Below are 72,089 nucleotides of genomic sequence, written 5' to 3' on the forward strand. Positions count from 1 at the left end.
TTTTAACGGCATCATGTCCAGTGATCTATGATGGCATGAGCCAGTATTACTGCTGCCAATATGCAAGTACTTCTGCACTTGTGAAGTATGTTATGTTCATTTGTAAAAAGGTGTTCTACAGCAGAGTTATTTGGGTCCCAAGTCATTACTGAGTCTAGTGAAACAGACCTTTCAATTGACACACAGCCCTTTTTATTCTCTCTGGACGTATACACAATCCTACCTGGGTTAGAACGGATACAAATAAAAACACTGAAAGGGGCCCATGTCTTTTCAGACCAATTCCTTCTACTCATAAAAACAATTCTCTTGCTGAAAGGCTATTGTCCCTTACCATAGTCTGGCTCCAGTTTATCAGAGTCCATCCTTCTTTCCTTCCTTCTCTCTTTTTCTCCTTCCTTAACAAATATTCACAGAACACCTATCCTGCTAAGTACTGAGGAAAGAAAGATGAATTAGTCTGTAATCCCAAGGTACAGACATATACTTGGAAAGATGAAAAAAAATTGCTTCATTTTATGACAAGTATAAGTTCAAGCTACAATGTGTTACAAAGATAGGAGAGGTCAATTATTATTGAGTAATTAATAAAATCTTAATTCAGGAGGAGAATCAAATTGTGTCTGGCAATATGGTTAGGTTTTTTTCCTTCAGGGTAATGATGAGTATTGGAGGTGAAAGGAGAAAAGGGGATACAGGCAGTGGGAGCAAAAACACAGATAAGCAAAAACACAGAGGCGTGGCCTAACTTGTGACATACCGTAATGTAAGTCAGCCTAAGTTGGACATCCAAAGATTTGTCTTTGTCTTTAATTAAAAATGTATTATGGTTCAGATATAAACAATTCATACAGGGGAGAAGGCATCCCTTTATTTCTCTTTTATAAATTTTTCTGATGGGTACTAAGATTGGAGAAACAAAGATATTTTAATAGTAGTTATCTCTGTTTAATAGGATTTTGTAGCTAAGTTTTATTTTGTCCTTTACAGTTACAATTAGAAGAAGTTAGTATGATAGTGGTAGTGCCACTTGCTAGCAGTATGACACTGGGCAAATAACCTCTTTATATTTAATTTTTCACCTTTGTCTTATCTGGAAATTGATAGTGTTGAGCCAACTTTTTGAAGATCCTTTCCTGCTTTGAAATTCTGTGGCTGTAAGACTCGACAGGGGGTAGAATACTGAATGCAGAGGACCTGTATAATATTGAGACTAAAGTCCATATTTACACGGTATTATTTCTAGGAACACATTACAAAACCCAGTTTTGCAAATGCCAATAAAATCTCAGAGGAGAAACTACAGCAACTAAAGGGAATCATTTTGGAAGAATGGTATAGGAAAAAGAACATTTTGCTAAGAAGCAGAAGGACTGGGTTACAATCTATGGTTTGCTAGTTTCTCGCTGTTCTGAGAAAATGCTTTCCCTCCCTGATTCCCAGTTGTCTCTCCTGGAATAAATGAGGCTGCTGGGAATTGAAGAAGTTAATGTATCATTATAATGATATATCATTGTAATGTATCATTATAATATCAGACAAACTTGATGCCACCTGGAAGATCAAAATCAGAACAGTAGGCAAAATAGACTTATCACTTTCTGGGGGATAGGAGGGCAAAATCTGGTGTCTCCTGGACTGTAACACAACACGTACCAAAGGTGTCTCATTCCAAAGACAAGAGGAGCTTCTCAAAATATAGACTTTCTAGGAGAACTTGGGAGTGAAGGGGTAAGAATGCTTAACTACTGATTCCCAGGCTACAAAATCCCAAGAGCCTTGCCCTGTGAGATCCGTATGTTTATTTGCAGAGGATTCATCTGGATATAGTCAGTCTTTAACCAATCAAACATTCCTTCCATATGGGAGCAGAGAGAGGTCCCATTCTCAACATTCCCAGTTTCTTCCTCTCACAAAATAAACATCTTCCTTGCTGCAAACCATGGTAGACCAACTGGTATGTTTAATCATGACCCATGATCTTGATGAGGAGTATGGCAATTACCATAGTTGAGTACTACACTGAGGTCTGAGTTAAGAGACACATTACAGGTGTTATTATATGATAATAAGAAAGCACATAACTTATTATAGAAAGAAAAATGTGGAGAATGGGAACTCTCAACCACAGCAAATGAATTGTGAACTGGTAATATCTAGTCAAGTTGAAGGAGTATATTCCCCATAACTCAGCAGCTCATTTTCTAGCAGAGAAACTCTTCTATGTGTACAAAAGGAGATATGTCCTAGACTTTTTGGCAGCATTGTTTGAAAAGGGGAGGAATTAGAAACAATTGCAGTGTCCATCAACAGGAGAATAAATAGTGCGATACAGTCATAAAATAGAATGTTACATAAATAATGCAGACAAACCTGAGCAACACATATTAATATGGATAAAGCTCCCAAAGCAATTTGAAAAATAATACCTACCTATAATATAATACCATTTATATAGTGTAAAATTCTGCAAAATCATAGTGTATCTTGTTTAGGGACAAATACAAATGGAAATATTAGAAAACCTAACTATAAATGATACACGTTGAGTTAATGAGAGTAGATTACCTGTGGGAAGGAATGAAGGTAATGGAAATATGAAAAATTTTAGAGAAAACCCCAAGTATAACTAAAGCAAATATGGAATAATGTGAGAATATGGTAAAGCTAGGTGCTGAGCACATGATTTTTATTATATTATTCAACATTGTTGTCTGAGTTTTTTGAACCACTTCATAACTTTGAAACACTAATTTTAAAAGCTTAAATATTGTATATAGAACATTCAAACTTGCGTATTTTTTTTTACATGTATGAAAATTGCCCTTGACCTGTATAAAAGCTAAAATGTCAGTCAAATGTTAGAAACACTGAAGTGCCTGCTCAGGGTTCTATAGAAACATATAAATCTGTAACAGGAGATTAATTAGGGAAGTTTCATTATCATAGGGGATTGTATTTTCTTATTGAATGAGAGAAATTTTATTCATTTTTATATGAGTCAAATCTGGGCCCTGAATTTTACTACATATATAAACATATGTATATTCAATTTTCTCTTGGAAATACTAGTTTTTTCAGATCATTGTTTCAAAGCTCTTTGACAAAATAAGGTGGTTTCTAAAACTGTAAGTAAAGTCAGCACATTTGTTTGGCTACTAAACACAATGTGTGCTTTATTTCAGCAAGTAAAACTCATGAGAATGCATTCTCACCATGTCTGTCTAAGACACATTGAGGCAGTGAAGTTCGAAGGTGTTATGTTCCTGCAGATTTCTATTATAGTAAAAATCTTTGAAGCATGAGAAGTGTGTAGCCATACTGATTTTCTCCCAGCATGTGATGCAGAATTTATATACTCTATTTTCTTCCCATAAAAGAGAATCTATTGCCAAAAATAATGGTCCTGATCAAATTATATATTGAAAATGATCAAATACCTCCTTTCAAAATTCCCACTTTTTATATGACATAAAAATATAAATTAGGAAACAGAAGTTTAAAGAAAAATGGTTAAAGTTGTCATGACTTTTAGCATCAATTTTTATTTTGCTATATATTTTACATAACTTGAGTTAAATATAATTTTGAGGCAATAGTGTATCTATTTAATTGCATATTTTTATTAAAATGTTTTTTAAAAATCTTTTTCAGAAAGTCTTCTAAATTATATATTTCTATAATCCATTCATTTGGTATTTCTTGTGGACTTTGTGCAGGGTATGGCAGGCTGATATGTGTAAGGAACACGTAACTTAGCATGTTGAGTATACATATATATTTAAAGTACTTTTCAATCAGATATCTTATTTCTTAACAGCTCTGAAATGTAGATATTCCCATTATGCTGATTTTGGCAGCTCCTCCCTTTAAGAGGCAGACTCTATTTCCTACCACTTGAATCTGAACTTCCCTTATGATTAGTTTTTGGCCAACAGAATGTGGTAGAAGTGACTGTCATTTCTGAGCTTAGGCTCTAAGACAACCACTTGCTCTCTCTTGGAACGCTCACTGCCATATGGAGAAAGCTCAGGCTAGCTTAATGGAGGATGAGAAATTATGTGGAAAAAGTCTAGTGGTCCTGAGACTTCTCTACATCATCTATTGCTAGCCAACCACCAAATACATGAAAGACTCCAGCCAAGACCAGTAAAGCTGCCTCCTTGATACAAGTCTCATTGCAGATACATAAGTAAGTGCAGCCAAGACCACAAGAACCACCTAGCTTACTCATAGACTGAAGAGCAAGAAGAAATCCGTACTGTTTTAAGACACTGAGTTTTGGGGTGATTTGTTACACAGCAGTAGTTAACTGACATGCCAATCTTTAGAAAAGTGACATAATTTAGACTAGGGAAGAGTACTGAATCACGCCTGTACAACTTCAAAGCCCATGCTCTTTCCATACACTGTGTGGAATAAAAATAATGAAGTAGAAGATCATAGAACAAAGTCGTATAGCTATTCCAAAGAGGTAGGAGTTACTTTGACTGAAGTTATTAAGAAATCTGTCATAAGGAAGATATCTTTTGGATTACACCCCTAATAGCTGGAGAAGGAGGTTTGCAGTTGAAAATAAGCTAAGGTGCAAAAGCAAGAAGGTGTAAATCATGTTCAAAGAATGGTAAATGAGCCTGTTACCCAGAAAGTACAGTTAGTGTAACAGAGCACTGGGAGATAAGGCCTCCAAAGTGTTTTTTATTTATACTGGGTTTTTAAAATTCAGGTGAAAATTTACATGGAAAGAAATATTTTTTGGTTTATAAGCAGAAATAGAAATTGGTTGAGAGTTTTGATTACATGGATTATAATTTATTCATATCTTAAAATATACTAATGTTAAAGTATAATTTATAATAGAAAATTAAGGTTTAAAGAAGAAAATATACTTACCCTTTTAAATAACTCAGTATAAGTGAAAGATCATAGCTGTAGAGAGAGACAACATTGGATATGAAATTCATCTTAGCCATTTACTACATGGACCTGGACAAGATACTTAACTTCTCTGATTCCTAGTTTCCTAACCTGTAGAGTGGAGAAAATGGATATCTATTTTATAGGATTACTGGCAAAATTAGATATAAGGTATATAGAAAAAATATACGACTTGATACATAGTAGTTATTTTTTACAAAAGTAGCATTTAATACCTTTTAAAAGTCCCCTTAGAATCAAAGTGTTAATAGCGACCTTAAAGTGACACAATCATGAATAACCTCAGTGGTACTCTTAAGTTCAGGGGTTCCTCATATTTTACTTATATGATTTCTTAGATTATATGTCAAATAGAAACACCTATGCTATTCTGTAATTATAGAGCTTGCACCTACCCATGTCCCCAACTTAATTAGTATCCCTACTTCCTCTATAAGATGAAATGCATATCATGTCCCCAAATCAGAAAATATTGAATTATTGATTTTGTGGTAAGAATAAAGTATAATACAAATCCCTATCAGACATAGTTAAAGAATAAACCAGCAAATTGAAAAGGGGCTAAAAGAGGGATGGGATCATTTTCCCTTCAGAGGATTATTAGCTTCCTTTATAATCTTGTCATTGTCTTAAGAGTCCTTATATCAGGGAGCCGCAATCTAGAAGGGGATAATGAGTCCACATACCAATAATCACATAGGGAACAAAGTTTAATGTGACTAATTATTAAAGAAGTAAAATCAATGATATATCTTTCTACAACTATTAAATTACCTTGTATGTGCAAGTGAGTGTGTGTTGAAACTACTGCATTAATGCACACTGCCCTGAGTATAAATTGTAGTAATTTTTTGAAAGCCAAATAGCAAAAAATTTGAAAATTTTCAAGTTTTTGGACCTCTCGTTGATATTTTCGAGACTATATTATTTTAAGGAAAAAAGAAATCACATGCAAAAGTATTCATTGCCAACCTAATTATAATAGTGAAAGCAGCTTAATGTCTGAAACTGAGAAATGGTTCAGTAAAAAGCAGGATATCGGGGGCTTCCCTGGTGGCACAGTGGTTGAGAGTCCGCCTGCCAATGCAGGGGACACGGGTTCGTGCCCCGGTCCGGGAAGATCCCACATGCCGCAGAGCGGCTGGGCCTGTGAGCCATGGCCGCTGAGCTTGCGCATCAGGAGCCTGCGCTCCGCAACGGGAGAGGCCACAACAGTGAGAGGCCCGAGTACTGCAAAAAAAAAAAAAAAAAAAAAAAGCAGGATATCAATTTGTAGACTATAAACCACCCATTAAAACGTATTGTTGTGAAGAACAGCAACATGTAAAAGTGCTTATACATACTGTCAAGTGCAAAAAACATTAAAGTGTGCACTACTTTCAAATGCATAAAATTTGCTTTCTTATGATAAAGGGAATATAAAATATGAAAACAAAGGATTTTTTAGTGAGGTGGGATTGCAAGAGATTTTAATTTTTATTTATATTTTTCATTATTGATAAAATGCTTCCTTTGCTACAAACAGAAAGCAGAATTAGAAATTAATAAAATGGAACTAATTACTCCCATGTCAGAGCTTGGAGGCACCTATAAGTTGATTTTTTATAGTTTATCAATATCAGCGTAATTTCCTATTTCCAAAAATGCTTCATCTCCTTTATTCAACAGATTCAGTTAAATGTTCTTGAAGCAGTAAACTGATATCAATATGAAATAAATGCTATGAGAATAATAGGCTTGAATTTATGTAGTCTGCATTGGGTAAAGTTTAGAATGAATGATAAAACAATTATTCACCAGTTCTCAACACTTCAATACATCTTAGACAGGGAAAAAGGAAAAAATGAATTCTGGAAAATGGTGTTTTCAATGTTTTGTGTGTTATTTTTGAAAAATAAGAACACTTTTTTTCAATAATTTTAGCTAATTATACCATTCACATTTCCCATTAAGTTACACAATTCTTTATTAAAAATATAGAGTTCTTTTTTCTGTCTACACCACAGAAAGAACCATCATAATACTGAGCATTTTAAGGAATCATTTTTATGTGCTGAATGCTGATTTTTAGGAGATTTTGGTCTGAATGTTAGTACTAACTTCTGAAAGAGGTATCACCTGATTTGAGTTTATCTATAAATTAATAGTAATTTCTCTCTTCTCAGAAAAAGGTATAACAAACTATAAATTAATGAAAAGAACTGTGAATTCATTGAAAATGTGTAAAATAATAAAATTGCATTTGCTGCCCTTTAGAGAAGTATTAATAAATATTGAAAATATTCTATTAGAAAAAGAACTATATCTTTCTATTCCACATATTAATTCCTTCTGCAATTGAATAAATATTTATCTGGGCCCAATAATCACTATGCTTGATGCATGGAATACAACCATAAAAATGGCAAAAATCTTGTTCTTCATTCTAACGAAAAAGGCAGATAAATGAACAGCCAATAACTGTACAGATCAATAAATTTTATGGTAGGGTACCACGGCAGTGCTATGGATTTAATGTTTGTGTCCCCTCCCAAATTCATATGTTGAATTCCTAATCCCCAGTGTGATGGTATTTAGAGGCGGAGCCTTTAGGAAGTAGTTTTGAATGAGGTCATGAATATAGAGCTCCCATAATGTCAGCCAGAGCTAAGATAGAAACTGGTACCAAGAAGTAGGGTTCTGCTCTAACAAATACCTGAAAATGTGGAAGTGGCTTTAGAACTGGATAGTGAGTAGAGGCTGGAAGAGTTTTTGAGGTGCATACTAGAAAAATCCAATGTTCCTATAAAGGGATTTTTTTTAACATCTTTATTGGAGTATAATTGCTTTACAATGGTGCGCTAGGTTCTGCTGTATAACAAAGTGAATCAGCTATATGTATACATGTATCACCATATCCCCTCACTCTTGCATCTCTCTCCCACCCTCTTTATCCCACCCCTCTAGGTGCTCACAAAGCACCAAGCTGGTCTCCCTGTGCTATGCGGCTGCTTCTCACTAGCTATCTATTTTACATTTGGTAGTGTATATATGTCGATGCCACTCTCTCACTTCGTCTCAGCTTGCTCTTTCCCCTCCCCGTGGCCTCAAGTCCATTCTCTAGTAGGTCTGCGTCTTTATTCCCGTCTTGCCTCTAGGTTCTTCATGATCTTTTTTTTTTTTTTTAGATTCCATATATATGTGTTAGCATACGGTATTAGTTTTTCTCTTTCTGACTTACTTCACTCTGTATGACAGACTCTAGGTCCTTCCACCTCACTACAACCTCAGTTCTCTTTCTTTTTATGGCTGAGTAATATTCCATTGTATATATGTGCCACATCTTCTTTATCCATTCATCTGTTGATGGACACTTAGGTTGCTTCCATGTCCTGGCTATTGTAAATAATGCTTCAATGAACATTGTGGTACATGACTCGTTTTGAATTATGGTTTACTCAGGGTATATGCCCAGTAGTGGGATTGCTGGGTCGGATGGTAGTTCTATTTTTAGTTTCGTAAAGAACCTCCATACTGTTCTCCATAGTGGCTATATCAATTTACATTCCCACCAACAGTGCAGAAGAGTTCCCTTTTCTCCACACCCTCTCCAGCATTTATTGTTTGTAGACATTTGGTGATGGCCATTCTGAACGATGTGAGGTGATAATCTCATTGTAGTTTTGATTTGCATTTCTCTAATGATTAGTGATGTTGAGAATCATTTCATGTATTTGTTGGCAATCTGTATATCTTGTTTGGAGAAATGTCTATTTAGGTCTTCTGACCATTTTTGGATTTGGTTTTTGTTTTTTTTGATATTGAGCTATATGAGCTGCTTGTAAATTTTGGAGATTAATCCTTTTTCAGTTTCTTTGTTTGCAAATATTTTCTCCAATTCTGAGGGTTGTATTTTCATCTTATTTATCGTTTCCTTTGTTGTGCAGAAGATTTTAAGTTTCATTAGGTCCCATTTGTTTATTTTGGTTTTTATTTCCATTTCTCTAGGAGGTGGGTCAAAAAGGATCTTGCTGTAATTTATGTCATGGAGTGTTCTGCCTATGTTTTCCTCTAAGAGTTTTATAGTGTCTGGCCTTACATTTAGGTCTTTAATCCATTTTGGGTTTATTTTTGTGTATGGTGTTAAGGAGTGTTCTAATTTCATTCTTTTCCATGTAGCTGTCCAGTTTTCACAGCACTACTTATTGAAGAGATTGTCTTTTCTCCATTATATATTCTTGCCTCCTTTGTCATAGATTAGTTGATCATAGATGTGTGTGTTTATTTCTGGGCTTTCTATCCTGTTCCATTGATCTCTATTTCTGATTTTGTGCCAGTACCATACTCTCTTGATTACTGTAGACTTGCAGTATAGTCTGAACTCAGGGAGCCTGATTCCTCCAGCTCCGTTTTTCTTTCTCAGGATTGCTTTGGCTATTCGGGGTCTTTTGTGTTTCCATACAAATTGTGAAATTTTTTGTTCTAGTTCTGTGAAAAATGCCATTGGTAGTTTGATAGGGATTGCATTGAATCTGTAGATTGGTTTGGGTAGTATAGTTATTTTCACAATGTTGATTCTTCCAATCCAAGATAATGGTATATCTCTCCATCTGTTTGTATCATCTTTAAATTCTTTCATCAGTGTCTTATAGTTTTCTGCATACAGGTCTTTTGTCTCCTTAGGTAGTTTATTCCAAGGTATTTTATTCTTTTTGTTGCAGTGGTAAATGGGAGTGTTTCCTTAATTTCTCTTCCAGATTTTTTCCTCAGTAATGTATTAATTTTGTATCCTGCTACTTTACCAAATTCATTGATTAGTCTAGTAGCTTTCTGGTAGCATTCTTAGGAGTCTCTATGTAGAGTATCATGTCATCTGCAAACAGTGACAGCTTTACTTCTTTTCTGATTTGGATTCCTTTTATTTCTTTTTCTTTTCTGATTGCTGTGGCTAAAACTTCCAAAATTATGTTGAATAAGAGTAGTGAGAGTGGGCAATCTTGTCTTGTTCCTGATCTTAGTGGAAATGGTTTCACTTTTTCACCATTGAGGACAATGTTGGCTGTGGGTTTGTCATATATGGCCTTTATTATATTGAGGTAAGTTCCCTCTATGCCTACTTTCTGGAGGTTTTTTTTTTATCATAAATGGGTGTTGAATTTTGTTGAAAGCTTCTTCTGCATCTATTGAGATGATCTTATGGTTTTTAACCTTCAGTTTGTTAATATGGTGTATCACATTGACTGATTTGCATATCTTGAAGAATCCTTGCATTCCTGTGATAAACCCCACTTGATCATGATTATGATCCTTTTAATGTGTTGTTGGATTCTGTTTGCTAGTATTTTGTTGAGGATTTTTGCATCTATGTTCATCAGTGATATTGGCCTGTAGTTTTCTTTTCCTGTGACATCTTGGTCTGGTTTTGGTATCAGGGTGATGGTGGTCTCGTAGAATCATTTGGGAGTGTTTCTACCTCTGCTATCTTTGGAAGAGTTTGAGAAGGATAGGTGTTAGCTCTTCTGTAATGTTTGATAGAATTCACTGGTGAAGCCTTCTGGTCCTGGGCTTTTTTCTTTGGTGGATAATTTTTAATCACAGTCTCAATTTCAGTGCTGGTGATTGGTCTGTTTATATTATCTATTTCTTCCTGGTTCAGTCTCAGAAGGTTGTGCCTTTCTAAGAATTTGTCCATGTCTTCCAGGTTGTCCATTTTGTTGGCATAGAGTTGCTTATAGTAATCTCTCATGATCCTTTGTATTTCTGTAGTGTCAGTTGTTACTTCTCCTTTTTCATTTCTAATTCTGTTGATTTGAGTCTTCTCCCTTTTTGTTCTTGATGAGTCTGGCTAATGGTTTATAAATTTTGTTTATCTTCACAAATAACCAGCTTTTCGCTTTTTTGGTCTTTGCTATCGTTTCCTTCATTTCTTTTTCATTTATTCCTGATCTGATCTTTATGATTTCTTTCCTTCTCTTAACTTTGTGGATTTTTTGTTCTTCTTTCTCTAATTGCTTTGGGAGTAAGGTTAGGTTGATTATTTGAGATTTTTCTTGTTTCTTGAGGTAGGATTGTATTGCTATAAACTTCCCTCTTAGAACTGCTTTTGCTGCATCCCATAGGCTTTGCATCATCATGTTTTCATTGTCATTTGTTTCTAGGTATTTTTTAATTTCCTCTCTTATTTCTTCAGTGGTCTCTTGGTTATTTAGTAGCATATTGTTTAGCCTCCATGTGTTTGTATTTTTTACAGTTTTTTTTTTTTCCTGTAATTGGTATCTAGCCTCATAGCTTTGTGGTTGGAAAAGACACTTGATACGATTTTAATTTTCTTAAATTCACCAAGGCTTGATTTGTGACCCAAGATATGATGTATCCTGGAGAATGTTTCATGAGCACTTGAGAAGAAAGTGTATTCTATTGGTTTTGGATGGAATGTCCTATAAATATCAATTAGTCCATCTTGCTTAATATGTCATTTAAAGCTTGTGTTTCCCTATTTATTTTCACGTTGCTTGATCTATCCATTGGTGAAAGTGGGGTGTTAAAGTCCCCTACTATGATGGTGCTACTGTTGATTTTCCCTTTTATAGCTGTTAACATTTGCCTTATGTATTGAGCTGCTCCTCTGTTGGGTGCATAAATATTTACAATTGTTATATCTTCTTCTTGGATTGATCCCTTGATCATTATGTAGTGTCCTTCTTTGTTTCTTCTTATAGTCTTTATTTTAAGGTCTATTTTGTCTCATATGAGAATTGTTTCTCCAGCTTGCCTTTGATTTTTCATTTGCAGGGAATATCTTTTAACATCCCCTCACTTTCAGTCTGGATGAGTCCCTAGGTCTGAAGTGAGTCTCTTGTAGACGGCATATATACAAGTTTTGTTTTTGTATCCATTCAGCCAGTCTATGTCTTTTGGTTGGAGCATTTAATCCATTTACGTTTAAGGTAATTATTGATATGTATGTTCCTATTACCATTTTCTTAATTGTTTTGGGTTTGTTATTGTAGGTCTTTCCCTTCTCTTGTGTTTTCTGCCTAGGGAAGTTCCTTTAGCATTTGTTGTAAAGCTGGTTTGGTGGTGCTGAATTCTCTTAGCTCTTGCTTGTCTGTAAAAGTTTTAATTTCCCCATCAAATTGGAATGAGATCCTTGCTAGGTAGAGTCATCTTGGTTGTAGCTTTTTCCCATTCATTACTTTAAAGATGTCCTGCCACTCCCTTCTGCCTTTCAGAGTTTCTGCCGAAAGATCAGCTGTTAACCTTTCAGGGATTCCCTTGTATGTTATTTGTTGCTTTTCCCTTGCTGCTTTTAATATTTTTTCTTTGTATTTAATTTTTGATAGTTTGATTAATATGTGTCTTGGCGTGTTTCTCCTTAGATTTATCCTGTATGGGACTCTCTGTGCTTCCTAGACTTGATTGACTATTTCCTTTCCCATGTTAGGGAAATTTTCAACTATAATCTCTTCAAATATTTTCTCAGTCTTTTTTTTTTTCTCTTCTTCTTCTGGGACCCCTATAATTAGAATGTTGGTGTATTTAATGTTGTCCCAGAGGTCTCTGAGACTGTCCTCAATTTTTTTCATTCTTTTTTCTTTATTCTGTTCTGCGGTAGTTATTCCCACTATTTTATATTCCAGGTCAGTTATCCGTTCTTCTGCCTCAGTTATTCTGCTATGGATTCCTTCTAGAGAATTTTTAATTTCATTTATTGTGTTGTTCATCATTGTTTGTTTGCTTTTTAGTTCTTCTAGGTCCTTGTTAAACGTTTCTTGTATTTTCTCCATTCTATTTCCAAGACTTTGGATCATCTTTGCTGTCATTACTCTGAATTCTTTTTCAGATACACTGCCTATTTCCTCTTCATTTGTTTGATCTGGTAGGTCTTTACCTTGCTCCTTCATTTGCTGTGTGTTTCTCTGTCTTCTCATTTTGCTTAACTTACTGTGTTTGGGTCTCCTTTTTGCAGGCTGCAGGTTCGTAGTTCCCATTTTTTTTGGTGTCTGCCTCCAGTGGGTAAGGTTGGTTCAGTGGGATTTGTAGGCTTACCAGTGGAGGGAGCTGGTGCCTGTGTTCTGGTGGATGAGGCTGGATCTTGTCTTTCTGGTGGGCAGGACCGCATCTGGGGCTGTGTTTTGGGGTGTCTATGAACTTAGTATGATTTTAGGCAGCCTGTCTGCTAATAGGTGTGGTTTTGTTCCTGTCTTGCTAGTTGTTTGTCATGAGGTGTCCAGCACTGGAGCTTGCTCGTCATTGAGTGTAGCTGGGTCTTAGCATTGAGATGGAGATCTCTGGGAGAGCTCTTGCCAATTGATATTACATGTGGCCAGGAGGTCTCTGGTGATCCAATGTCCTGAACTTGGCTCTCCCATCTCAGAGGCTTAGGCCTGACCCCTGGCTGGAGCACCAAGACCTTGTCAGCCACATGGCCATGTACGTGGGGAGTTTTTTTGCCTTTTTGGAACTCTGAGGTCTTCTGCCAGCATTCATTAGGTGTTTTCTAGGAGTTTTTCCACATGTAGATGTATTTTTCATGTTTTTGTGGGGGAGAAGGTGATCTCCATATCTTACTCCTCCACCATCTTGAGGCAATCTCCCTAAAAAGGTATTTTGAAAGGCAATCTGTTAAGGGCTCAGAACTGAATGATTAGACGTGTAGGGAAAGCTTCCATTGTCTTGAAAAATACATTAATAATGATGTACAGGATGGTGGTTAAAATACAGATGGTGAAGCCCATTCTGATGAGGTCTCAGATGGAGATGACGAATGTGTTACTGGACAATGGAGAAAGGGCAATCCCTGTTATAAGGTAGCAAAGAACTTGGTTGAATTATGTTTCTGTTCTAGTGTTTTCTGGAAGATACAATTTATGAGCAATGAAATTGGACTTTTAGCTAAGAAGACTCCTAAGCAAAGTGTTGAAGGAATGGCTTGGTTCCTTCTGACTACTTATAGTAAAGTATGACAGGAGAAAGATAAATTGAAGATGGAATTTTTTAGCAAAAAGGAAGAGAACTTAGAGATTCAGAAAATTCTCAGCCTGTTCATACTACAAAAAATATACAAAAACCAAGAATACCAAGGTGTGTCTGAATGACTTTTTGATATGGAAATTAAGTGTGGGTGTGAACCATGGATACAATCAACCACCTCAACAGAGGCCAAGAATAGAGATGGAATTATACCAGCAAAGACAATGCCAGTTTGCATTAAAGGGGACAGAGAAAGTAGGATGAAATGAAGGAAGGCTGATGGATTTCTTATACCCTACAGGACCGGACCTTAGAGCTTTTTGGCTGTGAACTTGTGCTACCCTTCAATAAAAGAGAAGGAGGGCCCCAAGGGTGATTCAGATACCATCAAGGTCAAACCTTTTGGTTTTAGCTCCATTTAAAAAAATTTTTAGGGGAAGATATTGAATTTTTAAAATTACTTGTGAGTCCAGTAATGTTTTAAAGATTATATACATACATAAAACACATAGTTGTTTATCATTTAGAGAGCCCTTCAGAATATCTTGACTCCATAGGATTATAAATAGAAGTCAGCTCATCAGCTGAGTCAAAAGTACACCCCCTGCTACATTTTAATAAGAAGAAAACCAAAAATAAAGAGGATATATAGTCTGTCCACAACTATAGAGCTAGGAAGTGTCATAATAGGATGGGAATCCAGAGTTGTCTGTACCAAAGTCTGTGCTGTTTCTATCAAATCATGTTCCCACTTTCTGTAGGGTATATATAATGGGAAATATAAGGCATTATAAAATTCTTGTATATTTGCTTTTACATTATATTATTTGCAAGAAGTCAATTGTTGATTTTATTAGGAAATCAGAATATTTTATTGTCAAAGTACCTGACCATAGCTTATACTTGTACCTTCGCTTACTCTTTCTTTTATACTAACCACACTGAGATTTGCAAGAGCAGGAGTTTCTTCTGCTTTGTCAGGATTCTATGGCTCCTTGTATTCTGTTTGTAATCACTTGTGTGGTGTGTCACATTTTAGCAATTAGAGAATCTAGATGTAGTTTCATCAAGCCACTCCCCAAAATCACAGCTAGTGCTTTCCTGTAAGTGGAGTACATTAACTGCATTAATTTGAAGTCTTGGATGAAAAATTTTTATCTAAAGTTTTTTTTCTCCTCATACCCATTTTGTGATTCAAACATCTTGAGCATGTTGCGTTATTGTGTGATATTTTTTTTAAGTCATAAAAATCTATACCTAATTTGACATGATTTCTTTGGCAGTTAGTAAGAACACATACAGTTTAATGAATCTGCAAACTAAATAATGGTTGTAGTGGGTGTGAAAATAGGAATATTTAAATACATAAGGAAATTTAGCACACATCCCAGTGGCCATGTAAATAGACTCCTGATTCTTTTATAAATTGCAAATGCTTTCTTGTGCAGAAACCCAGTGAAAAATATAGTCCTGCATCCACATATAGAGCTCATTATCATACCTCAGAATGCTCACTGCATGTCTATTATCCACTTAAAAGCTCCATTAAAACACCCACTCTGTTTCAGCTTCAGGTATACAAGTCAAAAACTAAGTCTCATTTGTCATTATTTATTCTCAGAGATTTAAGACAGCTGTATTGATGAGGTGTATTTAAGATTACATCTCCAGTTATTTGATAAAAAGCTTTCAAATATGACCCTGTGTCATATAAAATTAGTATTCAAAAACTCATTATCAACATGAATTCTAGAATAGACCCAAAAGAAATGTCCATGAAGAAAAATAATTGTAAATAATGGACATTTGGTGGATTGTACTGTAAACTTACTATAAGTAACGTAAGCCTTTTGGTGTACAAGTTGTTTGTTGTCATTTACAATCTAGGTACAAGGACATCTACGTTCAATAACTTACATGAAAGTAAAATAATTAAGAAGATAATACATTGCTGAGAAACTAATATTGAGCTCCACCTTAGGGTCAAATAAAGAAACCATAACATAGAGACTGTTGACATTCAGAATGTGCCATGGAGATGATGCATTTTGAAACTTGGGTTTTAAAATATAAGGCTGTGATATTCTCTTCCCTTTTCATTTGGCTTCATCTATCCTTTATTTGGATGCCACTGACCACTTTATTTTTTTATAATTGCTGTGTTGCCATTAAATGGGCAGATATAGCAGTATATGAAAACACAGTCAGAATGTGTTAGGTTATGCTTCTAAAATGAACACAAAATGAGTGACTAGTCATATGGAGATCAAATAACTATTTGCATGCACTGTGCCTGACTTTTAGATGTATGCTATGAGATGAATTGTGGTGTCAATTTAGGTGAGCGTAGATCCAGCCTCCATGCAGACACGTGCTTTCCCACGTTTAAACATAAAAATGCATTACCATCTCAGTCTATTCCTCTACATTTTTTTGCAAATATAATTATTGGGAATTCAATACATTTATTTTTTTCAGCATCCATACGTAGAGCTCATTATGATACCTCAGAATGCTCACTGTATGGTGGCTCTTTCCTGCCTCAAAAGTATTCTGTGGGTACCTGATGCTAAAGCCATGTTGGAACCATGATATTATCACGTTTCTTCTGTGCCAGTGCAGTGGATGGATTGAAGGTTGTTATATGAGTCTGAACCAAAGAAATGGCAGTGAGGATAGAGTGGATAGAATAGGTTCCAGAGATATTTGAGTAAAATTGACAGGAATTGCTGATTGATTTGATATAATGAGTGAGATAACAGGAGTTGTTGAAGATGACATGAGGTTTCTGGCTTGGAAACCAAGGAGTGATAGTTCTATTAACCTAGATAGATAAAGGATAAGACTTAGTATGTCTCTAGATGTTAAGGTAGTATGGTCTAGAAAACAGTTGAGTAGGGATTCAGCTCAGGTATATTATAAGGACTAGAGCTAGAGCTATATATTCAGAATCATTAGTTTATAAATATTATTTAAATTCATGGGTCTAAATGAGGTTAAAAAGTATGGGAAGTTTCTCTAAATTATTCTTCATATTTTCTTCCTCTTTGTCATTTATTATACATATCTGGGTGTTGAAAAGCCCAATCCATTTACCACGTACCCAACTGCTACTGAATGTTTTTACTTGTAAGCCTTATAGGTACCTCAGATACAGAATATCTAAAATCCAGCTCCTATACTTACCAAATCCAATCCTTCTTTTCCATTCTTTATTTTCAAAAAAATAAAAGCATCCTCCTTATCACAGAATTAGTGAGTCATTTAGAATCCTGCTTTTTATTTAGTATTCCATATCTAATCAGACATTCTAGTATATCTTCACTTTATTACCTTTTCTCCATTCCTATTGATAATTTTAGCTAATGAATATTGCATTCATTGACTGGATTACAGAGATAGTCTCCAAGTTGACTTATGTGCTTTTGGTTTTGACCCCTCCAATTTATTCTCCATCCAAATTGTGATTGGAGTGAAAAACTCACGGTGCAAAACTAATTGTGAGATCCCTGTGCTTAAAATCTCTCAATGGTCATATCATTCAGGATAAAATTTAAATTCCTTAGCTTGATATACCAGACTCTTCACTGTTTTCCACCTGACTATATACTTACCTTTCCTCCCTGTATTTTTCCTATACACACTGACACACACACACATATGTATATATTAATATATATGTATATATATATACACATATATATATATTTAATTAGTTTCCTATTGCTACTTTAAAGAATTACTAGAAACCTAGTGGCTTAAAACCAGACAAATTTGTTCTCTTATAATTCTGAAGGTCAGAGGTCAAAATATGTTGGCAGGGCACATTCCTTTCAGAGAATCTAAGGGGGAATCTATTTCCTTGACTTTTCTAGCTTCAAGAGGCCACCTGCATTCCTTGGTTTGTGGCCCATCTGCCCATCTTCAAAGCCAGCATTGTGGTTTCTTCAAATCTTGTTCTTCTCTGATCTCTGTTTCTGGTCATCTTCTCTGATCTGTCTCGTTCCTCCCTCTTTTCCTTTTAATGACCCTTGTGATTAGATTGGACCCACCTGGATAACCCAGGATACTAAAAAGGACTGTAAAGTCCCTTTTGCCCTGTAAGTTATCATATCCACGGATTCTGGAGATTAAGGTATGGACATCTTTGCGGGGAGGGAGGCATTCTTCTGCCTATCACATACATGCTTTACAGCAGCTATTAGAAACCACGTTGTTGCCTATTCCTGGAATGCCATTCGCCTCATTCCTGTTTTAATTAACTTCAGATGTTCTTAAGAGAGACCACTCAACTTCAGGTTTCAATTCTTTTTCCTTGTGGAGAATCGCACACAAACAGTAAGGAGAACAAGACACAGCAGCACATTCTCTAAATATGTACTCTAGATAATGTCTAACTCTAAGCTAAAACATATGAACATGGAAATGGGTGGTGAAATAGCATGTGATTTAACAGAATAAACAAATTCAAATTTAACTGTTTGCAGAGAGAGACACTAAGAGAATGAAGTGTTTTTTTTTTTTTTGCCATAGCATTCTGAAAAGGCCTAAAGAATTAGAAGCATTAGTTACAAAAGCTTGGGAGAGATTAAGTGGATGGAGTAGAAAAAAATGAGAGAATGATTTGAAAATGTATATGAAGACCAGCTATTGCTCCAGGGTGTCAACCCGACTCAGGTGTTTCAGGTACCTAACTTTCCTCCACATCCTGTGAGAGACAAGAAATATTTTTTCTGGTGAAACAGAACTAGAGAGTCTCTGGGCCAATGTAGGGGGTCTCAATGGCAGATGTAACAATACAGAAGAGAGTGTTAAGCCAAGCATAATCAAATGAATTGCCTTCCTCAGTTGTTTAGTAGATACTGGAGCTAATTTTGGCATAGACACAGCTGGTCAGCCCTGTGTAAGCCTGACCCATTTGTACTCCTAATTTCACCCCAGTGTGCCAGTCAGTAATTGTCCTCAGCATGCCTTTCTATTTCCCCTCTGTCTTTGGCTTGCAACTATTTTCTTTGTAGAATAAAAAAAAATGTGAGCAAAGAAAAATTAGTATGAATAACTATTCTTAGTAGAAAAACTAATTCACTGAATCTATATACCAACTGGTAATGTTATATACAATTACATTGTAGAGTTAAAACACAAAAACTAAAATCATCACACTAATTACTAGGACAAACACTAAAGACATGTTTTTCAAGTTCTTTCTTCAAATAATCTCATACAAGGTATAATAGATAAATACAGAGAACTTCTGGCTGAAACAGAGGCAGAATCATAGTTGGAGGGAGGAACATATCCACACAATATTCAGAAGACATGCCTTTTAGCACTAGTAATTATCAGGATAAAAAGACATTAGAGTTTGCAGTGTTAAATAAGCAATGGAGATATCAGTGCTCAGAAAATGAGACACTTCAAGAAAGTCATTTTTCTCTTTGCTCCTCTATCTTCTAAAAGCACGAGATTCCTTCAAAGGATTGCTTTATAGGACTATGGCTCCCCTCACTGTGTTATACTCCACGAGGGAGCTCTTAGCATCTGGCTTAAATAATATTCACTTAGTGTTTCTTTGTTCTTTTCAAACAATGCTATAAAACCTGAAATTTCTTCATGTTGAAACTTATAGCATTGGGCTTTTGACGTTTTAATTTGAGGATGTTGCTTCATGGCTGGTGAATTCACTGTTGGCAAACCTCATTGATTGGGTGGAAGCAGATTTAGGGAAGAACCTAAAGTATTGGATATTTTAAAAACCCACTTGTTTTACTTTCCAGGAAGCTAGATAATAGAATATGAGAATGTAGTTTAAGAGAACGCTTTGAGAAATAGGCTCAGTGAATAAATAAAAACAACTGTAATTAGCCTATCATCCCAGGTATTACATATAAATGTAAATGATGCTTTTAAAGTACCATTGAGGTTGTTTGAAAGTAATTTCTTCTTTGAATTAGTTATAAACTTTAAGTATTCTGTTCACAATTGTTTTCCTCTATTAATTTGCTTAACAAACCATTTCTTCATCATTAGCACAAAGGTAAACTTCAATACAATTAAGAATATTTCCAAATTATGGTAATCTATACAAATGAATTTCATTTTGTCAGGGCACAGTAGGTGTAAACTTAAATGTCAGAAACAGACATTGGCTATCAGATGAACCTTTATTATTTCTATCTGATCATCCAAGAACTACCATAAGTGTCAGTACTGGCTAGAATAATCTTGATTGTAAGACTGCCTACGACACAAAGTCAGAGGACAATGTTCACCTCTAAAGACTTTGTATCCCCAAGCTCCACCCAGCATGTGGAGTCAGAGGAGAATCCGGTGACATTTTAGAGCAGAAAATGAGTCCCAGGGAAAGCAGATTCCTGAGTTTGGTAGTGATGCTAAGAGGACTACTGAGTGAGTGGGAGCTGCTAAGCAGTACCAGCTCCTGTGACAGATGCTCTCAGTTTAAAGAAGTAAATGCAAAACTGTAAGAGAAATAACATTTTAGCACAAAATCTAGAAGTCCTTGAGGATAGATGATGCCAGAAAAATGTGAGATTATTGTACCCGCCAGAGTATATTAATACTATAAATGTAGATGATTTCCTGAGAAAAAAGATCCTTGAAAATGTACCAAATGTATGATGCTGAATATCAAGTTAAACAGCAAAGACACAGAGTGCCAACCAAGCATTGATTCCTGCCCTTCTTCCTTCCTCAGGGCACTGAAAAACACGACTGGTATATTCATGTCCAATTCAATGGGGGCCCAACCTGAATTTATTCATTCTTTTCTCATACTTACTTCTCTTTTCAGATTCTCCATCTTCTTAAACTTAGAGATAGCCATCCTTTAACTCAAGAGCTGAATGATCAGGTTCATTCTTTCATCCAACAAATTTTTATTAAAACTACTCTGAAGTTCTGGGCACTGTTCTAAGCCTTTAGGATACATTTGTGAACAAGATAGACAAAAGATAGACAAATATTCCTGTCCTCCTGGAACTTGTATTCTAGTGAAGTGAGTGGTATGGACCATAAACAGTAAATATAAAAAGTAAGTGAATTATGTATTGTTTTCATAAATGCTATGGGAAGTCAGTAGATCAAGGAAGGGGGATAAGAATTGTGGGAAGGAATGGTGGGAAGGATAGGTTGCAATTTTAAACTGGGTGGTCAGGGTAGACTGAAATTGAACAAAACTCAACTCTACTTTCTGCTTTTCTTCCTCACCTCTTGCCAGACCTAGCTGAGTTAGATTCTATCCATTCTTCAATGCCTCATTCAAATGACATCTCCTCTGTGATGCCTTCCCTGATTTTCTCAGTATTCCTTAAATATTTTCTCCTTTACATTCCCATATGTGGCTGACCGTGCTGTTACTCACCCATCTCCCCTGAGTGGTGGACGCGTCCTGTACCTGTGCATGTGCATCTGACAGTTTCCCATCTCAAGTGCTTGCATCTCTGCTTCTCTGCCTTAGGACTTTCTCCAGTGCCACTGCTTGGAGTGGAAGGAAGCCCAGAAGTGCTGGGGATTTAACACCCCGCAGGGATAATCTTCAAGCTCTAAGCGATGGGAATGGGTAGGTAACTACTCCAGCTCTGCCATCTGCTGGTGGAGTAGTTCCTCAGAGGCTCTCGGTGGGATTAAGCATCAGTTGCCCAGAGTATCTGTTTATTAATGCAACATTTACTGGTGTTTTGCCCTTCCTTGTCTCACTCTCTGTACCCTCTCCCTGTACTTTTTGTATTCATTTTGTAAATAACCTATCCACATCCAGTTCCTTTAGGGAAATCTAAATTCAGATAGTTTAGCACTTCAATTCTGAATTCTTTATGGTCTTATTAGATTTTTCTTTATATTATATTATTTATGGGCATTTGTTTCTTCTACAAATTTGTGAGTTCCTCAATTTACATCCTAAAAATTCTATATTATTAAACATAGCTTTTGATTTTAATCCAAAAATATTAAGTTATCATTATATTTGGTAAAGGTGACCTGGGTTTAGGTAATCAATTAACTGGGTTCCAAATCCTGATTCTATCATTTAACAACTGTATTTGTGAGCATTATTCTGTGCTTCCAATTTCTCATTGGTAAACTGGAGATTAAAAATACCTGCCTTATACGAATGTCCTGAGAATTAAATAAGAAAATGTACAAAAAGTTCTTAACACAGTACCTGGCACAATAGGCACTCAGTCAATGTAAGTAAGTCCTTTCCTGCCTCTCCCTGCCTTTCACTCTTTTGCTAAGTTCAATTCTTTCAAATAAAGTAACTGGAACAGGAACAGACTCTCAAGTCTGTTTGAAATCCAACATACTAAATCAGAGGCATTTCATCTGAGTAAGAAGTATAACAATAAACTGATACATGTTTCTGTATTTCTCCCTATTCCTTTTAATTCAATAAGGAATTTAGCATCATACATGGCAAGCTTCCATATATCTCTTTAAAGTGTCTGATATTTATTGTAGAAATACACTGCCAATAAAATAATTACTTTGGCCAACTGGTTACCTAGGGCAGATGTGTGCAAAAGAACTATTGCATTATTTGTAGCATATGTTTGCCAGTCAAAAAAAAATGTTGATCATTAAATACTCATTTTTTCTATTCTTTATTTTAAAATAGTGATTTGAGGGCTTCCCTGGTGATGCAGTGGTTAAGAATCTGCCTGCCAAGGCAGGGAACACAGGTTCAAGCCCTGGTCTGGGAAGATCCCACATACCGCGGAGCAACTAAACCCGTGCGCCACAACTACCGAGCCTGTGCTCTAGAGGCTGCAAGCCACAACTACTGAGTCCACGTGCCACAACTACTGAAGCCCACGTGCCTAGAGCCTGTGCTCTGCAGAAAGAGAAGCCACTGCAATGAGAAGGCCACACACCGCAACGAAGAGTAACCCCCGCTTGCCACAACTAGAGAAAGCCTATGCACAGCAATGAAGACGTAACACAGCCAAAAATAATAAATAGATAAAATAAATATACTTATGAAAAAAAACTCTCGAACTAAATAAAAAACAATTAAAAAATAGTGATTTGACGACATGAAAGTGATTTAAGTGGAGTGGCTTGAAATTATAAAAATATATTATTTAACTTACTATAACTAGAGATAAAGAAATATTTTCAGAATTTCAATTTAAGATATATTTCCTGCATATGCAAAATTCTGTGTCATGTCAACGGAAAAAAATAAAATAAAATGTAAGAGCTGTAAGTTGAGATGCAAGCATCAGTGTTCATAAAAATTTCTCCTGAAATATACCTAACTATCTGAGGGCCTGTTTTGTACTGTAGGTCAGTGACTGCTGTGGCTAATGACTTAATCTTTGTAGAACCAGATGGCAAGTGATATTCCTTTTGTCTACAGTCAGGTGCAAGCATACAGAGAAGAGTAAGTGTAGGGGTAAAATTTAGAATTGTATGTAATAGGTCGGCAGCCATTTTGCACTATGGACTCCGGTCTGAAGAGCCAGGTATGAGGCCTCTGCCCCAGGCACCAAATGAGTGAGTGAAACTAGAAAGCACAAAGGGCAAAAAAAAGGAGAATTCTTTGTAAAATACGAAGAAGGAAAACTCCTTGATCCAACAGACTGGAAAACTAACTCAAAGAACATATTGAAGAAGATCTGAAAGGTAGGTCAAGTCAGGATTTTCATAAAAGTGTCAAAGAGAACAGGAAAGAGAATTATAAAAATGTCAGTGTTTGGTAACAATGGAGAATGGAGTTGCTCTTTTGAAGATTATTTCAATAATCCAGCTAGATAATTACACAAAAAGAGCAGTGTTTACTTTAAACAAAACTTTATCTTAAGTCTCTTCTGGGAGGACCTTTAAGATGGCGGAAGAGTAAGAAGTGGAGATCACCTTCCTCCCCACAAATACATCAAAAATACATCTACATGTGGAACAACTCCTACAGAACACCTACTGAACGCTGGCAGAAGACCTCAGACCTCCCAAAAGGTAAGAAACTTCCCACGCACCTGAGTAGGGCAAAAGAAAAAAGAAAAAAACAGAGACAAAGAATAGGGAGGGGACCTGCATCAGTGGCAGGGAGCTGTGAAGGAGGAAAGGTTTCCACACACTAGGAAGCCCCTTCGCGGGCAGAGACTGCAGGTGGCGGAGGGGGGAAGCTTCGGAGCTGCGGAGGACAGCACAGCAACAGGGGTGCAGAGGGCAAAGCGGGGAAATTCCTGCACAGAGGATCGGGGCTGACCAGCACTCACCAGCCTGGGAGGCTTGTCTGCTCACCCACTGGGGCGGGCCAGCCTGGGAGCTGAGGCTCGGACTTTGGTCGGAGTGCAGGGAGAGGACTGGTAGCGGCGTGAACACAGCCTGCACGGGATTAGTGCACCATGGCTAGCCAGGAGGGAGTCCGGGGAAAAGTCTGGACCTGCTGAAGATGCAAGAGACTTTTTCTTCCCTCTTTGCTTCCTGGTGCGCGAGGAGAGGGGATTAAGAGCACTGCTTAAAGGAGCTCCAGAGACAGGCGCGAGCCGCGACTAACAGCGCGGACCCCAGAGACGGGCATAAGACGCTAAGGCTCTTGCGGCCACCACCAAGAAGCCTGTGTGCGAGCACAGGTCACTCTCCACACCTCCCTTCCCGAGCCTGTGCAGCCCGCCACTGCCAGGGTCCCGTGATCCAGGGACAACTTCCCCGGGAGAATGCATGGCGCGCCTGCCTCAGGCTGGTGCAACGTCACGCCGGCCTCTGCCGACGCAGGCTCGCCCCGCACTCCGTGACCCTCCCTCCCTCCGGCCTGAGTGAGCCAGAGCCCCTGAATCAGCGGTTCCTTTAACCCCATCCTGTCTGAGCGAAGAACAGATGCCCTCCGTCGACCTACATGCAGAGGTGGGGCCAAATCCAAAGCTGAGACCCAGGAGCTGTGCAAACAAAGAAGAGAAATGGAAATCTCTCCCAGCAGCCTCAGGAGCAGCAGATTAAATCTCCACAATCAACCTGATGTACCCTGCATCTGTGGAATACTTGAGTAGACAATGAATCATCCCAAAATTAAGGCAGTGGACTTTGAGAGCTACTGTAGATTTGAGGTTTGCTGTATGCAACTGACTAGTTTCTGATTTATATGGTTATCTTAGTTTAGTTTTTAGCCCTTGTTATCATTGGTGGATTTGTTTACTGGTTTGCTTGCTCTCTTCTTTTTTTTTTTTTACTACATTTTAAATTTTTCTTATTTTAATAATATTAAAAATTTTTTTATTTTAATAAATTTATTATTTTTTCTTTCTTTTTTTTCCTCCCTTTTATTCTGAGCCATGTGGCTGACAGGGTCTTGGTGCTCTGTCCAGGTGTGTCAGGCCTGAGCCTCTGAATGGGAGAGCTGAGTTCAAGACATTGGACCACCAGAGACCTCCCAGCCCCACATAATATCAATCGGTGAGTGTTCTCCCAGAGATCTCCATCTCAATGCTAAGACCCAGCTCAACTCAATGACCAGCAAGCTCCAGCACTGGACACACCGTGCCAAACAACTAGCAAGATAGGAACACAACCCACCCATTAGCAGAGAGGCTGCCTAAAATCATAAGAAGTTCACAGACAGCCCAAAACACACCACCAGACAGAGTCCTGCCCACCAGAAAGACAAGATCCAGCCTCATCCACCAGAACACAGGCACCAGTCCTCTCTACCAGGAAGCCTACATAACCCACTGAACCAAACTTACCCACTGGAGGCAGACACCAAAAAAAATGGGAACTACGAACCTGCAGCCTGCAAAAAGGAGATCTCAAACACAGTAAGTTAAGCAAAATCAGAGGACAGAAAAATACACAGCAGATGAAGGAGAAGGTAGAAACCCACCAGACCAAACAAATGAAGAGGAAATAGGCAGTCTACCTGAAAAAGAATTCAGAGTAATGACAGCAAAGATGATCCAAAGTCTTGGAAATAGAATGGAGAAAATACAAGAAACGTTTAACAAGGACCTAGAAGAACTAAAAAGCAAACAAACAATGATGAACAACACAATAAATGAAATTCAAAACTCTTTACAAGGAATCAATAGTGGAATAACTGAGGCAGAAGAACAGATAAGTGACCTGGAAGATAAAATAGTGGAAACAACTACCACAGAGAAGAATAAAGAAAAAAGAATGAAAAGAATTGAGGACAGTCTCGGAGACCTCTGGGACAACATTAAATACACCAACATTCTAATTATAGGGGTCCCAGAAGAAGAAGAGAAAAAAAAAAAAGGACTGAGAAAATATTTGAAGAGATTATAGCTGAAAATTTCCTTAACATAGAAAAGGAAATAGTCAATCAAGTCTAGGAAGCACAGAGAGTCCCATACAGGATAAATCCAAGGAGAAACACGTCAAGGCACATATTAATCAAACTATCAAAAATTAAATGCAAAGAAAAAATATTAAAAGCAGCAAGGGAAAAGCAACAAATAATATACAAGGGAATCCCCAGAAGGATCAGCTGTTAAGCTGATGTTTCAGCAGAAACTCTGCAGGGCAGAAGGGAGTGGCAGGACATATTTAAAGTGATGAAAGGGAAAAAGCTACAACCAAGATGACTCTACCCAGCAAGGATCTCATTCAGATTTGACCAAGAAATTAAAATCTTTATAGACAAGCAAAAGCTAAGAGAATTCAGCAACACCAAACCAGCTTTACAACAAATGCTAAAGGAACTTCTCTAGGCAGGAAACACAAGAGAAAGAAAAGACCTACAATAACAACCCCAAAACAATTAAGAAAATGATAACAGGAACATACATAACAATTACCTTGAATGTAAATGGATTAAATGCTCCAAACAAAAGACACAGACTGGCTGAATGGATACAAAAACAAGACACATATATACACTGTCTATGAGAGACCCACTTCAGACGTAGGGGCACATCTAGACTGAAAGTGAGGGGATGTTAAAAGATATTCCATGCAAATGAAAATCAAAAGAAAGCTGGAGTACCAATTCTCATATCAGACAAAATAGACTTTAAAATAAAGACTATTACAGGAGACAAAGAAGGACACTATATAATGATCAAGGGATCAATCCAAGAAGAAGATATAACAATTGTAAATATTTATGCATCCAACATATGAGCAGCTCAATACATAAGGCAAATGCTAACAACCTTAAAAGGGAAAATCGACAGTAGCACCATCACAGTAGGGGACATTAACACCCCACTTTCACCTAGGACAGATCAACCAAAATTAAAATAAATAAGGAAACACAAGCTTTAAATGACATATTAAACAAGATGGACTTAATTGATATTCATAGGACATTGCATCCAAAAACAACAGAATGCACTTTCTTCTCAAGTGCTCATGGAACATCAAGCCTTGGTGAATTTAAGAAAATTGAAATTGTATCAGTATCTTTTCCAACCACAATGCTATGAGACTAGATATCAATTACAGCAAAAAAAAAAAAAAAATGGAAAAAATACGAACACATGGAGGCTAAACAATATGCTACTAAATAACAAAGAGATCCCTGAATCAAAGAGGAAATCAAAAAATACCTAGATGACAATGAAAACACGTTGACCCAAAACCTATGGGATGCAGCAAAAGCAGTTCTAAGAGGGAAGTTTATAGCACTACAATCCTACCTCAAGAAACAGGAAACATCTCAAATAAACAACGTAACCTTACACCGAAAGCAATCAGAGAAAGAAGAAGAAAAGAACGCCAAAGTTGGCAGAAGGAAAGAAATCATAAAGATCTGATCAGAAATAAATGAAAAAGAAATGAGGAAATGATAGCAAAGATCAATAAAACTAAAAGCTGGTTCTTTGAGAACATAAACAATACTGATAAACCATTAGCCAGACTCATCAAGAAAAAAAGTGAGAAAACTCAAATCAACAGAATTAGAAATGAAAAAGGAGAAGTAACAACTGACACTGCAGAAATACAAAGGATCATGAGAGATTACTATAAGCAACTCTACGCCAATAAAATGGACAACCTGGAAGACATGGCCAAATTCTTAGAAAAGCACAACCTTCCGAGACTGAACCAGGAAGAAATAGATAATATAAACAGACCAATCACAAGCACTGAAATTGAAACTGTGATTAAAAATCTTCTAAGAAACAAAAGCCCAGGACCAGATGGCTTCACCGGTAGATTCTATCAAACATTTAGAGAAGAGCTAACACCTATTCTTCTCAAACTCTTCCAAAATGTAACAGAGGGAGGAACACTCCAAAACTCATTCTACGAGGCCACATCACCGTGATACCAAAACCAGACAAAGATGTCATAGAAAAAGAAAACTACAGGCCAATATCAGTGATGAACATAGATGCAAAAATCCTCAACAAAATAGTAGCAAACAGAATCCAACAGCACATTAAAAGGATCATATACCATGATCAAGTGGGGTTTATCCCAGGAAAGCAAGGATTTTTCAATACACACAAATCAGTCAATGTGATACACCATATTAACAAATTGAGGGTAAAAACAGTATGATCATCTCAATAGATGCAGAAAAAGCTTTCAACAAAATTCAGCACCAATTTATGATAGAAACTCTCCAGAAAGTAGGCATAGAGGCAACTTACCTCAACATAATAGAGGCCATTTATGACAAACCCACAGCCAACAACATTCTCAGTGGTGAAAAACTGAAACCATTTCCACTAAGTTCAGGGACAAGACAAGGTTGCCCATGTTCACCACTATTATTCAACACAGTTTTGAAAGATATTCCATGCAAATAAAAATCAAAAGAAAGCTGGAGTACCAATTCTCATATCAGAAAAAATATTTCTTTAGTTTGATTGCCGCAGCAATCAGAGACGTAAAAGAAATAAAAGGAATCCAAATCAGAAAAGAAGAAGTAAAAGTGTCACTGTTTGCAGATGACATGATTCTATACATAGAGAACCCTAAAAATGCTACCAGAAAACTACTAGAGCTAATTAATGACTTTGGTAAAGTAGCAGGATACAAAATTAATGCACAAAAATATCTTGCATTCCTATAAACTAATTATGAAAAAATCTGAAAGAGAAATTAAGGAAACACTCCCATTTACCATTGCAACAAAAAGAATAAAATACCTCGGAATAAACCTACCTAAGGAGACAAAAGACCTGTATGTGGAAAACTATAAGACACTTATGAAAAAAATTAAAGATGATACAAACAGATGGAAAGATATACCATGTTCTTAGATTGGAAGAGTAAACATTGTAAAAATGACTATACTATCTAAAGCAATCTACATATTCAATGCAATTCCTATCCAACTGCCAATGGCATTTTTCACAGAACTAGAACAAAAAAATTCACAATTTGTATGGAAACACAAAAGACCCCGAATAGCCAAAGCAATCCTGAGAAAGAAAAATGGAGCTGGAGGAATCAGGCTCCCTGAGTTCAGACTATACTACAAAGCTACAGTAATCAAGACAGTATGGTACTGGCACAAAATCAGAAATAGAGATCAATGGAACAGGGTAGAAAGCCCAGAGATAAACCCACACACCTATGGTCACCTTATCTTTCATAAAGGAGTCAAGAATATACAACAGAGAAAAGATAGCCTCTTCAATAAGGTAAGGGATGCTGGGAAAACTGGACAGCTACATGGAAAAGAATGAAATTAGAACATTCCCTAACACCATATACAAAAAAACCTCAATATAGATTAAAGACCTAAATTTATGGCCAGACACTATAAAACTCTTAGAGGAAAATATAGGCAGAAAACTCTATGACATAAATCACAGCAAGATCCTTGTTGACCCACCTCCTAGAGAAATGGAAATAAAAACAAAAATAAACAAATGGGACCTAATGAAACTTCAAAGCTTTTGCACAGCAAAGGAAACCATAAACAAGACAAAAAGACAGCCCTAAAAATGGGAGAAAATATTTGCAAACGAAGCAACTGACAAAAGATTAATCCCCCAAATATACAAGCAGCTCATGCAGCTCAATATCAAAAAACAAACAACTCAATCCAAAAATGGGCAGAAGATCTAAATAGACATTTCTCCAAAGATATACAGATTGCCAACAAACACATGAAAGGATGCTCAGCATCACTAATCACTAGAGTAATGCAAATCAAAACTACAATGAGCTATCACCTCACACCAGTCAGAATGGCCATCATCAAAACATCTACAAACAATAAATGCTGGAGAGGGTGTGGAGAAAAGGGTACCCTCTTGCACTGTTGGTGGGAATGTAAATTGATACAGCCACTATGGAGAACAGTATGGAGGTTCCTTAAAAAACTAACAATAGAACTACCATATGACCCAGCAGTCCCAGTACTGGGCATATACCCTGAGTAAACCATAATTCAAAAAGAGACACGTACCACAATGTTCATTGCAGCACTATTTACAATAGCCAGGACATGGAAGCAACCTAAGTGTCCATCAACAGATGAATGGATAAAGAAGATGTGGCACATATATACAACAGAATATTACTCAGCCATAAAAGGAAACAAAACTGAGTTATTTGTAGTGAGGTGGATGGACCTAGAGTCTGTCATACAGAGAGAAGTCAGAAAGAGAAAAACAAATACTGTATGCTAACATATATATACGGAATCTAAAAAAAAAAAAAAAAAGTTCTGAAGAACTTTGGGGCAGGACAGCAATAAAGGCACAGACATAGAGAATGGACTTTAGGACATGGGGAAAGGGAAAGGTAAGCTGAGACGAAGGCACTGACATATATATACTACCAAATGTAAAACAGATAGTTAGTGGGAAGCAGCCACATAGCACAGAGAGATCAGCTCGGTGTTTTGTGAGCACCTAGAGGGGTGGGATAGGGAGGTGGGAGGGAGATGCAAGAGGGAGGGGATATGGGGATATATGTATACATATAGCTGATTCACTTTGCTATACAGCAGAAACTAACACAACAATGTAAAGCAATTATACTCCAATATAGATGTTAAAAAAAAAAAAGAATTGTACACAATACTAGAGGATGGGGTCAAATCTACATCATGAGAGAAGTATGCTCATTATTGCAACATGAATTCAAAAGAGAGAAAGATAAGACTTATTTCAGGAATCAGGGTACCTTTCTGAGGAGATAATATCTGAGAGGAGTGGGCCCTAAGTATTTTAGTATGCACAAATGAACAGAGGTTGTTTCTGAAATTAGGGGCAGCCTATACAAAGATATGGTCATGGGAAATCAAAGAATATTTCCAAAAAGTGATTACTGCCTTCCAGTTTGGCTCATAAGTGAAATGTATTGAAACAAGTTGTAGATTGGGGAGGACACGAACATAAGTTGAAGAATCTTGAAAGCCAGAAAGAGAGATTTGTATTTAGCTTGCATCAAATGGGAATGCTTTCTGCAGCAAGTAACTGAAAACTCTGCCTTAATTTATTTAAACAATAAGGAAAATTGTTATCTCACATTAGCAGAAAAATACCCTGCTTTTGGATTCAGGGTATCCTGGGTTTGGTTAATTCAGTATCTCAACCATATCATCAAAGAACCAAGTTCTGTTCATTTTTCTCTCTGCTAAATCTAGGATAGCAGCTTTGTCCTCTGCCAGCTATACCTCATGATCACAAGTTGCCTATTATAGTCCCAGGCATCAAATGTGGGCAAGACATGAACCGTCAGAGGAATAAGAACCGTCTTTATACATGTATAGAAACATCTTTCAAAAATCTCCTTTCCTGAAGCAGACTATCTTTCATATTTCATGGGCTAAAATTACATCACATGCTTCTTCCTAGATCAATTACTGACAAAAGTCATGTTGGCTAAGACAACTTAACTTGTATCAACTAAATTATGTTGAGGAGAAGTGAATTCCAGAAAAAAAAAAGTTTTTCTTTCAGAAAGAAGAAGGGAGGCATGATTATTGAGTAGGCAACCGACAGTCCCTGTGAAAGTTAAAGTGGCCACAGTCTTCCTGAACAGTTCTGGACCATACCTGCTGGCCCAGTGGAATTAATAATAGTGCCCCTTTCACTCTCAAAAGTGTCCCTGTTTGGACAATAAATTATATGGTCACTGAAGCTAAAATAGATAATTTTAGACGTTTAAAGATTTGAGTACAAGAGATATGATTTAGAGTGATTAATTAGTTAATAGTAGCATAAAAAATCACTCAGAGATAAAAATCAAGAGATTATTTAGAAGATGATTGAAACAGTTCAAAGATTAAAGTCTGAACTAGTGTGGTGGCAGTGAGAATAAAGAGGCAGAGAGTCCTCACAGAAGTAATAATTTAAAATTTGGCATTTGTTGATGTAAGACCTAATAATAAGGGAGAAGAAGGAAAGGTGAAAGGTGGCTTTAAATATTTAAATTTCCATGACTGAGAGGATTACATTGCTCTAATGGAAACAGTAAAGTCAGAAAGACATGATTCGATGGGTAGAATGATGAGTTCATTTCTGACATGTTGAGTTTGGTTCTGTTGGGAAAATTGGGTGGAAGTATCAAGCAGGTATATTAGGGGTTTATCAACAGCTTCTGTGATAGTATATAATCTTTTTGGTAGGCTTTCATGGAGCTGGAGCTTATATCCCAGCAAAAGTAAACAAGTACACACACAAAAAATGTTTTAGTCATCATTTACTCAATAAATATTACTAAGTGCAAGGCATGGTTCTAAAAGTTGAGAAATCAGTAGTAAATAAAACAGGCCAAGTCTCTTCCCTCTTGGAGCTTAAATTCTAATGGAGGGAATCACACTAAACACATAATATAATATTAAAGCATATTTTGCTAAAGACTATAAACGGAAAATAGAAGTATTGGGGGTGATCATGGAAGTCTTTTCCGATAAGCTGACATCTGAGTAAAGAACTGAAGGAAATGAACCCTGCAGATATCCAGGCAATGAATATTCTAGCCTGATGGAAAAGCAAAGGCTCTTACTTGAAGGTTGTTAGAACTTAAAGGAAGAGCAATGAGACCACTGTGTCTGGAGCCTAGGGAATGGGGAGGCCAGTGGATGGTTAACAAAGTCAGAGAGATAGCCAGAGTCCATGTTGGATATGACCTATGGGTTCTAGGGATTACTTTGGATTTTAAAATGAATGAGGCAGAAAGCCACAAGAATCCTTAGAGCTGATGAGTGGAGAATAGATTGTTGGCTGGTGGAGTAGGGATACTAGTTAGGAGGCTATTGAAAAAATTTTGGTAAGAAATTATAGTACTTCAAAGCAGTGGAGACGATGAGAAGTGGCAAGATTCAGAGTATGTTCTGAAGGTAGAAAGAGTTGCTGATGGATTGGATATGGGGTGTAAGAGCAAGAAAAGAGTCAAGACAACTCTAAGATTTTGGCCAGACACATGGGGAAGACTCATGGAGGGGCTTTTGGGGAAAGCTGGCATACTATTTGCTTTTGGAATATTAAGCTTGAAATGCTTGATTAGACACTGAAATGAAGATGTTAACAAGGCGGTTGGGGATAGAAGGAATCTGAGATTCTGTAGAACGGCCAAAGCTAGAGATATACATTTTGTAGTCAACAAAAAGTAGATATAAATTTTGTCAACATCAACAACTATGGACCTGGATGAGATAACCTAGAGGGTGAGTATAGCTAAAAAAGAGAACAGGTCCAAGAACTGATAGCCCTGGGGCACTCCAACATTGAAAGATCAGGAAAATTTTGCAAGGCAGGAGAAAAACTAAAAGAGCAATGCCCTGATCTGTAGCGCTTGCCAGTGTCTTTAGTGTAAATACTTTTACCATGGACTATTTTAAGCTACGAATTATTTAATAATAGGCTTGCAAAATTCCAAAAAAATTAACATTGTCTCTTGCAAAGTGGGCTCCAGTATACCACTACCTGAAAGCTAGTAAGATGTTTTAAGGAAAAGGAACTGACAAACCATGTCAAATGCTGCTGACAGCATGAGCAAGTAGAATATTAAGAAATGATCATTGGATTGGCAACATGAAAGTCAACTGATGAACTTGACCAATGAAAATGATAAGTGAAAAAGGTGCTTTTTATGATGATTAAGGAGACGCGAGTAATGCTACTTAGTAAGATGATCAGTTAATGATTGAAGTTTCTCTCTGAGAAAGCAGTATTTGAGGATGTGAAGTATTTAACCATATAAAGAGCAGGAAGGAGGGCATTCCAGAGACAGAATGCCCCTATAGCAGGAATGAGCTTGTTGGTCCTATGGATTGAAAGAAGTATACTGAGCAAGGCAGGGAATGACTGGAAACGAGCTGATAGATGTAAATAAGATCATAGTGTTCTTTTTGGGCCATCATAAGCAATTTATCTTCATTCTAAACAAAATGGAATTATATAGAAGGGTTTTAAGAAGAGGAGTCTCAAAATCTGATTGGGTTTTTACACAAAATTGCTAGCTGATGTGTGAAGAAGGCATTGGGGACTAAGGGTAAAGTAAGAAAGCACAGTGCCTCAGTAGGAGGATTATTGCAGACGTCCAGGCGGGAGATAATAATGACCTGATGCTGGATGGTAGCAGGGAAGGAGAGGAAGGGATACATTTTCAAGATAAAAATGTATTTGTTGATAGATTGCATATAAAAGATGAACAAGAAGGAGGCATTAACAATGATGTTTAGACTTATGGCTTTAGTGCTCGTGTGGATGGTCATGCCAGTTTTTTGATATAGGCAAGATAGATGAAAGAATAAATCTTAAAGGGAAAAACATGAAGTTCTGTGTTTTTATATGTTAAATGGATTTAGATTCATGGGGTCAGAGGGAAGAAAAAACTGTTTGGCTACAGATATATACTGGGGAATTGTTGCTGCATATGTGATATTTAAAGTCATGGGAATGGATGAGATCACCTAGTGAAAGGATGTAGAGAGAAGAGAAGGTTGTAGAATGGAGAAAGATCAAGGAGACAGAAGGAGTATGCAGAGAGAGAAGTCAGGACTAAGAGGTATTGTAGGTCCAAAGAAAGAAGAGTATTTCATGAAGGAATGGTCCACTGTTGAAGGTCTAGTGAGAACAGAAAGCACTGGAGACCTTGACAAGAATAGTTTTAGAGAAATGGAGGGGACAGAAGCTAAGCAGCAATGAATCGAAGAGTGAGCAGCTGGGAGAAGTGTAGACAGTGAGTGCTGACAATTCTTGTAAGAAGCTTGGCTATGAACGGAGCAGAGAAATGGGGAACAGGGAAAGAGGAGGTAAGGAACTATTGTTCAAAGATGAGCAATGGTGGACAATCTTTGTATGCCAGTAGGAATAATTCAGTATAGAAGGAGCAATGGAGGATGCAGAAGAGAGGGAGAACAATCAGGAAGCAAAGTCCTTGAAAAGGTGAGCGTCAAAGGGATTCAGAATACATGTGTAGGAATGACTGGGCTGGGCATGGTGAGGGAGATACCATCTCCATTGCATCCGGAGGGTAGAAGAAGATAGACGTAGAGTCAGGTAGGTTTGTTGACTTAGCAATAGGAAGAGGAGGGGTTCCCCAAATTTCCCTTCTATTTTATCTGTGAATTAAGAGGCAAGACAACCACAATAAAGTGGTTGTGGGGGGAGGTGAAAATGATGAAAAGTACATTGCTGAGTAGATAACAGAAAAATAAGCTTCTTGGAAAAACATAGTAGGGTTGCAGAGTGTAAGTGAATATCTATCAGAGGCCGATGATCACAGTGTTCGTGAATTTAAGTACAGTAATTGCATCAAATTCCCCAACTGTGTGATTTTCTCAGTACTTCTCACTATTATGTTGTGATTAGAAACTGAGTTATATCCTGTACGTATATATCAGACAAAATGAAATGTATAATGTTTAAATGGGTAAAAGTTATCAATTTCTCTCCAACCAGTATTTACTGAGCAACTGCTATGTATCGGACACTAAAGATTCAAAGAGAGAAGTCATGGTTCCTGCTGTGAGAAATCCACATCTCAAATAGCGCCACAGGCATTTACAGAACAACTATGATGCACTCACATCAGCATATAAGGGTGTGCTGGTCTAAGGCATGTATACGTGGGTTTACTTTGAGTATGTGAGGTCTCCAGCTTAAAAAATTCATAACAACCCTGCGATTAAAAAAACAAAAAGCAGCATTATCTGATGCTTCATAAATCACAGGACTACAAAAGCTAGCATTTCTGAGTTCTAATCCCTTTTTCACATATAAATATTTGATACATTTATCTAAAATAATTGTCAAAACAACCCAATATCTTATATTCTGACCCTACATGACTCAGAATCTATGAAGGTAAATTACATGTATCTTGAAAATTTTAATACAAATTCTCAGCTTATATGTCTACACTTTGCCTCGATAATATATGCTAGATACTGTGCTAAGCACTTAACACATTATCTTATTCTAGCATTACACATACAGCAAGAAAACATAGATGTCATTATTAACTTTTTTTTTTTGGTTGAAGAAATTGAGTCGAGGAGAAGTAGATAAATGATTTGGCACCAAAGTTTGAAACTGATAAAATTAAACTAGGTTTTAAATCTAATCTGCCTACTTCAGTCTGTACTTTGAAGAGATGCCTCTCTAATTCAATTTTTAAATAAATATTTTTAGGAATTGTCTTAAATGTTTAAACTTTCTTTACTTAGATGCCCCTCCTAAACTCCACCTGATGCCAACCAAGGCAGAACATTCTTGTACATCTGACAATGTTTAAGTTTTGGGTATTTCTAATAAAGAAAACATTTTTTGCCATTTATCTCCAAATAGATTTCTATTGTGCTCTTCATCCTCATCAAAAATGAGCTTGTAGTGCATTCTCCCTTAGAATTTCTGAGGGTGGACATCATGTGTCAATTTCCATTTACCCCTATCTCCCAGTTCAGTGTCCGGCACAAGAGCTGGGGCTCAAAAATGCCTGTTTACCTGAACTAAAGATTGGTTATGATACTGCAGTGGGAGTTTAAGTGGTCATGGCTCTAGGCTTAGACAGAGCAGAATGACATCTGGAAGCTTTGACCAAAAGCCTCAGTAATGCCTGATGATTTGTTAAGAGGGATGCCATGGACAACATTGTCTCTGGGATGTGTTCTAATGACAGCGTGTGTTAGAAAACTGGTAAGCTCAGTGAGTATAGGGTTTTCTTTGACTAACTCAAGGTCAGGTCTTTCTTAGCAGCATTGGCCAAGAAAGGTGAGGCAGTGATTCTTCTGGGCTTCTGTACCATGGTGGCTGCACCACCAGTATGGCTCTTATCTCATCGTAGTGAGAGAAGACAGAGACAGAGACAAAGAGACTGAATCAGTTCACATCCTGAATCCATCTGTTACTTCCTAGGTCTAGTGTAACCTTTAATAAGTGAGTTCTGTGAATTTCACATTATTTACAATGTGTTTTCCTTCCAGGGTTGATATGATATTTCAATGAGAAAATAGTTATGTACTTTGTGAAAAAACCTGGAGTTCTGTTCATTACTCAGAAAATGTTGACTAACTGGTAGTTGTTGATATTGACATTTTAGACTGACCTCTTTGAAGCCAGGAGCTGTGCTTTGTCTACCTTTATGTCCCTGATGACAAACCTGAGCCCAATTTAGAGTAGTGACTCAAGAAAGAATTAATAAAAGTAATAGCACTTTTCTATTATTTCGTCTTTCATCTCCCAAAGACCACTGAACTTTAGGAAGCTGAGGTCATGCATCAGCAGATTTTTCTAATCACCTGTTGAAGTCATCACAAAAACTCTGCAAGAAATATGTAATTAAACAATTACAAGACAGATATTTATATTTTAATTATTAATAACATATATTTAGTTGAATTGACTCTTTTTTATTTGCCACTGTCTAAGTGACAGTAAACATAATCGTTCCCATTATAAACTAATTTGAAAAGGTAATTTTCCAATTAATACTTACACACCAAATTAAATTGTGTTCTTATGATAAAATAATTATAATAGCTGCCGACAACTTTGGAAAGAAAACAAAGGCATTTGTTAGTGGCAAGACCTAATGAGAAATCTGATAGGCTAAACTAGAAAAATTGACAAGCACAATTCCCCCTATAAGAACAATTTGTTACTGATGATGAAATTGAGAAATAACCAGAAGGAAAGTTGTGAGATTCACAGTGAAAGCCCTCAGGGTAAAATTAATTTCTTTATAACACAGTTTAAAGGCACACAAAAGGAAATTGCTTGTTCCAGATGGTATAGGAAAGGCGTTGTGAATAAAAATGAACGTCTCTTTTCTGCTTACAAATATTTGAATTAAGATGATACCAGCGTGTCTAGGTAATGGGATAACGGTATTGGTGGTTACACAACTTTTAAAGATTTTCACATTCTTTTTAAATGGACTTTGTCGACACAACAAAGTACTTTAAGCAATATATTAAGCCTGACACCATCGCAACACATTTTATTTTCTTTGAATTACTGTTGCAGGCTAAACAGGAAGAATACAATGGCTAAGGCTCTGGATTTAGAGTCGGAAGGACCACTATGTAGCTCTGGTGCAGGCTCTACCACTGAGTGGAAGGAAGCTAGGCAAATTACAAACTCTCCAATGGACAGTTTATTCATTAGCGGAATGAAGATAGGAATACCTGTCCTTCCATTAACTAAGTTCCATGAAGATTAAATGAGATAGAGAATGAAGGTAAATATTTCTTGAAAACCATAAAACATATGCATGTAAACTTTGATTTTGTGGCTTATTTTTCTGGAAATTGTCCAGAAATTATCACCAATGTTGTCCTGTATCTTATCTGAACTGTTGGTTCACAGCTGCTAGCTTTCTTCTTGTAATCTCACCCATTTTTATGCGTAACATTTCACATCTAATCATCAAGGAAGCATCTGATGGTGATCACTCTGCTCTAAGCACCTATAATTGTTATTTAGTATTTATCATATGCCACCATTTATCTTCATATTCATATGTCCTCTCCACTTGGCTGTAACATTAACACTTGAATATTAACACTACTAAAAACAACTAACATTTATTGTTTACTAGATGCCAGGCACTGTGTTAAGCATTTTAAATAGACTACCAAATTTAACAAGAAACAGAAAATGGATCTTATTTTTCGGTGGGGTCACATCATACATCTGTTACATAATGTGAATTAATATTTCACATTCAGCAGCTCCAACTCTCCAAAACATGAGATCAAAAAGCTATAGAAATATACATTTATATAGTATAAACATTTGTCCTACCACTTCATTCCATGAACTTAAGCTCCAGAGTGAGAGTGAGCTAGGAGAAGTGAATATGATCCTTCCCCAGCTGAGGTCATTTCCCACATAGCTCTCATAGAGTGAGCATCTAGCTGTAGAAATGATGATTATAATGTCTAAAGACAGATATTTTGGGTACAATATGGACTGTGAATGTAGGTTATATACTTTATCTGATACCAAACTAAGGAAAGCTTCAATGCCAGAGGAAAAACTGGTTTTATTAGACTTCTTATGAGAGGATGTATCAATCTCCAATGTGGAACATTCCAAGAAATTTTCAAGGCTAATTTGACTCCATGCAGTTTTTGCTGTATATGTTGCATCATCAGTGAAGTGAGACATAAGGGCATCAGCTGAAAGTTAGAAGGAGAAAGCAGGAGGGAAGGAAGTATGGGAAATGGTTAGAAGTATGGTAGAGCGGGAGAGTAAATAAATTAGGGAAATGTAGGTTTGTCCAGCAATGGTAAAATCTGCTACAGGATTTTATGTGGAATTTATTAAAGTGTGACAAATTAGCATCATTGTGTTTTTTCTCCCAATACATTTAGCTGCTCAAGTACAGAGGAAGAAGCAGGTAAATTTTGATTAATAGGAGTAGGGGTTTTACACTGTAAGTTCTTCAGAGGGAGAGGAAGAGAAAGAAAATGCAGATACATGCAAGAGGATTATTTTAATGCTGGGTTATGGAGTGTAAGCTGGGTAAGAAGCAAGTGAGGACATGGGTTAGGAGAGTGAATAATAAAAAAAGAATGGTAGAGTCAGTGTGTTGAAGGTCCCAATGTAGTCAAATAATCTCAGAGTGGGAATATAGAAGGAATATGCTAAGACATCAAGATATATTTATCCTAGGGTAGGATGCTAGAAATAAAAACTTTGGTGCTAATGATATACTTGATAATCACAAGCTTTAGAGTGTGACCATGGGAATGTCTGGTTGAGGTGGGGTAGATAAGAAATGTCTACTATTATGACTATGACTTTATTATTTCAATCCCCTCCATCCAGAGATAAACTTTGGTGAGTCATAAAATTAAAAAAAAACTTTCTCACCAACTGTCTATTTGGAATCTGGAGCAAAGATCTTGAATTAATCAGTGAACTGAAAATCAACATTTTTTTCTAGACCAACACTGTCCACTGTGGTGTATGGTACCTCTTTGCCCATTGGCATAGAAAACGGATTAAAACCAAAATATGGAGGCCTGACTCTCTTTGTTTTCCTTGGCCAGTACCAAAGACTGATATTGAGTCAGTATGTACAGTTGGTCCTCTGCCCACACAGGCAGAACCCGCAGATATGGGGGGCCAGCTGTACTACATTATTTTATATAAGGGATCTGAACATCTTGGTATCTGTCAAGGGTCCTGGAATCAGTGTCCCTCAGACACCAAGGGACCACTGTACAGGTATGACCACACCAATTGTCAAAGTAATGAAATAAATGCACACAATTTGAAAAATAACTGCTATTTCAACGCTTCCCCATACCCACTGACTTAGCTAACAAAGCCACTATGGTGGGACCATTTTGGACCTCCCCAAGATACAAGGAAGGGTTAAAATCTGGCCCAGAGAGAACTTCCAAGACCCAATTCCAACATTCTTAATTGAGTGCTGTCCACTCTGATTGATAGGATTCATGCTCTATTAGGTAAGTATTTTTAATATCAACTCTGCCAACGTTCAATATAGAAGATCCTCATCTTCTCTACCTCCTCATTCCTCCCACCCTGTACAACTCTGTGCTTCTTGTCTACCAATTCATTTTTCCCTTTCTTGTTTCACCTACTGCTGAATCTTTTCTGTTGTACCTTCAGTTTTACTGAGAACATTGAGAGCACCAGGCAGGAATTTCCTCTGCCATCTCCTACAAATTTATGACATTGAGTGCCACATTCAACAACTTTCTTTCAATTTCGGTCTTCTATTCAAAACAAATATCTCTACCTGTAATTTGGATCCCATCCATTCCAAATTCTTTAAGAATCTTGTTAATTCAATGGTTTTCTTTTTACCAGTTTGTACCTAACCCCCCTACCCCCACCATCAAATACATCTTCTCAGTTCCGCCATATTAAAATAAAAAGACCCTCCTTTTGCCACACAGTCCTCACTAGCTTATATCTCACCTTGCCTTTATAGACAAACTTTTTGAAAATTAATCTCTTCTCACTGAAGAACTGGTTTCCTCAACTGCCAGTTCCATTTCAACCCAGTGAAACCTACCTTCTGCATCTGTCACCCAACTGTAATTGCTTTCACAATGGTTACCAAGAATTTCCTAATTGCCAAATTCAACCTCTTTATTTTCCATTCTTATGTTATTTGAACTTCAGTAGCACTTGACACTTAACTATTTCCTCTTTTGCACAGTCTGTCCTCCCCTGGTTTGGGTGACATTAGTCTCACCAGTTTTTCTTCACATATCTGGGCCAATCCTTCTCAATCTCCTCTAGTTCTGTTCAAGCTGTAACTCTTGGTATTTTCCAATTATGTCCTCATCTTTCTGATCTTCTCAAACTATTGATACATACTGACCCTGTGTAACTCACTCTAAAGTTGCCATTGAATACCTTCCATGTGTTGATGATGTTCAAATTGTGTCTTCACTCTTCCTGCTCCACTTTGTATCAATCCTTTTGCTTGTGTGGTCTATTTATATTTTTTTCTATTTTATTTTATTTTTTTAAATTTCAACTGCCACATGGATATTTACCATTGCATTTCCACTACTAGCTTGTTTCATATGTATATAAACTGAATGATTTATCCACTCTCATAAATTTGCATGCTTTACCATTATTTTTGTTCTTCAATAAATGGCACCATCTTCTTCCCAACCTCTGAAACAAGAATCCCAGGACTTATACTATGTTTTCACAACCTACTCAACTCCTCCCACCTCATGGTATTCTCTCAATAACCAAGAACTATAACTTCTATATTCTGATGTTTCATAGCTATATTATTTAGAATACTCATAGCTTATCTCATTGTCTCCTATAAGCCAGCGCCACTCTAATCTATCCCATTCTATCATCTACATTAGTTCCAAGATGACTTACTAATGAGAAAATTATGCCATGGCTTCCAATAGGTTTCAGGATTAAGAGAAGCTAAGGGTCTTCATGATTGGTTCTTTGCCTACCCCTCCATCATTATCACCTAATTCCCATTTCAAGCTGCACTGCCATCCACCCATTAGATGCCTCAGCCATATGTGCAGTTTCCACAAGAAATCCATGATTTATTCTGTTTCTCTGGCCTTTTTCATGAAACTACATCTAACAACTTCAGTCTTTAATGAATGCCTAATAGGACTAATTCCCTGCACAATACTTTTGGAACCTAATCATTTATCATCTTCCATTTAAAAAGTGACATGTTTTTCTAGTCTCTTAAAACTGATTATGAGGACCCTGAGATGGGGATTGCATATTATGTTTAATTTTCTATTTTCTATAGCACTTAATGTGATTTTAAATACAAGGAGGTACAAAAAGTATTTGTTGGAAAAGAAATACGTAAATCATTGAATAAATGAAAAGATTTTCTTTGAAACAAACCTTTACTTTTATGTTTTATTAGTAATTATCTGTTTCTTTTGGGTGACTGAGTTTAAAATTTTGAATTTTAGCTCAGTGGGAGAGCATTTTAAAAATCTGGTGAGATTGCATGATTTTTCATCATGTATAGCCCCGAGATAAAGTCCTTTCAAAACATTTGAAGAGCTACAGATTTGGAAGTCCAGATTCACTTCAAAGGTTTGGTGCTTTTTGGATGTTATTTCAATAATAATGGGGAGTATAGCTTCATTAATTCATTCATAAAATATTACTGAATACTTACACTAAACTAGTCATGTGAGAGGTGCTAGAGATTACAATGGTGAACAAAAAGAAACACAGTCCATGCTCCAGTGAAATGTACAATCTTGTGGAGAAAACAAATTTAATACTTAACTAATCACATAAATGAATTCAAATTGTAAATGTTATAAGCACTATGAAGGAGAGGAACATGGTACCATAAACATAATAGAGAGACTTGATTTAGTCAGGGTGGTTGTAGAGGAAGTGATGCTTGAACAGAGATACACTTAGCTTCTCTGAACCTCAGTTTCTTCACCTCTAGAGTAGGAATAGAGAACTGCTGTGGCGTTTGAATAAAATGATATCTATAAAGGGCTTTGGAACTGCACATTACTATTTCCATTGGATTTAAATCTCCTCTATGTGTCATGTTTCTTTCTCTTCCAAGAGAGAGTAGGACTTTGTTGTAAGTAATTAAATCATAAAGCCTTAAAAAGTCTTTGTTCATTGAACAAAATGCTTTATAACTTTATATTCTGAAGAAACTAAACACACTGCCTGTGACACCCAAGTCTTTAGCTTTTGATCTCATATGTTGAGTTTTCCAGAGATGGATCTCAGAACATTACACAATATATGAATATAAGTTAATCAGGTTAATCAGCAGAAATAGCTAGCAAATGAATGGATTTAATAAACTGTCACATACAGTCCCATCTTAGATCATACCTGTTTCTGGAAAAGGAGATGGTATGTCAAGCCTCAGTGTCTCTGCCACAACTAAGATGGTCTTCTTGGGCATCTTGCTCTGTCTCTATGTATCTCTCCTCATAATCTCTCCAACATGGTGGCATGACTAGCTGGACTCTTACGTGGCAACTCAGGGATACAAACATTCATGTCCTGGAGAAAGAGAGAGCCAGATAGAAACCATATCAACGTTTATGACCTAGCCTTGGAAGTCCTGTAGCATCCTATTTATCAGAATTTGATTATGCATTTCAATATTGGTAAATACTACAAAAATGCAATTCTTAGTGTATTTTTTCTTTGACACATTATTATTTTAGAGTCATTCACAATAGGAGGAAGAGCTTTTAGTTCCTTAATTCTAAATAAGGGCTTGTGGATTTAAAATGACATTTTCTCCTTAATTTTCTTTTTACAGGCAGTGCCTTACAAAGGAATAACAACTTAATTACATTTGATAATTTGTCTTTTTTGAAAGAATACATGAAGTTTGGATGCCTTAACTAATCATACCAACAGATTCTTATTATAAATTGGAATTGTGGGAGAAAGAAAATATTAAGGATATGAGCATAGTAAATTGACTGAATAATATAAAAGTCTCAAAATAAATTTAAAAATCTCAAGTAATTCCTTCCCAAATCTGAAGAAAAATTTCATGGGAAGATACAAATTGACTTCCAAAATATTATTTAATGATTAAACATAGAAAGAGAAAAATTTGACTGTCTAGAAGAATTGAGAGATATTAGTTTGTTATAACTTCAAAAAACCCTAATTTGTGTGATCCCAGACAAAATGAATAAATGATGGGTTATGGGGTAAATGAGTATTAAATTGTCTATAGAAATATCCATTCTTTCCTTTTTACTTGGTAATAGAAACGCCAATTTTAAACTTGAAATAACTTTTACATTTCTTGGACTCCTTTACATCTAGGTTTGGCCAAATGACTAAGGAAAATGTACAACTTCAAGGAAACTTGATTAATGGAAGAAGCCATGTTTTTCTTTATCCCTTACTCCCAAAGAGTGGTTAGAATATGGACTTGATGGAGGAGCATGTGAGCACCCATTTTGGAGTACATGGTACCATATTATGGTGGGCAGGGCAATGTGACTGACTGAGCCAGAATCGTTGATGGCTGTGGCTAGAGCTGTCCTGCCTGCTTAGGCTTTATGTGAGACAGAAATGAGTATCTATTTTGTTCAAGCCACTGCTATTTTGGCATCTTCTGTTATGTTCAGCAAAACCTAATCTTAAGGATAAACACGTTCTGTGTTTTTAAGCATCTGGTTCTTTCTCCTCTCTCTTTCCTGCTTCTTAGTTGGATTCTCTCCTCTATCTCCAGCTTCATCCTCTTGTTTAACTCATCTTTTTTTTTTTTTTTCTTTTGCTTCTGTTTCCCCCCATTCCCTTAAATATCAGTAACATATTTTTTTTTGGTTGAATCATCCCATAACAGTGAGAGTTAAAAGATACAGGCTTTATGTTTCCTGTTCTTATTTTTTAAAGCCAGGAAATATAATATTTTGTATTTATTTTTCCTATAAAGACACCTCATCAGGTGAAATTTTTTTCTTGGCTGTGATATTCTATTGAAGGTTCTTATCCTCCACTAAGTCAGTGTTTCATGATTGACCAGTATTTCCCTAACCTGGCTAAGGTCACATAAAGCTTATATTTATGACTTCTTCAAAAGTTGCAACAAATCAATGTTTGCTTAAATTTATGAGTTAAAACTCCCTGCCTCAAGGGTCTGTTCTGAAGTGGGGAACCCTTAAATACGAGTCATGGCTTAGGAGTAAAAAGTCTGTTAAAAACAAACATAAAACTCTTCACAGCTGGGAGTTGCCCTTTCATTTTTAGAAATTCATTCTAGTTTCCATATGTAATAAAGACTTAACCTCTGATCTCTAGTCATATCTCACAGGTTTTCACTAAAAAGTGGCTGGCAGAAAATACACCCCTTATAATTTCAGCTATATTAAATTGTCATTTTAAGGTATTCAAAAATGCAATAAACAGAATGTAATAAACCAGAGTACTTAACATCCATCCCTACTGAACACTTAGCCATTATCCTAGGACTAGACCAGATTCCTCTTTTTCATCTCTATTAAAGGATGATTCCAACCACAGTCAGGTGATGTACTAAACCTAATTGTACAGGGACCTCTTTTAGAACAGGATTTTACATTGTCTTTCAATTTTCAAAAAAATATCCTTTTCTTTTTCTTTCCTCAAAATTAATTTGGTGTAAAGTCTCATTTAACATTTTTTGAAGATGTAAATGAAACTCTTCTGTTATATTTAGAAAAGATTGAAAGCACTGTGTGCCTCATTCTTCGGGACTTATTTTTAAATGATATGGATTTTAGTTTGTAATGACTCTGGCTGTAACTGAGAAATCTGTTTAATTTTATAAAATGGGGTTTTATTCTATAAAACAACTCCAGATTCTGCCTACTAAATATATATATATATATATATATATATATATATATATATATATATATAGAGAGAGAGAGAGAGAGAGAGAGAGAGAGAGAGAGAGAGAACCCAATAACTCAACTCTTAAACCTAGCTATTATATAAAATTTTATACTAATTCTTCCAATTTTTGTGTGTTGCCAGACAGATTAGCCTTACTGCTGTACCTGTTAAATGGTGGCTAAAAAAAAAGTGTATACTATTCTGAAAGATAAAGTACAATACATTATAACACAGCATAAGCTCTTTGAAGGCTTATCCCTATCTCCAGTGTCTACAAGATACCTGAGATATTGGGACACGTCAGATAACCCTAGCCCAAATATTTGCTATAGGAAAAGCATAGACGAAAATATTCTGTAAATATTGAAAACTTCATAGAAATCTATTTTTTAAATTTCCTTTATATTGTGGTGACTCCTTTCTCCTGATGTTTTTTTCTGACTCTGTGGTCTTTGTTCATTTTGTCCAAAGACAATGATGACAATTATTGTCATCAAAATTAGAATTATGGATTTTGGGTATTTTCCCTGCTGAAATGAGTAGGAAGTGCAATGCAAAAAAGCAAAAGCAAAAACATGACAAAATGGAAACTAAAACCTCCATGAGATAAGGTTTTATAAGGTTAAAATCCAGTTATCAAGGAAATCCACCATTGAATCAATTAACAGAATTTGCAGAAATAACAGGTGAGTGATGAGGAATTATGACCCACTCAGTCACAATCCCAGGACCTGATAGGACACAAGTTTCTTTATATTTTTTTCCCCTTAGCTTGTTCCTAGGAGAGAAGGAGTAAAAGGAGGAAAATAGATGGGGCTCTGTTCTACATTTTCTTTTTCTACACTCTCTCACTAGGTGACAGCATTCAGTACTATGACCTTAAAAACCATGTACATGACATTGACTCCAGAATGAATATCTTTACTTCATATATGAACGTCAGGCTTATTTATCCAATGAACTACTTGGCATCTCCTCTTAGGCATGTCAATATTAGTATACCCTCAAAAGAACCAATCATCACTTTTCCTACCCTATTCCCACAATGTCCTCCACCTTCCCATCAAATTAAATAACACAGTCCACTCAGATGTTCATACCAAAAACCAGATAATTATTTTTAGACATTCTATTCTCTTATCCTGTATTCATTCTGTCCCCATGATAAGTCAACTCTATCTCCAAAAGACATCTGGAATCCAACCCCTTCTCTCCACCTTTGCAGATACTACAGCAGTCCTCGCCATCATCGTCTCGCACCTGGAGTGCTGCAACAGTCTCCTATGTGTTTCTTCTCTTACCCACCTTCCTTGTCTCAATACACAGTTTATTCTATACATGGAGGCCAAAGTAATACTTTTTAAATGCAAATCAGATTATGCCACTGCCTTTTTTCAACCCTCCCTGTGTCCAGATCTTTAACTTAATTTTATACTACTTTTACTCTTGCTCATTATACTTCTGCCACCCTGATTTTGTCTATTCTTCAAATGCATCAAGTGCTCTCCCACCTTGAGACCTCTATCCTCTGCCTGGAATGTTCTTCAAAGACAGTTCCACTAACAATCCTGTTACTTTCTCTCATGAAAACCTTGGCTTTCCTTAAAGGAGTTGCAAAGTTTCAGAGTCAAGATCTTTGTTAATTTACTGTAATTTTATTCTAGAGTATTCTTTCATTAGATATAAAATCTATTCTGTTACTTCATGTTTCTTCCCTGGGTATCTGTTCTGAATGCTCCAACCAAATACTCTCAGGTATTCACTCTTCCTAAGAAAGTATATCTCTTTCTCAGGTTCTGGGCAACTGGAAACTTTAAAAGGGAAACAAAATCTCATACAATTGAAATCAAAGTAGTTGCCTATAGGACAATCATTATGATCCTACATAAGCAAGTCTATTTGTCCACCCTCCAATATCCTTCAAGAGAGGATTCCAGGTAGACTAAAACAACAATTAATTCAATAAAATCACAATAAAATAGAAAAAAATTAGAAGGGTGGGAAAGAAAAGACAAATATGCCTACAATGAAGGCCCAAATATTTCCTGTAGTTGTATTCCAAATTGGGCTCTGAGTTTTCTGGCAGAGAAGATGAAAGCAGAGCCTAGATGTGTTACACCTTTCTTATGATCAGAGAGAAGAAAACAAAATTCTGTGGTTCCTTAGAATGATTAAAGCTTTTCCCTGCCCTAATTTCATGGCACTCTTCCTTAGAATGACCCTATTGCTGAGAGAGCAACATAAAACAACAAACAACCAAAACTATAACCATAAAACAATAATAACAACAAAAATAACAGCAATAAAACCAATGCGGTGGCACTGATTCTGCGGAAGGCTAAAGTAATAAGTTTAAAATATATAAGCTGCTGAAAATGATTAATTTCCCCAGGTCACATACAAAGACATATTCAATTATTGCATCCTGTGGTAGTAAACTTTTGACCAGCTCTCAGCAATCCATGATGTGTGCAGTGGGAACGCTTAATAATTGCCGAGCCAAGCTTTCGAAGCACCCAGGCTCCTCCTGGATTGTAGTAAGTATTGCGCTTTTGAAAGCTGCTATCTAATGATCTGGTACTTCATCGTGCTTAGTCTGATTCAGTACTGATTAAGTTCTCAGCCTTTCTGAGTTCACCACTCTTTTCTGTCAGTTAAAGATGATTGCCTCCATTTCTGTGCCTTTTCCTGGAAAATGTATCCCTTTCAAAATGTTGCCTGAACCAATTTCCTGCATTTGAAGGCAGAGCAAAGGTATGCTATAATGAAAAAGGGATCATCTACAACACAATTTCTTTGGCTCAAATAAGAACCTGTGGAGGTATAGATTTTAGATGGAGAAAACCAATACGTAAACTTTTCCCTAGAAGCATTATACCTGAAGCCATGAAGAAAATTCAGTTGCTGTTATAATCCATGATCAGAGATTACATAAATCTCTGTACTCAAATTCTTGCCTTCTACACTGAAAGAGGAAAAGGACAAAACAGCTACATTATTTTTATTCTGGTTGTAGGATCATTGGATTTGAAATTGGTAAACACAGATTTTAAATAGTTGTGGGTTTTCAGGTAAATATACTTATTTTTCCCTGTGAAACTGCATTTACACAAAAATAACTGGAGAGATTGGACTAGGTCAGTGTTCTCAGCTTTATCACAGCCAGCATCCCCTTTTATAACAAATATTTCTAATGTCCTCTTTATTCCTGAAATGAAGTTCATATACAATAGAACCTACAACAGGTATGATTACCAGCAACATAGGAAAAAAGACCTATCTTTCAAAAAGACAAATTTTAAGAAAAGGAATTTCTAATAAAATAATATGTGTATTTCAACAGGCAAATGTTCAGGTATGACTCTACAGAAGGACATACTGACATGGTCATAAAATTGTACTTGCTTACAGTGAATGTTTGGATTTATCTAAACGCCTGGTGTCTATCAGGTGATCAGAAGCCATTCTATAGAAATATAGAAAAATAAAAGAAGAGCAATAAAAGCAGGTCAGACTTATCTGTATATGGTAGGGAAAAGAGAGAAATGACCTTAACTGAAAACAAGTTAACATGCCAAGGCAAATTAGAGACAGATAAATAGATACAATGAGGGAGCATATTATAATTTCCAATGAAATGGGCCTTATCTTTTAGTGTAATATCCAAATAATTCTTTATTTTATGACATGGAAAATGGTAGTAATAGAAAAAGTATGCCCTATCTTGTAATCCTTCTATAGGCCTCGAATACCTGAAAGGACCTAGAAACTGTATATTTTGACATGTGGTGGGCATAGAAGACAGATTGGAAAAATAAACAGTAATGACAAGATGTAGAGACGTACAATAGATCTCTGAGAATAATATTAGACTAAGATTAAAAACCAACTAGCATACTCAAGTTAATGATTTCAATATATAATTTTTACATCTGTGCTGTAATAGGGTGTATATAAATATTTTGAAACAATTTACATTAATGAAATGTAGAGAGATCTCTGATTTTTATATCTCTTTACTAATTGAATGATATTTGGTTCTAAGTTTATTAAAAGAAGTTTCGAATCTCCTGTTACATATTTACTTGTGAAATCTGTACGTGCAGGCAGAGAGAGGTGTGTGGTATTTGGTGCTGGCATTGACCCTGGTAATGACTAATTTTTGGTGATAGGATTTTCAAAAATGTTAAAACAACTCTTGTAAAATCCTGATCACAATGAAGTTTAAATCTCTTAAATAGCACTAGAATATTCAGTGTATACTAAAACCATGCAAAAATAGCTTTTTATACATAAAATGGGTCTAGTTTTCTGACTCAGAAAAATCTAGATTTCCCACCTACATAACTACCTATCTAGAGCTATAGTTCTCAAAGTGTGGTCCCTGAACCAGCAACATCAGCATCTCCTGGGAACTTGTTAGAAATGCAAATTGCTTGACCCCATCCTAGGCCCACTGAATCAAAAACTGGGAGTGTGCTTTAACAAGCCCTCCAGGTGATTCTGATGTAGGCTAAAGTTTGAGAACCACTGATCTTTAAGGGATATTTGCAAGTTAGAGAGGATGAGAGATAAGTCTTCATTTTGGGCAGCTGTCCCACACATTATAGGGCATCTAGCATTTCTGACTCCCACCCACTAAATACCAGTCAGATCCCCAGTAATTGCAACAATTCAAAGATTGCACCCACAAATTTCTAAAATGCCCCTGGAAGGAGATATTATTCCTACTGAGAACCACTGGGTTAAATAATGACTGAAGTCCGTCTATTACTTTCATGGAGGCAGCAGGAACCTAAGAGGCAACGCAATTCAGAGCTGATAAGTTCAAAACAAAACATTTAGTAAGATTGCAATGGGGCATCTGTCCGGAGGCTAGACTTGTATTCAAATGTAGGTGTTGCTGAGTCTCATTCTTCAGTCTCATTCTTCTTTACACAATAAAGTGTAATTTAGCAGAAGGAAGTGGAAGGGCATAAAGTGAAGCAGAAATAAATTCTAGTTCTAAATGTCCCAGGTTATTGGTTCTTTTACTTCAGATTTCTCTTGAAGGTTCTAAAGTATGGTTGGTTCATGCTATTGGTTAGTTTACGGTTGAGAAGACAATTTTCATGACAGGGATTTGGCTCGGGTGGAGGAGAGAGGATTTGTTAACCCTTATTGCTTTGTCAGCTTTCTATAAACCCAATCTATAGAATTCCTCAATCCTGTCTAATGCGAGAACTTCAGAGAGTTCTTTAGTCAGACTCATGACAAATACTGAAAGACTCAAACAAGATTTTGTAATGGAGTTCCATTATTAGCGCTACTTGAACTAGCCATCACCACAAACAGAGTTTAAAATAGCTAAAGTACTACATATTGAGAATAAGAACTAAATCCCAGATTACGCTTATCATGTTGGTCAGGGTATAGACTTACAATTAGAGTTTGGAGATGAAATATTAATGAAAGCCTAATTTGAATTCCTGATAAATAACAGGAATAAATGGCACTTGGAGTTTCAATGATTTGTCTCTTTACACAATTTTTTCTTTCTTTTGACTAATTTTCTCCTCTCCAGAAAATTAACAAAGGAAAAATAATTCAAGTGAAATGCAGCCTTGTGACTTTACTGCTAATCAAATAACTTGCTGATAAAAGTAGTTCAGTTTTAAGATAAACCGCTGATGTGACAGCTCTTTAATTAATCAATTGAACTCTTGACAGAATCCAAGAAGGAAAGATATCCTCCTTCGAGCTTCCATGGCATTTTCTGAAGCTTTCATTTTATGAATGTTCAATAAACTTGTGTGCGACTTCTGAAATCAGTCAGTTTCCTTTATCCTTTGTTTCTTCTTCTTAGTGTTTATCAATACCGACAATTCCCATTTAAGGTGTTAAACCCCTCAATTATCCAAGAAACTTGTACTGAATATGTGGTCTTAAATCAGGCCCCTGTCTCTTTTTTATGCATTCAACAAACAAGGACTGAGCAACTAATGTGGGATAATCTCAGTGCTAGTAGTTGGTGATAACAAAGGTAAGTAAGATACAGAAAGATTAGAAATAAGATAACACCACAAGCGTAATGAAACCTAAGTGCAGAGCAGAGATGAAGCACAAAGGAGGGTGATTTTGATTCATTCTGACTGACAATCAGTGAAGAGGTGACTTTCATGTGTGGATGAAGAACAAATGAACTTGACCCAGACAAGTAAGGTAGAAATATCCTCACGCTGAAAAGAAGCAGTTCACAGCTTTACAGAACATATTATATGTTTAACAGTCTACAGTATTGCCAGATTGATGTAACCTGAGTGTTTTTTTCCACTATTAAATTTTTTTTTAATTCTGACTTTTAGTAACTGACAATAATTCATAAGTTCACAGTTTACTTGATTATTCCCCTATATTTAAATGTTTAGGGTGTTTCTATTTTTTCATTTTAGAAAATCTACTGTGTATAGCTTTCTTAAAGTTCTGTTTGCAATTATATCACCTTCGGAAGTGAGGAAAAGAAAACAGGTGTTAGTCTGTGTAAGAAATTGCTTAAAGAATATTGTATATAATCATCACACATTGGAAAAGGGAGAAAATCATTCACAATATTAGTGTTTTTAGAGGATATACAGAGACTCAGAGTTACTTTCTATACACTACACAATTTTATAGGTGGGTAAGACTATCTATAGCAAATATATTTGTTTTATTACAACTAATTTATTTTGACTCTGTATACATTTTGTTGTATAGTAACACAATTAGGCAGTCCACAGACTGCACATCAAAATAGGAGGGCTAGGTGTCATGTCTAGAATTAAATCTAATTTCTGTTTTAAGCTACTGTTTAACTTGATGGCAGAGAAACTTAATTTGGGTTATTCTAGGTAAACTCAGTAAATTCTGATTTGTTTTTAGTCACTTCTGTATTATTCCATTAAATTGATACATAATTTTTCCCTTTCACGTTTTCCTATAGTTGTGTCTCAATGCAGGGGGAATGTTAGGTGTAGGGAGAGGTGGATACATGGCATCAGGACATCAGGAGAAATTAACAAGAAATAGAGACCCATATCCACTGAAAGGCAGAGTCCCAACTCATCTTTGGCCATTATTATCCCTTCATCTAGTATCTGCTGAGGTGTCCATGTTTGTAGTTGGGCTGAACACTCTGCATCTGGGAAACCTCTATCATAGGATAGAGGGTCTAAAGTTCTGTATCCCCAGTTAACTTCCTGTCTATCTCTGAGGCCTGGGGAAGGGGTGGGGCCTCCCTGGGGCCAAAGACAACCAGCTCCAGCTCTACTGTTGCTCATGTGACTTGGGGAACTCCTGCTGTGGTCTGTCAGGGTCTCAGCTTTATTATAATTACTTATTTGTGAAGGGGTTATATAGTTCTCCTCTATTAGTGGGTCACCAAACATCCTGTGGGGCTCCTGTACCCTCTCTCATAATGCTAGCTGGAGGTGCATTCAGGGCTTAGTCTTGGAGACACCCTTCAGGACCACATCTGGCTACTGCTCAACTCATCCTCCACCCACAGCCCAGAGATTTTCATTTTAAAAATTTCTTCTCTGGTGAGAAATAATAGGTCAGCCATCATTGTCCCATATTTTTCTGTCTTATAACTTAACCATTAATTTTTTTAGTAGTTTTTTTTTTTAATTAAAGGCTGGGAATTTGACACCCTTTCTTGCTGTCTCCCCCTGAGGGAAGTGGAAGCTTTAGGTCTAAAAGCCTAAAAAACCAGACGTTTTCTGCCTGCCTCTCCCCACTAAGTACAACTGTAAATCTGGAAATGATGCAAGAGGCAACCGAAAGAGAACTCTGAATGGCAGAAAGAGGAAGGTGAATTGGTTAGGGGAACCTAGGACCAGAGGAACAACACAGCAGCAGGACCTCTTACGACTCCCACCCAGCTGAAGGAGACAACTCGTGCCTGGCATATCCCAGCCTCAATCTGGCAATAGAAGACAGCCCAGCTAGGCTCATTTCTCACCCAGATTGATGGAGCCCAGCAGTCAACATCATTAGAATAGGCAGCATCCACAAAGGGTGAATCCACTGGGAGCCCTACTGAAAATAAGTGGCCAGGGAAGCTCTCTCTTTTCCCACTAGGCCTGAGACTCCCTTTTTCTACCCAGAGATACCCAGAAGCTTGGTGGCACTGGCCAGGGGTTTTGACACAAGTGGCTGGGACAAGTAAATCTCTTCATCCCAGGGATGGGACTCCCCTCCCTCAGTGAGAGATATGGGGGTGGCCAGGGGACACTGGTGATTGGGGATCCTGCCATAATAGCAGCTGCCATGAGAGTGCTCTGTGGGCCTCAGATCTTTTCTCCAAACCTAGAGGCACCAAGGCAAACTCTTTCCCCTATGAGAGTCCCAGAAGGGACCAGTGGGAACCCCAGAGGCACCAAATCAACCAAGCCAACCAAGATCACACTGCAAAGCCTCTGAAAATTTTGTCATTATTGGAACCACAGCCCACAAAAGTAGGCGAGGATCGGTGTGCTAAATTTAAACAGGGTGACTGCCTATTAAGATAAAAGATTTAAGTAAGGCCGGAGTCTCCTAACACAATAGACAAAGATCAAGAATATAATAGAAAATCACCTGTCACACCTCAGACAGACATACCTCAGTCCCTCCTGTTGTTTCCTGCTTGCTTCTGGCAACTTGCTTCTGGCAACTGTTACACTCTATATAGATGAGCATTTCTCACTAGTAGTGGTTATTCAAGCAGTGAGAAGCCAAGCTTTCTTAAAGCACTTTGTCTAAGGTGAACATAGAGCCCTCTCATATCCCAAAGCATAGCTAAAACCAAATTGTAACATGTAACAAAACAGAATGGTTGTTGTACTCCTTTTCTAGGGTTTCATAACACGTTACTATAAACTTGGTGTATTAAACAACAGAAATATATTCTCTTATAGGTCGGAGTCTGGAAACCTAAAATCAGAATGCCAGCAGGGCCACACTCCCTATGGAAGCTCTAGGGGAGAATTCTTCCTTACTTCTTCCAGCTTCTGGTGTTCTTTTGCTTATAGACACATAACTCTAATCTCTGCCTCTAGAGACTGACTCTGCATTTTCCTTTCCGTGTATCTGTCTCCTTTTCTGTCTCTTATAAGGACACTCTCATTGGATTTAAGGCCTACCCTTATACCGTATGATCTCCTCAGTCCTGACCTTGATCATATGTACAAAATTCCTATTTCCAAATAAGGTTACATTCTGAGGCTTTGGGTGTATGTAAATTTTTGGAAGATACTATTCAATCCACTACAATAGAGAGGAGAATTACAATGCACAGCAGAGGAAGAGAAAAAGAAACTAAGTATCACAGCTTTCAGAATTCTACTGTTTTACAGTGCAATGCAAATGAAATACCTTCCTGCCAAAATATCTGCAGGTTCAATTAAGACATGGATTTGACTTACTAAATATTATAAACAACAACAAAAAACATGGAAGGGGAAAATAGGACATAAGTAGGATTACTAGGCAGGGCACCTTACATATGTTCATAATAGATATGTATTCTACATTAGATAACCGGTATTTGTGTATTTCATTTATTCCCTTTTATGTTCTTATGCTCCTCTAGGGAAAAGACCATATGCCTCATTCTTCTTTGCCTAGCAAAAAATGTTGCACTCTAAGTGCTCAAAAAAGATGCCTTTGAAATTTGTATTAGTAAGTCCAGAATACACCAGAACACACACAATATAGCGATAATCTATGTTAAAATAGAAAAGATACACATGTGAATGCTTTCACCTGTAAATAGAGAAATCCACCTCAATCAGCTTAATCAGAAATGCCTTTTTAATTCCCATTACAGAAAGCAAAGAGGTAGAACAAGCTTTGATATGGATTGGTACAAAGGCTCAATGATTTCATCAAGGTTTGCATCTTAAGACTGATTCCCCTGTGGTTGGCAGATAAGTGCCAGGAGCAATTGATAAAGGCCTCTTAGAAACCTCTTTCAACCTTCTCTTCTTCCAGGTGAAGGAACTTGTCCCCAAAGAAATGAACTATCTGGCCCAGAGTAACAATGACAAAAAGCTGCTCATGTAAAGTAACTATTCTACCTATAATGATTAATTTGGCAGGAAAACAAGCTTATTCATTAATGCATCATCACACCACCAACTTAAGTCCTCCACCAAACAAAAGAAAACAAAAACAACAAACACATTTTCAGGTAACAGACATGAAGCAATGAGCTGCTTTGTTGTTTGCGTTGTTTGTTTTCATAGCAACATCTATTCACCTGTACACATCTATGATCCTATGTGAGCGCCTCATTTCTCTCTCCAGTGAAGAAAGCACCATAGAGGTGAATGTAAATAGAACTAGAATTAGAATAAAAATCAACAGACAACGTCTATTCTCAGTGAGGCCATTTTCTACTTGTGTGACAGTGGGCAAGTCAGGTAGATCATAATGTGACCTCATAATATGTCCCCTGTTTTCCTACTTAGTTTTGCCTCATGTCAATTTTCCCTTGGTTTACCAGCTCACTAGTCCCCCATGAAAGGGTTAACTTCCTTCTCACCTAAAGCCTTCCTAAATCTATGTCTAGTCCATTCTTCCTTTTACTTTTTGCCCAGGTTCCCAATCACCCCTGTGGTTTCAGTTTCAATGTCTCTTTTTCAGAGAAGGCTTTCCTGACCTTCCTATCTAAATTAAACCATCCTGCTGTGATCTCTGATCATACTCTCTTATTTTCTTCACAGATTTTGTCATACTTAATAATATAACATACTTATTTCCTGTCTCTGCTATTACATTTAAGACTCATGAGTACAGAATCCATGTCTGTTTTATTCATAGGCGTATCCTTGGTGCCTCTCTTGTCCAACACCCAGAAAATCCTCAATAAGATTTGATAAATAAATTAGTTAAATTCTCAAGGTCTTGATTTCCTCCTCTGTAAATTGTGAATAATGAACACAGGGTTGTTACAATCAATGTGAATTAATATATATTTTGCAGATAGTAATCCAGTATAAGGTGTTATTATTTAAATAAAACTAGCTTCCGTTACTAATAAACTAGTGTGTCTCAGTATAAAAGTTTACAGAAGATGTTTTATAAGCATACTTCTCTACCACTTAAAATATGCTGGACAATGTGCAATTCAAAGCTTTGGACCTGAGGTGGGCCTACTAAAATATGTAAATTTCCTGGGGGAATGCTATCTGTCTTCCAATTATGATCCTGATTGAGAATGTTGCAGTTGGAAGAAGTGGTTTACAATGACAAGAGTTGCTAGTTGAACTGTAATGACTGGACTTATCATGTGGGGCAGGAACCAAGGTTATCTGCGTCCAGGAAACCGATGGCATTCCAATTCAACAATGCAAATCCATATACTGCTTATGAAAGAAATGAATTCAGGAGATTATAAAGTCAAGCCATTTACTTTTGAGGTGAAATTATTGGCTGTTTCTAATAATTTGGCTTGTCATTCTCAACATCTGTTACCTTTGCTGTTATACCACTTAGCTCCTGATGACAAATTGAACAAGATCAGAGTTGGTGCATGACAGCTAATAAACATCTTCATGGGTAAAATCGGTTTACATCAAATGCAGGGCAGTGGCATCACGGTGTGCAGTTTCTTGGTAGAAGCCTCTCCATTTTTACCATCTTTACATAATTCTTGCAATACTCACGAATTCCTAATTTCATCCATCCCTCCCAGAAAAGATCTTAGTTTTAATATCTTACTGGTAAAAGTAGCCCTAAAAGAAACATGTGTAATATAATTACGAGAATATCTTATACACGTTTTCTGATGTAGGATTATCTATCACAGTCCTATTTATCATGAAACTGAAAAAAACTGCATTGAAAGAATACAAAATGATTTAGCTCTGCCTTCTGCTTGGCCCATCTGCTGTTATTTTTTCCCCCTACTGGCAAAATGTTAGACAATATTTCAACTTAGCATCTCATAGGCAGTTACACAACAGAATAGATACACTATATTAATGTTCCATTTACTTTTTAACTCTAAACTATTGTGTTTTTCCCCTCAGTTAACAGCAAGGCTAAGTTGATCATCATGCTTTATTTGATACAGCTTCTTCATCTCCTAGTCAAACAATCACATTACTTATCTAGCTTTCCTTTATACTATGTAATGGATAAATTGGAGTTCATTGATACTATTGCTCCACAGATGAAAATACTGCTGTATAATGTTATAAAAGATGCAGTTAATTTTAGGTAAGGACGACAGTCTCAGGAATCAAACATAGAATATATGCCAGCCATTGAATTATACATTTAAAATAATTAACTCATATCTGAAACAGACCTTCAATAACATAAGTTCATAATTTCCTACTGAGGATAGACCAGGTACTACAAATAAAACCTTCATTTTGGTAAAAGTGAACAAACACTGACTTCAGTTCTGCTGTGCATTTATTATTCACTCATTCATTAAATTTTTAATTTAACCTGAATGACCTCAGGTCTCACCAGCTTTGGGTAAGTATGAGGTTGCATAAACTTTAACACTCAGTTTCCCATGACTCTTAGCTCTAATTTTCATGGTGGCAGAACCTCAACTTGCTTAATACTTCCTAAGTAGACACAATTATTTCTGAGAATCCCCCAAAAGGAGTTTATATGATCTCTGAATAAATTATTTCATGTTCTTCTGATCTATTTGCCAAAGATCTGATGCCCAAAAGCCACTTAAGGGAAGGTCCTCTGTATCAGCATGACTGAGGGGACTTCCTGTAAGAGTGGAATTTTGCTGGGTGCCATATCCTCCCTTATTACTTGGTCAGAAAAAAGATTTTTTCCTAACCCTCTCATCCCACAGACTACGGTAGTGTAGGACAATTACTTTGCACCTACCTCTGTGAAATTCTGCCATGAGAACCTCTAAATTAGCACTTCTTTCCCAAAGTTTTATAATATTCCTTCTTATGATCCCTTTAGCTTCTTCCCATTGTTGCTCTTTCTATCCAGGTCAGATCTAGCTCTTAGGATGGATCAGAACAGATGTACCTTGTCTTGCATTGCCTTATCTCTCCAAATATCAGTGCAAAAAGAAAAAGGAAAAAAGTAAAAGAAATGGTTTTCTTTCTTTTTATGCATTATAATCTATTCCAAGTAAAACTGAAAATGCATATCAGTACTAGTAAATTGATTTCCAGGTGTCCCATATCCACTGTTGTGCAAAGAACCAGTCTGAGTCCCAGTTTTACTCAGAACAAAGAAGTTATTGAGCACCTACTCTGATCCAGGCCTGTATTAAGCACTGGATCAGAAATAAAAATGAGACTAGTCCCTGCCTTCTTCAGTGAGCTCTTAGTTTGAGAAATGGCATACAATGATGAAAATAAAAACTAATTAAGTACAGTGTCATAAATGCAATATTAAAGAGAACTAGGTATTGTTGTGGACATATATGGGAATGAGTAATTTGGTAGCGTACAGCATTTAGAGAAAAGATTCTCAGAGAAACTAAGGTGCATTGGAGTAGTATCTCGGTGGCTGTATGAAAAGGCTGACTTGAATCTCATTAACTAGAGAAAGAGATTGAGGGCACCCAGCAACACAATGAGTAAAGTCAAAGCATTCTCAAATGCTCACAGACCTCTTTGGGAAATAGAAGTTCTGTGTGGCTGGTATGTAAGGTAGATCAAATGGAATTGGAAGGAGAAGCAGTTTGCAGCAAGACTGTGAAGGGATTTTTATTGCCAAATTGAGGTGGGGTAACTTTACCCTGTAACTTTACCCTGTTAGACGATATGTGGCTGTTGGAGTCTTTAAACAAGGGTCTGACGTACAATTGTGTGTTAAGTCATAACTGGAAGAACTTTGCAAAATGGGTTGGAGCAGGGAGAAACTGGTGGCATGAGGATGAGTTTGGATGCCTTTGAAAAAATCCAGGCAATAGGTAAAAAGAGTCAGAAATAAGGATACAAATGGGATAGAGAGAGAAAATTTTTGAGATGTTTTAGAGTTTGGATGTGGGAAGGAAAGAGAGGGAGTAATCATTGCTGGTTTTGAAGTTTCTAACATGGGATATTAGAAGAAAGGTGCTATGATGTGTAAATAAAAACAAAGGAATAGGTTTTTTAAACTCCAAATAAAAAAAAATTAAGAATTGTTTGGTAGATAGAATAATGCTCCTCAAAGATGTCCATGTTCTAATCTCTAGAACCTGTGAATATATTGCTTACAGGGTAAAAGGAGCTTTCCAGATGTGATTCGATAAGGATTTTGAGATGGGGGGAGCATCCTGGATTACTCAGCTGAGTTCAATGTAATCACAAGACTCCTTATGACAGGGAAGCAATAACATCAAAGTCAGAGAAAGGAGATGTGGTGATGGAAGTAGAGGTTAGGGTGATGTGCTTTGAAGATGGAAGAAGAGACAGTAAGGCAAGGAATGCTAGTAGCCCCTAGCAACTAGAAAAGGTAAGGAAACAGATTATCCCTGAGAGCCTCCAGAGGGAATGCAGCTCTGTAGACATCTTGAATATAGACCCACTTCTGCATTCTGACCTGAAGAACCATAAAACATTTTGTGTTGTTTTAAGTCCTGAAGTTTTTGCATTATAATCTGATATATCCAGATGATTTCTGTGCATATTAACTAAAAGAACTTCAGTATTTTTTCCTCCATGGAACAAAGATAAAACTCTAGTATCATTGCTATTTGTATTTATATCTCAGATTACTTAAGAAGAGAAGAGATTCCAGGTAAACAGCCTGTGCAAAGGCCCACATTCAAAATGCCTAAGAGGGAATCTCTGCTTAGGGTCCCCTTTGCTTGCTTTTGGCCAATGTTGCTGACATTCTTCATGTCTGTTCACTAGCTCTACCAGCCCTGTAGAAGTTAAAGCCCCTTGGCAGGCAATGGTTGCCACTTGTTTCTGGGTCGTTTTAGTTCCTGGAACTTTCTCTGTAACTCTTGCTCTGATGACCTAGCCTGGACTCCCTTTTCTTGAACGTATTCCCTAGCAATACTTATTCTGTCACTTGCAAGCTGATTCTGTCACTTGCAATATGTAAATCTCTGGGTTAGAGGGTCAGTTACTCATCCATAAAACGGGAACAATAATGGCAACTTGACTGAGTCAGGATTCTGAGGTTGTTATCTGGCTTTTTGACAAGGCAGTAACAGCTTAAAGACACCCAAGTTCAGGGTACCCAGAGTAAGAGCCCACTTCTCCTAACCTCCTTGCCAGAGAGACCCAGACTACATGGCTTCTTATTGCTATTTTCTCACCCCACAAGCCTTCACATCTGACTGCTGGATGAGAGATTCATATTTCTTCTAGATGTATAAGTGGGCTGAGAGTGAGGACATGAAATGAATTTCTATTAGAAGGCTTGGGGTATAGTTGGTGTTTGAAAGACTTCCCAGGGGCAGGTCTTATCATAAATTACAACTAATTACAGGGGCTGAAATAGATGGCACTAAAATTGAAAGCCTATATATATTTTCTCTTGTTTCCCTTCACTTGTGATCAGGTGCACATTTTTTATTTTATTATTATTACTTTTTTTTGCGGTACGCGGGCCTCTCACTGCTGTGGCCTCTCCCGTTGCGGAGCACAGGCTCCGGACGCACAGGCTCAGCGGCCATGGCTCACGGGCCCAGCCGCTCCGCGGCATGTGGGATCTTCCCGGACCGGGGCACAAACCCGTGTCCCCTGCATTGGCAGGCGGACTCTCAACCACTGCACCACCAGGGAAGCCCAGGTGCACATTTTTTAGATATACCCTTTTCACTTTCCTGTTCACCCTCCCTAGTTCAGTCCCCACCACTGACTTGAAGATCTAAGTAGGTGGATGATGTGGTTTGTACAGAGTAGAAAATTTTCTTCTCCCCACTTCAAATTAGTGACATACTGGCAACATATATCCTAAGGAATATGAACATTTTGATGTAGACATAGAGGAAAATGGACCCAACTAGTATCTACTGAGTACTTGGTATATGACAGGCACAGTGCTAGGTATTTTATATATATTCTTATTTAAAACTCATAACAGCTTTAAGATGTTGGTGTTAACATGTCCATTTTATGGATGATTAACCGATATTCTGATACTTAGTGAGATCCTATATATTGCTAAGGTGCACACAGCTAGCAGGTGACAGTATTGAGATTAGAATTTAGGTCAATTTAATTTGTAAGTCAATGTTTCTGTCTCTGCCCCAGGCAGAGAACTAATAGTTCTGGGAATTATTTTATAAGCTGTCATATGGGATCTAGTGCAGAAATCATAGAACCTGAAGTGAGAAGATTTGGACATATACAAAATTTTGTACAAACTAGCTATGAGACTTTGGACAAGTTTTTAGTCTCTTTGAGGTTCATTATTACTGGTGGCATCACACATAATGGTGAGTGGAAATAGCACTTGAATAAAAACCGGGTGTTTCAAGTTTGGGTTCCAGCTCTGAAATTAATTAGCTCTGTGGTTTGGGGAATATCACTTAACCTGTCTAGATTTTACTTTTTTGTTGTTTTTGGTTTTTTTTATCTGTAAAGTGAGAAGAATATGGAAGGCTTTTTCCTTTTAGATCTGAAATATTGTAATACTAAGAGTTTCAGCTTCAATAATAGTTCCACTCAGGCAGCTAATGGGAGCAATTCTAACAGCTCAGTAATACAGACTCCATCTTCCTTGAACAATGCAATACTATGCTGGCCAGCCTGGGCTCCAGCCAGATATATTTGCAGAACATCCTTTAGCTTGAAAGAGAAATTTATTGCTCAACCATCTGTTACAATTAAGAAAAGGTTTGAAAATGTTTTCTATGTGCTTGACTAATCATGTTTTAGGGCCCTGTGGGTACTTTACAAATTACATGCCTTCCCTTCTTGTTGGCATTAAAATTCTGGGATCTGTTTCCAAAATTTACCAGCTCTCTCTTTCTCTCTTACTGTTTTCCCTCTTCTATTTTTCCAGAGAAACTTGTTCAGAGTCTCAAACAGGACAGAGTAAACAAATATGACTCAAAATGAAGTTAGTCTGTAGCAAGTAAGTATTTGCAATTTGCATTTGTTGACAAGGACTTGGCTGGTATCAGCCGAGAAGTTAAGTCATTAAGATCCAGCTAACGAGTTGGAATTGTGGAACCTCTGGTCGCCACCTCACCCCACCAACCCTCCAAGAAGATAATGATACAATATGGTGCTGTTCAGCCCTTAATTGCAAATGACGTACTCATGTGACCAGTCTCAGAAAGTATTGCAGCGGGAAGCTCTGGAACCCTCTCACCTCATTCTACCTTTCTACATCTTCTCAGCTCTCTCTCTTGCTTTATCTCTGTGTTTCATTTCATCCTTGCACTCAGGCAGTTAAGAGGTAGGAATTGACTCAGTTCTGTTATACTTCATAATCTGCCCCATTCCCTCTCCTGGTTGGGGGAATGCTCTTTTCTTTCTGTAACAGGAAAGGTGAATTCCTCCTTACGTGCTGCCTTTAGGGACGTTCTCAAGTGCTTCTATCAAATTTTTTTATGGTGGGATGGTGAGGTTCTTTCTTCTTACTTTCATCTCCGTGCATGTCCATCTCCTGGGTCCACAATCTCTGCTCTTATAAAAGGGAAGCTTACATATTTCCAGGACAGTTGAAGGGCAGGCTGTGCATCAATGATTTGAGGATGGTGGGAGGGGATCCCACTCACTGACAGCTGATTCTTTGGGTCCCTTACACTCTATTTCCACAACCCCTGGAGCAGCATTTCTCAATCTTCTTATCCTAGAGGGACTATCGAAATATAGTAGGGTGTCAGGAAATCCCTGCAAAAAAAGTATTATAGAAATAGTTCATGGTACCTTAGGATTACCAGTAAGTAGATACGATAATCCTACAATAATTGCTAATGTTCTTTTGAATAGAGAATGATATATTTCTGTGGATCTATTTTTTTGGCTAAATTATTAGCCTATTTCTTTGTAGTTCCCCTTCCCCACACAGGAAATAAACTCTATGCAAGTCAGTAGCGTTGATAAAGAAAAGTTCAGGTCTTCCTTTTCTTAAATTTCTTACTTGATTTTCAAAAGTTTTATCTAAATAGCCTTAAAAGTCTTTGCACAAATTTCTATTATACAAGCTGCTAATTCGGCCTTTCTCTGTTTAAATCAAGAATGACTTTATAGCCAAACCTCTTGGGAAAAAAAAATCCAACTAGATTTTTAAGCCTAGCTTAGATTTTTCTTTATTTTTCAAAGATTTAAAAACTCATAAGGCAAACATAGTAAGCTTCTCTTAAAAACGGACCAACAACCTCTTCCTGTAAAGGGCTAGATGATAAATATGTTAGCCTTAGCAAGTCTTATAGTTTCTGTACAACTGTTCATTTCTGCTGTTTCAGAGGAAAAGCAGCCATGGATAATACATAAAGAAATGGACATGGCTGTGTTTCAATAAAAACTTTATTTGTGAAAACATGTTTTCATGCAGGCCAGATTTGGCCTGTGGGCTGTAGTTTGCCTGTGTTAAATAACTGGCTTAAGTCAAAATAAGATTTAATTTTCTAAAGGTAGATTTGTAAATTTAATTTAAATAAAGATAATGTTAAGTTAAGTAGTGCAAGTTACAACAGGAAAATTTATTGACAATGTTGAATATAGTAAAGTTACTAAAACCATAAGACAAGATAATATGATAAAATATATATCCTAAATACAATTTCATGCAAGGCTTTGATCATTTCTTTTTTAAAACTGAGTGACATGTGATTATGTCAATTTTAACCCTAGCTTCATTTTAATTCTAGCAGTTGCAAAATTATATATATGTATGTATTGGTTTCTTATTCTCTTTTATAGGCTTATATATACATAGAAGTGTTATTTTAGAAACTAGAAATAAAGCCAGCTTTTATCTTTTTTTTTTTTTTTTTCGGTACGCGGGCCTCTCACTGTTGTGGCCTCTCCCGTTGCGGAGCACAGGCTCCGGATGCGCAGGCTCAGCGGCCATGGCTCACGGGCCCAGCCGCTCCGCGGCATGTGGGATCTTCCCGGACCGGGGCACGACCCCGTGTTCCCTGCATCGGCAGGCGGACTCTCAACCACTGCACCACCAGGGAAGCCCTGCTTTTATCTTTTAATGTGGAATCTGTGCTTCATTTTTACTGCAGAAATTCTCCGTTCTGAATGAAACTTGAGATGAGCACACACAGATTTCATTTTCAATAGAAATAAGATAATTTCTGTCCTCTTGAGGACTGCTAAATGAATAAACTGGATCACACATGTCAAAATCTGAAAACTTTAGCACGATGTTCATTGCTTTCCAATGAATGGCAGGGTGCTCTTTATTCACAGAAATCTAGAACTTGTCTAAAGCGAGTGAATAAATACCCTCTTGAGTATCAGATCAGTCTGCAGCTCACAAAGTTCTTCTTTTTTCTCTCAAAGTCAAGTCATCAGGCTGAGCAGAAGGTTCAGAGAAAGTACCATATTCAGTCATACGTATGTGTTACAGGAAGGAAAAAACTGTTCATATTTTTCCTGCAATTTTCCTAGGTGTTTTCAATATAACTTGATTCCCTTCCTACATTTTCAAACCCCAGCAGCAGTGGAAACATTACAACATTTTCTTCTACCACATGAAGTTTCCACCTTTCACCCCCCAAAATTCAGTTTCCTTTTAAGCCCAAGAATTTTTCACTTGTGTTCAACTAGTTCATGTGGAGCAAAATATCTCTTAAGTAGGCTAGTTTCTGAAGCATTCTTCTTCTTCAAAGCACTCAGCAAAATCCAGCAACTATTTTTTTAAAGTACTAGCAACCCTACAATACATATTTTAGTTCAAATATCATACTGAGAACTCTTCTCTGCTAAGCCAACAGATGTCTGCATTTAGAGGAAAATTACATGCTCTTTCCCCAGGTTTTTACAGTTTTTAAAACATTTGCAAGTAAACTTGTTTTTGCTTAATAAAGCCTGATTTCTGCAGCATCAAGCAGAATGTAATTTATTTCATCTTCACCTCTCTGCAGAAATCAGTGTGTTGAGACAATGTTTGCATTTTCTTTTTTAACAATTAGAGAAACCTTCTCATGGAGCCAACCATTGATGGGACACCATCAGGGCAAATGCCAACGTAATTTCTCCAACATAAATCTGTATTTTTTTCCAACTGTGAAAAGAAAACATTAAATGTATTTTGACCTTTGTTAGCTTGAGCAACTTCTTGCAGCAGTGAAATCTTTCTTGAATTCCTCCAATATTCACCAATCTTACAAATGCTGTAGCATGATATTTATTGGTGAAATCCTTTTCTCTCATCAACCTGGATAGAAAAGCTCTTGTTTTTCTGTTCATTACACAAAAACTATTCAATATTATGTGACATGTCATTGCTGTATTGACACATATTTTTGAGAGTGGAACCTTTTCAATTTCTCCTACTGGACCTTATTTTACTCACTATGTGCTGGCATTTTTAGTTTCTCACCAACTGTGTAACTTCTTCTAAGCAATATGTTTTGTTGCTCAGTAACTTGATTTTGAGACTTTCCACGAATGTGACCTTTTCCTGACAAAAGCTTCACTCTGTTTTGAAATTCCAATAGATGTTTAAAATAATCAGCACCTTTTCTTGTCAAATACATGTGATTTGTAGTTAAGTGTCTTTCCAAGTTTTCTGGAGGCAGTGCTGCATTTTAACTTGCCTACCACAGATAATATCCATTGCATCAATACAACTTGCATTACCAGCGCATGAAAATCCATGGGTAAATAGCTTCCTTTGTAGTGAAAGGACTTCTTTTTGTCTCCCTTGATGTACTGGTGCAGTGAAATAACCAAGAAGATTGTAATTCTTCATCACTAACCATATGGGAATTGTTCATAGGTCTAACTCTAGAATCTCTCTCTTTCCTCTCACATACTGTCTTCAAAAACTGTCACACTGGACCATCAGGCTTGTTTGTAATATACAAACATTAATAAAATATTTTTTAAAGTGTATAATAAATAATGAAACAATAAAAACAGTCATCATAATGCAATTCACTTTTAACCTATGCAATTTGTTTTGCATTGGTTTATTTAGTTATAACAACAGCAAAACAGCAGGAGGACAGTTAAGTTTTGGAATGTAAAAATTTCTTTTTTATAATGAAAATTTCCCTCTGATTGTCTATTACATCAAGAAAGTTGTCTTCCAGGAAGTCAGTTGGAGGTATGTGTGGCCAACAGTGTTGAAAGGGATTAAAAGTCTCAGGGATGTGGACACGTTGGGGCAGAAAAATTATGTGAGGCCAGAAGATCTATCACAGGTTCTAGTGGGAAACTTTAGGGAATATACCATTCACCAAGGCCTTCAGGAATGACTAGATGGATGGGCACCACCATCCCTGGTCGATGGTCACAAGCTTATCTAGTTAATAACAACGGGGATGAGAGGGTCCCAAGGCTGCAGCAAGAAGACTGCAATTGCTGTAATAACTGATAAGTTCAGAAGGACAGTCAAGGAGGCTTGGGAGATGATTAATAGAATATAGTATCCCTGGTGGTAATATAGATTAGCAATCAACAAGTGTGTTGCTTAATATGTACAATCAAAAGAAAATGAATATACATATGCAAGATTGTGGATAGGCCACCTTAATTGGAAGTCATGTTCTTTTGCAAAGATTCTCAACTTGAGCCAGTTTTCAGACCCAGAACATTTTAATTGAATAGTTAGTAAAATCCCCAGGAGGAAGGACCATGCAAAACCATGGCAGGTATAGACTATAATGTTTTCCCCAAAGATACCTATAGCCATTTACTCAGGTGACTGATGCAGGGATATAGTAATATCCAGACAATGTGAAGGTTATCAGATGCAGGGTCTGAGTTGACATTGCTACCCGGAGTCTCAAAGTATCGTCACAGACCCTGTTAGAGTGGGGGCCTACAGGGACCAGGTAATAAATGGAATCCTGCCAAAGGTAGGTTTACAGTAGGACTGTTAGTTCTGTGAGTCCGTTCAGTGTAACTGGTCCTGTAAAGATGGAACACTTGATAACAATCTTTCAAGGAATCCCTAGTGACATCTTGTGGAGTCCTAGGTTTCCAGAGAACCCTACTTAAGAAATTCTGCTATAGAAGTTTCTTCTTCATCCTCCCACTCCTGTTCCCCTCAATTTTCTTATGAACCTCTCTTCCCACTTAAGTTGCTATTTCTCCTCCTCTCTGATGTCTGTTAGGCCTAACCTTACATAGTTTCTGTGGGGGAAAAGACAACTCTGCAAGTAAGTCTATGAGCAGTGAATATTTATTTCTGTTTTGGAGTATGCTGGAGGAGAATGACACCCAATGTTCTATTAAGAAAGAAGAGAAAAAAATCTCACAAGATTAACACTATGGGATGTAATCCTGTCACATATTTTTTAGCAAAGAACTCTGGAGCTCTAGAAAGTTTAAGATAGCCTTAATTAAAACATCTAATTTTAAAGTAACCATTTCTTTACAACCCTCCCAAACTTCCCTCCCCTGCATTCCTATGACTCTTATAATTTTTATGCTTTTTTTCATTGGTCTATTTTTTTCCTGATAGGTAGGTGATAGCTTATTCTACAGAAAAAGAACTATGACTATTTATTTGGTTGGTTCTTCCACTGTCTCTAATTCTTAGTTTGCTGATTTACTGTAAATTGTAGCTCTTGTCTATTATGTTTTCCATTTGTTTTATACCAATTTATGATTTTATACATTTTTTACTATAAATTATTACATATCTCTATCAGTAGGTTGAGAAAAAGCAAAAAGCACACCCTGGCAAACAAAGAGGTGAATACTTGATGAAAGCCATAGATTCTAGGGGAAACACAGTCTTATAATTAGGCTAGAAGATTGTCAGTTCACAATTGTTTTTAATGGGCCTACATGTTTCTCAAGATCTTCAACGTATATTTATGTCACAATGATGACCAAGCAGATCTCAGTATCAAAGACCTGAGATGGAGGGTATTCAAGATCTTTTCTTATTATTCTTATACTTATTTTTCTGGTATATCACAGAATTAGGTGTTTCACAAAACATGTTTCCCACCACATGTAATAATTCCTTTTAAGTGACAGTTAAAAATGTTTTTACTCATTTTTGGTGAAAATATATCAAAATAACATTACACATTTCAATGACTTTCTAAACTGTTTGTGCTTGAATTTTTTAAATCTTTGATAAGATGACTTGGGGGTTCTTATCAAGTGAGGAGGGTTCTTATTATCCTACATCTTGTTTACTAACTCACGTCCCTGAAACACCACTGGTGTAGGAAGATTCTCACTTCAACTACAGCTTTTATTCATGGACAGAGCTCCTGTTCTAAGTTTCTGGCTTCTTTCATGCCCTGGTGGGTTAGGATTAACAACGTGAAGGAACCCCCAGATCCTACTTTTCCTTCTCTTCTGAAGTTGAATCCCAAGGTCCGCAAAAGTAGCAAGACCTTCTCCTTGAACTCTAAACCTGTTTGTACTTTCTCTTTTCTCAGAATGAGATTCCCTAGGGAAATTTCAGTCCTTAGGAATCTGAGATTTCCCTTTTCTGAGATGTTTTAAAGGAATTCTCAGTCTCTCCTGTAAACAGCATTTTAGATCCAAACTTTTAGTCCCACAGGCCAGTAGGAACTTGTCTGAAATCTATGTTGAAATAACTAGGCTACACATGGGATTCTTGACTTAAATGCACTCATAAATAAAGAGTCTCAAGAGACTATTTGTTTTCACTTACATTCTTTTTCTTCCATATTATACGTGTACTATGCATATGAGGAGTTTTCAAAACAGAGGCATAATAGTTTTTGGGGGTGGCTGGAACCAGATAACTGGAGGGGCTCAAAAATGGCACCAGGGACAGCTACCTGAAATTTAGGAACACTGTAGAGGTATTTCTAACATGTTTAGTCTACTGTCACTAGAGTTGAGAAACACTCATGCATAGGCATTGCAAGCATGCTTTGTTGCACATTACCAGGTTGAATATATCATAGTTTCACATTCAGAAGACCTGGGAACTTTCTTGGTTCTGCTGCTCATTAGCTTTATAACCAGGGCTAATTAGTTTACATTTATCATCCTCAAATTTCCTACCTGCAAAAAGAGATATTAATGTTTAACAACTGAGTTTTGTTGAAGATTATATGATATACTGTATGGGAAACTTTGAATATTATAAATTGTTATAAAAATATAAGGATGTATTATTAATAGGGAGCACACAAATAAGGAATTATAGAAGAGAAAGCAAGAAGGAACAAACATGGTCACTTTGTCTAACCAGCTTTCTAGAGTCTTCACAAGGGACAAGGAATTACTAAACTGTTCAAAGCCTGAGACATTCACTGGGACTCATTCAATTGGAGTGTGGGATTACTATATATAAAACACAGGGTCTTAAGTTCTACTTCCCCTCTGGTACTCCCTGAATCTATTTGGTTAGAGTCCCAGGCAAGGCTTACCTCAGGAGGCCCAGCTGTCATCTGGTTCCCTGTGTTCTGCCATTGGCTAAGTAGATAAAGTAGGTACCATCCTCATCCACAGTGATGGCCACTTCAGATTCAGAAAAACAGAGCAAAGGAAGTGTCATATATTCTTCAAGGCTTAATCCTTTCACATCAGCAGCATTTACCAGATAACCCCTGCACTTGGAAGAATAAAAAATTACCTTACATTAACAAACTTATTCTTCATTATTTTTTATGGTATTACCACTTTCATATTTAGCTCTGTTGGCAGAAACTCCCTAAAGGGAGGAAGAATAAGTATTCGTATTCCAGCACCAAAACCACATCCCAAATTTCTAACACTAGGCAGGGAATATAGAGAAAAAACATTATTTATCATGAGCTCTGGGAGGTCAACTTCTAGTAAGGGATATAAATGCCTAAATAAATAGTTGTAGCATCACTAAAAGTGATAAGGATGTGCAAATTGTATTTTGCTGCAACCAGTTCTGGAAAGCTCAGGAAGGATTCCAGGATTGTGTGATGCCTGAGTTGAATCTTAAAGGATAAGCAAATGTCAGGTAGGGGAAGATACTTAGAAGCTGCTCTAGGTAGAGGAAGAAGCATGAGTAAATGCACAGGCTTGTTTGAGTAGAAAATTGTTAATAGTGTGAAATTGTTGGAGCATACAGTGCAAGGTAGAGTGAAAGTAATGAGAGATGCAGCTGGAACACAAGGCAGGGGATGCATAATGAATGGTTTACGCTACATTAGGGACCTGAATTTTATCCTGGAGTCAAAAGGGAAGTGTTGAAGGGTTTTGAATAGATACTGTGGATAGCCATATTTGCATTTTTGAAAACAAATTTTGGCAGCCATGCACTTGGTAAATTTGAGGGGAATGTGACCAGAAACCTGTTAGGAGTCTCTTTCAGAAATAAATTAGGTCAGAAATAGAATTTAGGAATTTAGCATTTTATATATATATATATATATATATATATATATATATATATATATATGTGTGTGTGTGTGTGTGTGTGTATAAAATTCATACTATATGTTTATAATATATAAGTATTATATATAATATAATTTTTAAGCAGAGACTTACTTTCTCCCATTTTATATATGTACTATACATATATGTAGTGTTTTCAAAATAGAGGCATATCTGAGTTCCTTGGGAAGCTACATCTGGATATCTGGATGGGCTCAAGAATGGCTTCAGGGTCAGCCATATAAATTTTGGGAATGCTGCAGAGATATTTCTAACATATTTAGTCATTCTGTCACCAACTTGAAAAATCACTCATGCATGGACGTTTGAAGTGTGTTTGGTTGCAAATTGCTACGTTGAAAATATCACAGCATTTTATACTAAAAGTCGATCTCGCTGTTATTGACATCTTGGAATATGATGAAAAGGAATATTTGGGTGGGCTCAAGAACGGGCTCAACAACCTTCAGGACAATATTAGCATGAGCTCTGTTCACGAGTTTCTCTGAAGTGAATTCTTCAATTAAATGATTAATAATTTCAA

The sequence above is a fragment of the Aethalodelphis obliquidens genome, unplaced genomic scaffold (genome assembly GCF_003676395.1).
Source record: "Aethalodelphis obliquidens isolate GAN/ISIS:26980383/991018 unplaced genomic scaffold, ASM367639v1 scaffold7, whole genome shotgun sequence".
NCBI classification, from domain to species: Eukaryota; Metazoa; Chordata; class Mammalia; order Artiodactyla; family Delphinidae; genus Aethalodelphis; species Aethalodelphis obliquidens.